The sequence below is a fragment of the Rattus norvegicus genome, chromosome 5, assembly GCF_021556685.1.
Source record: "Rattus norvegicus strain SHRSP/BbbUtx chromosome 5, alternate assembly SHRSP_T2T, whole genome shotgun sequence".
NCBI classification, from domain to species: domain Eukaryota; kingdom Metazoa; phylum Chordata; class Mammalia; order Rodentia; family Muridae; genus Rattus; species Rattus norvegicus.
Window position 1 is genome coordinate 52658043 of NC_141538.1, and position 60948 is coordinate 52718990.

The following is a 60948-nucleotide window of genomic DNA, read 5'->3' on the forward strand; positions in this document are numbered from 1 at the left end:
GAATAAGGGCTGGTATATGTGGGAGGCCTGTGTGTATACATGTGTGACTGTGTGTGTGTCTGTGTGTATACATGTGTGACTGTGTGTGTGTCTGCACCTGTGTGTATATATGTATCTGTGTGTGCATGCATGTATCTGTGCCTACATGCATTTGTGTGTGTGCATGTATGCATGTGTATGTATCTGTATGTATGTGTTCACCTGTGTATGCATGCATGCATCTGTGTGCACACATGTGTATGTATGTGTGTATGTGATAGTACTAAGCCATAGGCAGCAGCTTCTTACCAGTAGTAACCAGTGGATCAAGTGGATGTACCCCACTGGAGCAGTGGTGGACCCCTCCTTAGTGGTCAGTATTGCCTCCTCACTCACTTCCTTTCCTAAAGTCACTTCCAACCTCGATTCAGCAAATGTTTATGGAAGTGGCCTGTGATGTGGATGAGGCAGGACCTGTCAGCCTCCTCCCAGTGGAGTGCGAGTTCTGACCCTCTCACCTTCTTTCCTCACGTTGTAGATACCTCTGCTTTTCAGGGTTGCAGCTGCTTTTCATTTGTGAGAGTTAGCTCAGTGGTCACCTCTGAAAGGAAAGGTGCCCAAGAGTCTCTTGAGTCTTTTCTGATACCATAAATCATGACCAGTGTTCTTCCTCGATTGTGTTCTAATTTAATGGCGTCATCCTTCTGTAAAGCCACTGCTGCTCATAGTCACCTCTCCACACCCGTCCTCACCCACTAGTCATGTGACTTTGGCAGCACGGTGCACACCTCAGTAAGGAAGCTATGCTAACTATTTAGCCCCATCTCAGAAAGGTGCTCGTACACCTTCTACACACAGCCTTCATTATTTATTCAGCATTCAACACATATTTTTGCGTGTCGATAAAAGGACAAAATCTATGTCTAAATATTTAAGAAGATAATAAATATCTTGAAAATTATTATACATATATAAATATAAAATACATGTATTCATGAAAAGGATAAGGCATTAACTGGACTTTTGCAGTTTTTAAAATGTGTTCTTTGTTTCTAAGGCTAATGGACGATTTGAAGTGGGCAAGAAGATCTGTTTAAGCATCTCAGGACATCATCCTGAGACCTGGCAGCCTTCATGGAGCAGTGAGTACTAGTGAACACAAGCTCCAATCACTATTCCGTTTCTAATAATGAATTGTAAGACATTTTTGGGATTGAAGATATTTTGGCTAATATGTGCCACCATTGAAAATTAACAACAATACTTTTTCATGTGTAGGTTTATACATTACTTAAATACCTCTCACTTGCATCTCTTCTAAAACCCTGCAGTTCTCTTTTCCAGAGCTAACCTAATTTCTCTTAAGGTTTTGTCTGTGCGTTTGTGCACATTTGTGTGAGACCAGCAGTTGTTGTGGGGTGTCTCTTCTACCTATTTTTTGAGGCAAAGTCTCTTACTGATCCTCCTGACTCTGCTTGCCTAGCGTGGGTTAGCATGTAGGCTGCTATGTCTGCCTGCTTTTTCCTTTCTTAAAAAACACACACAGAAAGCATGAGAGCATTGAGACCCCGTGGGTTCCCACACTTGCACTGCTGATCTGGCTTCTGTCCTAACCCAGCTCCTGTCACTGAAATGCTGTTCCCTTTCTGTTTCAGTAAGGACAGCCCTGCTGGCCATCATTGGGTTTATGCCAACTAAAGGAGAGGGAGCCATAGGTTCTCTAGACTACACGCCCGAGGAGAGGAGAGCACTTGCCAAGAAGTAAGTTCCTTGTTAGGCTGAGCGCTATCAGTGGTCAGCAGTGTTAAGTCTCTTTCTCTGCGTCACCTTGGCGAAGGAGCCAGTCTTTTCTTTTTTAATAAGAAATCTCTTTTTTAAAGATTCATTTATTATATATGAGTACACTGTAGCTGTCTTCAGACACACCAGAAGAGGGCATCGGATCCCATTACAGATGGCTGTGAGCCACCATGTGGTTGCTGGGAATTCAACTCAGGACCTCTGGAAGAGCAGTCAGTGCTCTTAACCACTGAGCCATCTCTCCTGCCCCATGGATCCAGTCTTAATTGTAGAAACCATTTTTGCAGATTTCCTCAGAGTGACCAGAATATAAAAAATTGACTTCGTGACTTTTTTTTGTAGTATTAAGGCTCAATCCCAGGGTTTCACCCTGTGTTAGGCAGCTACTCTTCCACTGAGCTGTATCACCAGCTCATCTATCTCATTCTTTTAAAAGTAGTTGACGGGCTGGAGAGATGGCTCAGTGGTTAGGAACACTGGCTGTTCTTCACAGGACCCAGTTTGATTCCCAACACCCACATTATGGCTTACAATGGTCCAGCCCTGTAGGGTCCAACTAACTCCTTCTGGTCTCCGTGGGTACAGGAACACAGGAGATGCACAGACGTACATGCAGGCAAAACATCCATACACATAGGAATAATAATAATTAAAAATAGTAAAAAGTTGTTGCTGTTCATTGATTTGACGCCAGCTGGGAGGCATGTCTCCTGGAGAGCACCCCTGGCCTTTTGTCCCTCTTCAGCTGCTGTCACAGATGGCACAGCCAGAGCCATTGTGTATGTATAGCTGCCTGGAGGATCAGTCCCCTGGGGCTGTCGTGAATCCTCTGTATCTTTGTAGCCACTCGTATGGCCCACAGCAGATATTAGTGAGTGACCTGGGATAGAGTAAAGGAGGTTTTCTTAGGTAGTGATACAGGGTTCTTTATTTTCTTTTTGGTGTATTTTTATCTATAGATCATAATTCATTAAATTCAAAGTTCCATTCCCTTTTGGTAGTACTGAGATAATGTAATCTGGTTTTGCTTTTTTGTTTTCTTGTTTTGTTTTGGGTTTTTTTTTTTTGGTTTTCTTTTTGAGACAGGGTCTCACTGTGTATCCCTGGCTGTCCACTGTCTAGGGCTAGCTGGCCTCAGACTTACAAGTTCTGAGATTAAAGGTGTGTATCAACACACCTGGCTATACATTCTATTTGTAAGTGGCTTCTTTCCTATTTCACATGTTTCTGCTAAGAGATAACTGAACCTTCATATCTACTCTTTTCACAGACTTTGATAGGCTCATGATGTGTGCTCTTAAGGACATCATATAGTATATAAACAGTTTACATACATATGTTGTCCCTGTACAGCCAAAGTTTGTCTTTCTTTACATAACGTATTTGTAAAAAATGAAGTCTAAGCTATTTTTCTAATAAACACATTTATTTGTCTCAGAACTAATACTCTCTCACAGTGAATAGATGAGTATACTAAAACGTTGTTAAGTGTTCTTTTCTTTTAGACATTTGGTATTTGAGTATCTTTATTTTTTCAAGATTTATTAATCTTTGTCTTATATTTGTGTGTGTGTGTCTTGCCTGCATGTATGTGTGTGCAGTGCCTGTAAAGGTCAGAGGGCACATTAGCTCCCCTAAAATGTAAATTACAGATGGTTGTTTCCTACCACATGGGTTCTGGGAACTGAACACCATCTCTCCAGTCCCTATCTGAGTATCTTAAAAGAGGGAATTAGTACTCAACTGTTTGGTTTATGCTCATTGAACAACATTCTATCCTTCCAGATCACAAGACTTCTGTTGTGAGGGCTGTGGCTCTGCCATGAAGGATGTCCTGTTGCCTTTAAAATCTGGAATCGATTCAAGCCAGGCTGACCAAGAAGCCAAAGAACTGGCTAGACAAATTAGTTTTAAGGTACCGTAAATTCCTAAACCAATCCACTTGGGGAGTCTTTGTTTACTGCTGAATTCTAGGAAAAGGAAAGTAATATGGTTCTATTGAAATGAGATTTATGAGTAATGATTCCTCACTGTAAAACATAAGCTACACTCATGAAGAAGGCATTTGAGCATAGCAGTTAGACTAGTGTACAAGACTGCGTTCAGATCTCAGCTTTGCAGGTCATTGGCTGTGTGCTCACGTGTCAGGCTTCACTGTCGTGTGCCTGCCCCCTCTACACCTGCTGACAGTAACCTGAACCTCCTTGTGGGATTTTGTCAGGCTGTGTAATTAATACCTATACTACATGCATTATAGCTGCATTTAGAACTCTCCCTGGTGCTTTTTAAATTCTAGTTCTTCTTCTTTTTTTTTTTTTTTTTTTCTTTTCTTTTTTTCGGAGCTGGGGACTGAACCCAGGGCCTTGCACTTGCTAGGCAAGCGCTCTACCACTGAGCTAAATCCCCAACCCCAATTCTAGTTCTTTTTAAGCGAAGTAGGTAATCTCACCTCCAAGGTGTTACTGCTGTTAACATTTTGGCAATTTCCCCTTTATCCCCCAAATATAAAATTTTTATAATATTTTAACACTCTGAGTAATCACACTCATATTTCTGGAATAAGTTAACCTGTATGAAGCAGTATGCTGCTGTCTCCTCTTACTTTTCTGCCCTTTGTCTGCTTCTAGGTCCAGTTCTTGGGAGCTCTCCCTTCAGTTTTATCTTAGTTCCTAGAGTATAAATCTTGACGATACTCTTTCCTTTCCAGGGTTCCTATTGTACTTAGAATCTTTTCTCTGAAGATCTTAGGATCAGATGTGTTTTGAATGTCATGATTTTTCAGATTTGAGGAATATGTGCATCTTATGCTGACTAGTTACAGTAAAGTCTGATCAACCTGGGACTGTTGTCACAGCCCCAGCCAGCCTCCTAAACATCACTCAGAGCTTGAGTTCATGGAGGGTCTTAGAGTTGTAGGTTAGCAACCATAGGCGTGGCTCCTCAGTAGGTAGCAGCTCCCTCAGAATGCAGGCTGCCCTGTGGAAACGATGCAGACATGCTCGGAGCTTAACTGCTGGTAGATACGAGAGGAGCAATGCAGATAAATTCAGGAGAGGGAGTTAGTTGATTGTTAACACATTTCTTCTTATAACACTGCTCTTGGGTATATCTTATTTATAGGCCGAAGTCAATTCATCTGGAAAGACTATCGCTGAATCAGACTTAAACCAGTCTTTCTCACTAAATGATTCACAAGACGATTTACCTACAACATTCCAGGGTGCTGCAGCAAGCACATCGGTATGGTTCTTATCTTTTAATACACACCACACCACACACACACACACGCGCGCGCGCACACATACACACACACACACACACACACACACACACACACACACACACACATATCATTCTACCCCGCTACACACACCACAACCACATATACATGTGTGCCAGTACACACACACCACATTACACACACACACACTACACACACACACTACACACACACACACACTACACACACACACACTACACACACACAGAGCACACTACACACACACACAGCACACTACACACACACACAGCACACTACACACACACACACACACACACACATACACACACACACATATTTTGGACTAAGATAAGATCACAGATCAAATACAGAAAGTTGTGCTTTTCTTAGTAGTAGGATTTTAGCCCAGCTGCCCCATTAGTTACAATGTTTTGAACAAATCTTTTTGGACTTCAGTTTTGTGGATTTTTGTTGTTGTTAAGTGGGGTTAAACGAAATAGTTCTAGGTTCTATTGTTTCAGAATGCTATGACTTCTTTAAAGTCAGTGCTAGCATCGTGCTAGCCTAGGTAAAACATGCTTATTAACTAACTCTCTAATAGATACTAGACACTGACAGTAATCTGCCTAGTACGCTATGACACCTGCTCTCCAAGTTGAAGTTCAGCAGGCTCTAGTGAGGTCAGCAGTGTTGCCCTCAGGCACACTGGCTGTGCTGAGCCCTGTGCAGCATGTGGCTGGCCGCTCTATTTAGAAGCACAGACCAGAGTTTAAGCTCTGTGCACACAGCCCTGTTGAACTGACGCTATGGAGAGTCAGTGGCTAGCAATTGTTGGGTGAAAGAGTGTCCTGTGGGTGGTGACAGCTCTGCTCTGACCAGTCGTTTCAAATAGCGTGTCAGCACAGGTGACCAGAGAGGACGGGCACAGATAGCACTGCAATGGCACTGACTAGTGAGTGTTGTGAGGGAAACGCTTGACTTAACAAGAGGTTCTTACTCCTTTTGGACTCAATTTTGCTACAGATTACTTGACAGATTATATTTCCCCCTCTGGATAGAAGACATTTATTGATTTAGTGAGGGAGTTGTGCACATGTATGTGTGGAGGGCAGAGGACAGCTTGCAGGTATCAGTTCTTTCCTTCTGCCCTGTGGGACCTGGCATTGAACTTGTGTCAGGCTTGGCAGGAGGCACTTTTGTGCACTAACCATTTCCCTGGCCCTGGAGGCCTTCAAAGGTCAGAAAGTGTATCTACCGTAAAGTGGGACTCAATAGCTTTGAGTGGCTTTCTTTCAGGGATGCATCAACATGTTTTAAATCTACTGGGAAGCACCTTGTTACGTATTCCAGCTACATTAGATATCATTTATGTTGTTATTAACTGTCTATGATGTAGTGTTTTTATACCTGATGAGAGCTCGTGTTTGCCAGGCTTACCAGTTTCCTGGACCCACCCAGGGACTGAAATTCTGAGGAAGCCATTCTATTTTATATTAAAAAGTGTTCCAGGATGGCTCAGTGGGTAAAGGCATTTGCCACGCAAGTCTGGCGACCTGAGTTCAATCCCTGGAGCCCATGTAAAGTTGGAAAGGCCGACTTGTCAAGTATGACATGGCACGTTCATGGCATGTAATACCACACATGCTTGCCTACAGTAATAAGTAAAAATTAAGAGCATCCTATTTAATATAAAAAACAAACAATTCACTCAGTCGGTTGTTCTGGTTACTATGGAGAACTTGCTGTACATACCTATGACTGTACTTATTTTAGAGAGGAAAAGTTTCAGTATTTTATAAGATTTCATTAGTATTTAGCCAGTTATACAAAAGACATCTGAAATATAGAAACCAAATAAAACATTATATAAGCCCTTTTGGGGAGCAGGTTTCAAGACAGGGTTTCTCTGTGTAGTCCTGGCTGTCTTGGAACTTTCTCTGTAGACAGCCTGGCTTCAAACTCAGAGATCTGTCTGCCTCTGCCTACTGAGTGCTGGGATTAAAGGCTTGTGCCACCACCGCCCAGCAGTAAGCAATGTAATTAAAGCACATGTACTGATTGACTAATTAATTAATTTTGCAGTACCAAGATCAAACTTAAGAGTTTTGTGTGTGCCGGGTTATTTAATTTTTTTTTAAAGACATGGTCTTGCCATGTGTTCCAAGTTAACGTTGAATTTACCAGTCCTCCTGCCTCAGCCTCCCAAGTGCTGAGATTACAAACATGTTTTAAGGGTTGTTTTCTAAATGTATTAATCACAGTACTAAGGAGGCTAAGAGCCACTCTAAACAAGTTCACAACTTAGCTTTTGAGTCTAAATCTGAAGCCTGCAAAAGGATATGTTAACAGTAACAATATCAGTGATGATTAACATTTACTAAGTCAGTATGTGTCATAGCACTTGGTGTCACTAATCCATTTAACCCTCACACCTGCTGGATTGGATATTATCTGCCTCGGACAGATGAGGGAGCCGAGACTTAGGTTAAATAGCCGGCTTAGGCAAACACATCTAGCAGGCAAAGGCAGACATAATAAAGGCTCATTGTTTCGTCTGTTTTTTGGGCAGGATAATTTCCCCTCAGACTAAGGGAAAAATAATACAGTCAATACAAGCTTTGATATATCTTTCCCTTAGACTATAGTGCTATGTTGTCATGGTTCTCCTTAAGAACTTGTTCCTTGATGGTTATGGGGGTGGAGGAGGATGGGGCAAGAGGATCAGGGGAGGATGCAGGAACGAGACTGTAATGTTTGTTGGCTACTGTAACCAGTTCACTGATTGAATCTTGGTTCACTTACTGTGTGGCATTTGTGATGGCATGGGACCTCATATACCATACAATTTTCTGTCTCTGTGCTCCTCAAGGGACAGACGGTCCCTTGGAGTCTAGCTTGTACAAGTCCAAGTTTATGCAGCCATAGTTCAGTGTTAGTACGCTCTTTTACGCAAACTCACCAGTAGTTTCTTTATATCTTTGTATTATGGGTTAACTACATTTAAGAAATTTCAAAGAATAATTTTAAGAAATTCAGATTATCTAAGTTTTTTTCCTATGCTAGGGATCAAACTCAGGGTTTTGTGGATGCTATGAATGTGCTGTGCCACAACGGGGCACCACCACACCTTTATTCTGAGATAGTGTCTTTCTATGTAGCTCAGGCTAGCCTTGGATTTACCATCCTGTCGTCACTCTGAGTGCTGCTGTTACAAGTGGGATCCACCATACCCAGTTAACAAGTGGCTGTTGAAACGAATGTCAAGCTTCAGACGGGCATTCTGCAAGTAACTGAGATCAGCAGTCCCCCATGTTCAAGCTGTTGCCAGCACAAAACTTATAATTTTAATCATTTGGGTTATATTATCTGATTCTTTTAAGTGTTTGCATTTTTTCTATTGGAAACTCTTTGACATTTCTCATATGTAATTCATATTATACTAAGACACTTCATTCTATTTCTTGTCTTAAAGCATCAATATGTTCTAATGGAAAGGCTATTCCTAGTGAAAGGACTAAAGCCATTGATGCAGTGCGGGCAGGTTAAGGAGTCTGTGTGTACTCCACCTTTCAAGCTTCCCTGAGTGTGCTGTTGCTAGTTTTAATGTCTCCAAGGCAAACTTGAGATTTTGAAACCCTGTGTCACATTATGATTGTCCCCTGACTGAGCCAGTCATTGCAGCAATTGGAAGATGCTATCACCTGGGACCTTGGGGGACAGCCGTGCACACAGTGGAGCACACTGAGGCCCTCATGGACCCAGGGTGCCCTCATAGCATACAATACTGAATACTAAGTAACAGATACTTTAGACCTGGGTTTAGTTCACTTGTGTGGGATTATGGAAAAGGGTAAGCTGAGTTTGAAAACAATCACATTTTTACAATACCAGCATGAAAAATTAAAATTATTTCCTTATTATTGTCGATGGAGGGATGTCAATTGGTAAGATAATACTGAAGAGATCAGTGTCCTTCAGGGCCCTTGGATAAAAGAGCAGTGTCCAGAAGCTTAGCAGAAATTGCTGCAGCTGTCCACCATCTGCAGAGAAACAGCCACAGTGGACCTTTGTCTGCTGTAAATGGGTTCCTCCATTTCATCGAGCTCACCATAACCTGTGTTTCTAGCTTATTTATCAGGGTTGGTTCCTGGTTTCCGCATTCAGATGGTTCTTGGTAAATTTGCCCTAGTCATATCTAATACTCTAGGTATTCTCAAACTGTTAACAAGTGCATGTACAATTTTTCTTTTTGTGGCCAATTTCAAACAGATTTTATTATTTCTTAGTATGGCGCCCAGAATCCATCAGGAGCACCCTTGCCACAACCTACCCAGCCAGCTCCTAAGAATACCTCCATGAGCCCTCGGCAACGTAGAGCCCAGCAACAGAGTCAGAGAAGGTCGTCTGCTTCCCCCGATGTACTCCAAGGCCAGCCACCAAGAGCCAACCACACGGAGCACGGCGGGTCAGCCATGCTGATCATCATCCTGACTTTGGCACTGGCAGCTCTCATCTTCCGACGGATATATCTGGCCAATGAGTACATATTTGACTTTGAGTTATAATGCTGGTCTATGACTTCAGAGCTGTGACTCAGTTGCGTCATTAAACATTCTGCATTGGGTATAACCTAAGGATTGTTTACAAAAGATTATTTTGTATTTACCCTTCGTTACTTTTTTTATTGTTATAAATTCATTGTGCTATAAGTAGACATTCAGGCTGTGGCCCAGCAGTGTGTCGGAAGCCATAGTCCTTGTCTTACTATTTAATCTACTTCACAGACAAGTAACTTACTGCGGTTGCTCACACCCACGCTGCTTTTCTACAGAGCGCAGTGCTTTTCTGTGTGTCCTTTGGCATTCTCAGCTAAGAAGGTGTTTCCATTGAGTGTTACGGCTCCTCAGTCTCGCCTGTGAGTCCTTCTCTAGTTAGACAGTGAGGGAGAAGATGGCGGTGGGGCACACTGCTCACTGTCTTCTTGAGCAGTGTCATTCATAGGAGAGACATGGACGGGGATCGCCCACTCTGTCATCTTTGTACTGGAAACTGTGTGCAGTGAGAATTATTTTATTTCAGACATTTATGAAGATCTTTGTTATATTTTGTTTTGGATTTTACTTGAAGAGGAGAGACTCTGCAGCACCTTGGTATGCGCCATCCCCAATATGGACACAAATGAAAGAAACAGGCTTCCACAGCCTTCTCAGGCCAGGGTCCAAGCCAAGCAGTTGTTTGATTTTTCCTTCACAAGTAGGTGAGGAGGTCACCAGGTTTGAATCTTTACTTTGATCTGACATGGTTTGAATTTTATGCCCCGCTCTGTAATCACTCTAGCTTTTCAGTATTCCAGAGATATGCTTAGTATTCAAATTTTAATAGGAAACTCTGGGCCCAAGGTACAGCGATGGATTAACCACAAATAAACCTTTATTTAGAACTGTTCACTGGCCTAAGAAACATGTAATGAAGAATCCATCTACCCTTAGTGCCAGCAAGTGCCCCAGACGCTGACCTGTACTCTTGTCATCACAGTGCCTAGTGAGACTGCTCAGGACAAGGTTGCCTTCCCATGCTCCTTCAGCAACCTCGAGGCACTTCCGAGGGCCCTGCATTGCTGACTCGACTGTCCCCAGCTTTTAAATATATCATGCTCTTGAAGCCCATTTGGAAGTTTGTTTTTGTTTTTTGTTTTTTTTTTTTTTAAGGAGAACTGAATATAAATGGTATTTGGGTTCAGTCCACAACTGTTAGCTCATGCATCTTTTAGGTATGTGTGGGAGGGTAGTTGTAAAGTCCTCATGTGGTTTTAACTAAATATAATTATTGGCAAGATAAAACAGCTCGCAAAATCACTTTAAAGGTGAGCCTGGTTCTCACTCCTGTCATGTGATGTTGGGATCTGTTGCCACTGAAGAGAATTCCCCTTTGTATTTGGTAGCTGGGTTTTGTTGTTACTGTTGTTATCTTAACACCAGAAGTTTTAAAAGGGACCGAATGCTATATATAATATAATCTTCCAGTTTAATAGAGTAGATTTTTATAGTTATTTAAGGATTGTTTATAGATGAGGTTGGCAAAAATCTAAAAAGCCCAAGGACTTTGTGAAGACTTCATGTAAGGAAGACTATAGATTACCATTTTAAAAATAATGTTCTTGCCATGAAAAAGCATATTCTTAGTTTATAATATGAGAAACTGTGGTTCCATGATCTAGTAAGAAGTCAGTAACGCCGTGGGAAGCCTGGGTGGCCTTCCCACTTAGGAGAAGAACCCTGGCGCTGTCGCCCTGGGCTGAGACAGCTCATATGCTAGAGCCGTGCCCCTCCAGTCATCCCCCTCCAGTTAGGCCTGGCTAGTGTTTGGAGGGAGCTCTGCGGTCTTGCTGTGCTTCTGTGGTCACTTGTGCTGGGTGTGGAGGGAGATCTCATCCACTCCCTCACTGTCGCTAACTGGCTACCTCCTTATGCATGTTGGCAATTTTTAGCACCTGATACATACATCAAAGTGGTACGTTTTGTTTTTACCCCTGATCCGCTATCTAAAAATTTTCCTCCAACCCCCACCTTGGGGTTAGTGGACTCATGGAAGGCCTCTGTTGTCAAAGCCTCAGTTTAACCCCCCAGATCCGGCATAAGGCACAAACCATGTAGAAGCTGGTAGGTAGGTCTTAAATTCTTGTCTCCCCAGTTCTCAGATTCAAAACTCAAGGCTTTTTCACTGACCAGCATATCATATGACTACACATCAAATTGGTCAAAATAGCATGCTTGAAAAAATATGCCTGTTTTGCTTGTAGCAGTCTAGCCCACGGGAGCCTTCCAGATCTGTATGTGGGTGGGGCTCTGATGTAGCACTTTACGTTTTCTTGCTGCTGCTGTTGGTTTATTCTACTGAAATAAATGATTTCATCAAGCTTCTCAGTGAATTAAGGAGACAGTCATTTATTGGTGTTCCGATGAGAGTGACAGCCTTCCCTATTTCAGGAGAGTAAGAACTGTTTACTCAGCTCCGGCTTATGAAGAAACACGGTGGAGATTGCCCACTTTCACAGACCAGAATTTAAAACCCCACATACCTGTACTTACGGGGCCTCAGGATGAAGTGTGAAGAAGCCTACGTTGCTCTATGACCTTCGAATAAGTATGTACCAACTGTATCGTAGTGACCCTCACTGTTGAGTGAATCCCTGAGGCCATGCGAACAAGATCTGTTCACCTCAAATGGCATTACCGCCAGGCCAAAAGCCAGTTCACGCAAGACTGTGTTAGTGACCAATGAATTTGTTGGGGTTACTTACAACAGGAGCATGAGTGAACTGAAGGCAGTGTCATCTGGGAAAGCCTACCTCAGCTAGGGCGGTGACCATGACTCAGGAAACAGCATCCCTGCTGCAAGACTGACAGGCAGCCCAGCCTATTGGAGTTTCTCCCCGAGTGGGGTGGTGCTTACTTGGGATGGGCCTTGTGAAACTTGTTTTGGGAATTTACTAACCCCTGCAAGTTTCCTTTACTTCCTGAGTCTTATAAGCCCCCTGCCCTCTCCCTATTCTTCCCTCCAAAAGAGAGTATTTCAGTTGGATGGAAATAGCGAGGCTACACTGGCTGACCAAGAGTAATGAATGATGCACACCTGAGCCATTGAAACTGGCAGGAAGCTGTCCCCAAAACCCAAAGCTGTCCCAGTACCTTTTGAACATGTGCTTTCAGAACTTGTTTGAGCAGCCAATAAAACCAGTGACTGTACTCATCCCTCGTTTTAACCAAAGGTGGCATTCTTTGCCCTGTAATCTTACCTGGCGTCCATATTTGAGTACCATGTCTGGATCATTCCATTTTACTTTGTGCTTCTTGCCACCGCTTTTGTTAGTCACTGTCTAATTTGCACAGTTACCTCTGGATCTCCTCCAGTCTCGGGCCATTCTTTACAACCAGTCTGAAGTATACCTGCTTCTGCCTCTCCTCTATCAAGAAAGTGGCGGCTGGCCTCAGTGGCGCTAATCAGGAGGCAGGTGGATTGTCGTGAATTTCTGACAACCCAGTTTGCATAGCAGGTTCTAGCTGGCCCAGGCTGCATAGTGAGATGCTGTCTCAAACAAACAATAACAAAAACTTAATATAATTCAGTACTAAAAAGAGGTAGTGTTATTTAAAGCTGACAACAGAGTTGGAGCTGGGCATGTGGCACACACTTGTAATTTCAGGATGTGGGCAATAGACACAGGAGGACCGGAAGTTTTGAAGTCCTTGGCTACATAGCGAGATCGAAACTAGCATGAGCCAGACAAGACCCTATTGAGAAAGAAAGAGTGAAATAAAGCAAGACCAACAGATTTGAACAGACGTTTCTCCAAAAAAAAAAAAAAATATGGATAGCTTGTGCGTATATAAAGAGAAACACATCATTAGCTACTGGGAAGGCTGTGCATCGAAACCACACAAGACACCACGAGAAAAGCCAGGGTACTCATAACCAGAGCACAGACTCCAGACGTTGTAGTACAACCTGTGATTCTAGCACTTGGGAAGTTGAGGCCTGCTCGTGCTACACAGTAAAACCCTATCTTAAAAGTGGGGACTGGGTTTGGAGTGGGAAGGAGGGAGGAAGGGAGGGGGAGGGAAGGAGGGAAAGGAAGGGAGAGAGGGAGGGAGGGAGGGAGAGAGAAAGGGAGGGGAGGAAGGGAAGTAGAGGAGAGGGACAGGGAGAGGGGGAGGGGGAGGGGGAGGGGGAGAGGGAGAGGGAGAGAGAGAGAGAGAGAGAGAGAGAGAGAGAGAGAGAGAGAGAGAGAGAACTTGTCGCCCTGGCAGACAACCTGCATATGGTTCTCAGTACTCAGGTAATAACTCTCTCTAACTCGAGGTCCAGGGTATCTGGTGCCCTTTTCTGATCTCCTAGGGCACAAAGCATGAACAATGTGTATACTCACACAGGCAAGCAGAATACTTATAGAGAGAAGCAAAACTGTGAAGAACTTGGAACCATATTTCAGAGGTTGCTAGAAAGGAGGGTGCTGGGGAAAGAATAAGACTTACCCAAATGTTGTTGGCTTCTCCAGAGCAGTTCACACTTAGGTGCCTTTACAATGTAGGATTTTGGTGACCTTAAAGTTCTATCTGTAAGGTGGCAGGGAAAGCCCTTCTTCCCCTTCGGTTACTCAGTGAGTGAAGCATACAAGTTAGAAGGTAGAGACGTCATTCTGTAAACAGGTGGTAAAGTGGATTCCCGGTGATTGCTCAGGTGACACGCTGGGCTGCTTTGGGAGACTCAAGGTCACAGAGCACGTTGGCCGTATATCTGCAGTTTGTTCCCTGTCCTTGGTGAGACACCTTTGGGAAACACCTGTCGTCCCTAAGTGCAGCTTGGGCTTCATCAGTGTCTCTGAAGTTTTCTCACTTCTCCAACCCACAGGCAAGCCAGACTTCTCTCACGCTTTCCCGCCCACACCCCCATCACTGTTCCTGTCTCTATCCTCTGCAGAAGCCTCAAATGCTCACTGCATGGCTGTCCTGACTGACTCACTTCCAGCTTCCTTCTCTTCTCCTTCTCTTGAGGAGATCCCTCATCTGAAAGGTCTAACATTTGGGTTCAACCAAGATAGATTGTTGGGGGTTTCATGGAGTTTATGAGAAAAGTTATTAATGACACAGCACAGTAGGGGCTCTAAAGAGAGTCCAGTCCTTAGCACCAGAGACAGACAGTATGGCGGGGGTCCTGAAGAGAGGAATCAGGGCCCATGTGGTAGAGTCTGGGGTCCTTTTTTTCCCCTAAGAATATATGCGAGCACACTTGACTTTGTTTCAACGCTTATTTGGACCTCATACTTGCGTGAAGTGACAGGGTGGTACAAAACTACTTTGAAATGGATTTTTACTCTTGGGTGGTTTCCTTGTCTTTACCAGGGTTAGGAGTGAGTTTATTTTCAGGGGTTGTAGTGTTGTATCTGGAGCTTGTCCACCTTCCGAAAGCTTCCTCTTACTAAGTTTTGTAAGGTCATCGGATGAAGTGTCCAAAATCGCTTTGTCCTGGCTTTCCAAAGATTCAGTCTCCAAACTGTGAGATCTTGAGTTCTATCTGGAAGCCATGGGACATTTAAGCTGGGCACCCTGGGAATGATGGCTTCTACTTCACCAGCAAAGTCCATGGTGTTCTTTCTGAAGCCCAAGGCTAGCACACGTTTTAAGCCAGTGACTGGAACAATTCTCCCGATGAGCTGAGGTACTTGTCAGGCAGGAACGGTTCTGCTTAAACTCAGCTGAATCAAATGTGAGGTGGTGATGGCGGGCTTGACTGACTTACACACTAGGACCGGGAGCAGTTCATTCCTCTCCAAAGCCCTGGTGACCTCACTAACACCTATGGCCAGCTGTTTTCTGACGTGTACAGGGGTCTACCCTGACATCCCCATGGGGCTCTCTTGGATCCTCACTAGTCTCAACATCTGGCCCACATCTTTGCTTTTTTCCCCCCTTTTCTTCTTAATTTTCTGTATTCCAGTCGATTTAAACTTGTCTTCCGGTGTCTGTAATATAAAGTGCATGTCTTCTCTCTCCAAGGTACTCCAGGAGATAACATAGGGTTGTTCAGTGATGTCTTTACAACCAGAGGTCTAGTCTTCCAAATAGATCTCCTCTTTGGTGCCTGAGGGGCTGTAGCCATCTTGAAAACCAGTGATGGCGAGACAGGGATGCACTTCTCTGATTTACAAGCCCCTCGGAGATCAGATAGGAGCGACCTTAGTTGAGAAGTCAGGAAACGAAGTCTCTCTGGAGGAAATGACCGTAACAGCTGCTATCTAAAGGACTCCTTCTGAAGGAAGCGAGCATCAGGGTATCCCAGAAGAGTATAAAAGTTCAGTATCATTCAGACAGAGATACTAGAGTTGGAGTTACTGAGCGAGGACAAGATGGTGACTCTAGAGAGACGTTCAGAAGGGCGGCCCTGGGGTCCTTTTTTAAACAGCGCTCTAAGAAAAGGTGTGTGCTGGTGGTAAGGGTTCACAACCTGCAGTCAGGATCCCTGACCCCCTACAGAAGGCAGGGAAGCCCGTGAGAGCAGAAGGGTCACCAGTACCTCTTTGATGTAAAGCCACTCCCCATGACGAGTAATCCTGCCCCCAGAGGACTGTGTTTGCTAGTGTTACAGAAAACGTTCTTGTGAGGAGTTTACACAGTAAATGTGAGATTCCGCCGTTTTTATCTGAGGGTTAAATAAGAAAGGGAGAAGCCCGCCCCTTTGAGAAGACGCCATTTGGTAAAAGTCTCTCCTGAGTGAAATAAAAACGTTCACTTAACGGTTTCACTTTTTTTTTTCTTAGAAACTATCTATGTTAGCTAATTGCATAAGGTCAGGCTCTCACTAATCAGGTGAGACACAGGACCTTGTATTAGGAGTAAAATCCCTCCGGACTTGTTACTTGCTTGCTGGATTTTCATGGCTCTGCAGCCTTCTCTGTGAAGAAGTTAAACTTCTTGCCTTGCCGAGACGCTTGACCTTGGGTGGTTGTCTACCTGGCACCCCAGATGCTTGACTAACATCCCAGCAGGAGCTCGTAGGTATCTGTGGAGGGGAAAGGGCACCGCAGGCATAGACTTCTGCCCAGTGTAGATTCTAATGCTGTATCTCATGAATAAGTCTCTGTCCTAGGCTTGGAGGCCAACTTACAGTGAGGACAAACTAGGCTCATTCCTGTTTATGATTAAATCTGTTTCCCAAGGGTTGGGCTGTGCCCCACCTGAAACCCTCCAAATTGGTTCTGTGCTGTCTGTTCCAGGAAACAGCAAACAATGTCTTTGTTTCAAAGCTGTTGTGACTATCTTGCAACCCTACCTTTGTTCCAAAAATTATTGTAACCATCTGTTGTCAAGACCAGCTCATCATGCTGCTCCTGTCACTGCCTGTGTCTGCCAAATCTCCCATATGGAAACCCCCTAACTCCCCTGAGCTATAAAAACCCTTATCTTGCCCATGTCCAATGCTGACCTCTTGAGCCCTGCTTTAGGGGGAGCCAGTGTGTGTATATGAACAAAAAAATAGTGCTTACCAGTTGGGGTGACCTTTTAATCACAGTACTTGGGAGGAAGAGGGCAGGTGGAGCTCCATGAGTTCAAGACCAAACCTGGACTACAATGTGAGTCCGGAACAGAGAAACTCTGTCTCCAAAAAAAAAAAAAAAAGAAAAGAAAAAAAGAAAAAGAAAGAAAGAAAATAAAAATCAAAACGAAAAGCCAAAATATTGCTTTAATTAATTTGGCCATGATGGTTTGATTGATGGTCCCTTTAATCTTTGGGAATACCATTTGGAGGCTGCAGTGAGATCATGACCCTTCCCCCTAGCCCTCTGGGACTGAAGGGCTGCTCCCTGTGATGTGCACGCCTTGGAGACAGTCTAAGGCCGGAAGACTTGCCTGTGGTATGGTGAACTGCCTCAGTGAATGACTATCAAAAAGAGGGGCAAGCACGGGTTTATGGAGGCCCCTTGGTAAGTCGTAGATATTCTCTCTGACCTCTGGTTCTGTGGGATCCCGATCTGGGGACGTGGGGAATTCTGATTAAGATCCAATAGGTCTTAGTCCAGGGCTGCAAGGGAGAAGTCACTTTATGTATCTTGTTACTTGGGAGTTTGGCCAGGGCCACCAGTTTTTGTTTTTGTTGTTTGATTTTTCTGACCCTCCTTGGGACCCTGGGGATCCCTTGGTAAGACTGGGAGCCAAGAAATTGGAGAGGTCTGGCATATGAGCACCCTTGGCAGGAGTTCAATGTTCAGGCTGCAGAGCAGAGGAACGAACACCGAGGACCTTCCGAGATACGGGGAGCCAACAGATTGGATAGGCACGGGACATCAGGCATGACTGGGGCGGAGATGGAAGTCTGAGAGGCCCGGCCTAACTGAACTGGGGAAAACCCGGCACTTCTAATGGGTTCCAAGTGCCTGGGTTGTGCAAGGGGGCAATTGCGCAAAAGCCTCTTATTTCTTTCTTTCTTTTTTTTTTTTTTTTGGAGCTGGGGACCGAACCCAGGGCCTTGCGCTTCCTAGGCAAGTGCTCTACCACTGAGCTAAATCCCCAACCCCAAGCCTCTTATTTCTTAAAAATACTTCTTTGGTTGAATCGGTGAATCTTTGAATTGCCCGATCATTGTCCTTGTCCTTGTTGTTATATTGGTCTCATGTTTGCTGTCTCTGTACCGTGTATTTATTTCTGTGCTCCCACAGTGAGTCTTCTCCAGTTACAGAAGAATTTAGGAGCCTGGACAAGCTCTAGTTACTGCCACTCCCACAACACTAGCATGTCCTCCTCCCAGCCCAAGGCACAAATCTGCTGCTGCCTGACAAGGCTGCTTTGATAGCTAGACTGAAAATTCTCTGCCTCTGATCTTTCTGACCCCTGGATTCAGTTCAGCAGGATTCAAATGACTTTTGGATATAAATAATGTGTGTGTGTACGTGCTATTCTGCTGAAGTAAAAAGCTGGTTCTGGAGTTGTAAAGTTTCTGCCTTGTGTCAGGTGAGCCACCTGACTTTGTAAGAATAAAAAAAAAAAAAAAAGCAGAGAGGCTAAAAAAAAAATAGAATATTGATTTCATCTGTCTTGAACTTCTTTAAGATATAAACCTTATCTCAAGATTTGTAATTAATTTTATTTAGTTTCTGTACCTCAGGATTTATGTTTATTAGATGTGGTTAAAATATGTAGAATCTGTAACAAAAATTGACTTAAAACTTATAACACAGGGTTCATAACTAAAAAATTTTACATAGGTAACCTTACCTTTCAGGCTGTAAAACTCAGCACATAGACAGCACCACCTGCCAAAACAGGCCACCAAAGTCAGTATTTCTGGACAAGTCTCCGGATGTGCCAACCTTGCTTTTTAACCCTGGTAGTTCCTCTTCTAGAGAATGCTATTCCTGTAAACTGAGATCTGCCAACCCAAAACATGGTTTCTGTGTTTAAAGGTTCACCCTGAGAAAACTTAAAGCTACTGGGATCCCAAATACCCAGTGTAATCGCTGGCCAGCTAAAGTTCGGGCCACCTCTATAAACAGCAAATGCTAACCACCAGAAACCGGGATATTCCAGTTTTCTGATGCAGTAGTCTGCATATGACCTAATCCTATAGGATGTCTCTCTTTACCTAAGGTCTACTCAGGCTAACAGAGGTTGGCTAAACAATGTACATCTACCTAACTTTCTAAACCTTAGCTATTTTGGTAAACTAAGTCATACAAGAAATCACAATATTCTGCAATGGTGCACTATGAAAGGACCAGGAAAGTAAAGTTGTCGGTCTCTCTATGGACTATATTTATGGTTTAAAGTTTTGGTAAGTTTTATTCAGCCTTCCGTATATGTTTTCAAGGTTAAACCTAAAACAGGTAACTAAAGTTTATTAAAAATTAAGTACACTTAACAGATGACCCTCAAAGCTCTTCAGAGCTCTGCTGAGTATGACATTTGAAATGTTTAACAGGAAATATGACAGACGGAAATGCCAGATCCTAGTGGCAACCCTAAGGTCTCCAAAGAAGATGGTGGGGGCACAAATGACTCCACCTGGATTGGGGTAAGGCTACACTGGGGAAAATTGCCACTGCCACCAGGGTTCTGCTCAAACTGTGGACGTTACTGCATTGGCTGCCCTGCTCTGCCTTGTCACAGCAGGCCAGTTTTTCTAAGTTTCTTTTCCACAGGAAAATCCTATGTGACAGCTGAAGACCAATGACCACTGCCACCAACGAAGCCACAGAGACCACAGGAGCCTAGGGGTAAATGCTCAGTTGGTAGCCAGTCTGTCATTTTAATTGATAGACAGGCCATTTGGATTATACTTCCTGCTATAATCTTCTCAGATCTCTGATGGCTTTGACAGCTAACTGTACCACTATCAATTTAGCCTGACCAATGCAGTTCATATCTAAAAAATCAGGTCTTATTTTTTTAGAGCTATTAGGTCACCTGATGAAAAAGGCAAATTTACAGACAGATTTGCCTCACTGCAGACTTTGTGTTAAAGGGTAAACAACTTTACAGTTTAAAAGGGACTTGTTTTGCAAAGACTGTTTTTAGTAATCAACCACTTATGTCAAATGGTAATAGTTGGATAAAAATGTTTAAGGTTTATATAAATTATAAAGGTCTAAAAATAATTTAAATTATAACCATCTAAGGATATAAAAGCCTGAAAAATTACAAGGGTCTAAAAACTGATTTAAGATATATGAATACAAATTATGCTACCGTTAATTCAAAATTTCAAAAATTTAATATTAATCAACAGAGTTCTGATAAGCTACTCATATAGCCTTGGTAAAGGACTATTATCAGCTATGAGCTCAAGATTTTTAAAATTTCCTCTGGTTGTCTTTGAATATAGACTTAAGGATGCTTCTTATCATGCTAAAAACCATCTCTGTCCAATCTGTAGATATCCAGTTCTCCAGACAGGGAAAAAAAATGCAACAAAAGAACGTTTATGCTTTGTTACTACTCCAAGGACTGAATCTTTTCCAGAAAAACTCACAAGAAAAGTGAGTTTTACAGACACGTGTTAGCTGTTTTTTTTTTTTTTTTTCTACAAATTGGGTTTCGGTACAGATTACAAACAATGAAAATGTAAGCCTCAGGGAGTTGAGAAAGTCAGAAGACCTAGATCCGCCTCTCCCAGGCCAAGCAGTCTCCAGATAAGCGCTCCTGTCAATCGACAGCCTGTTTCCCTGCCTATTGTTTATTTCCAAGGGGAAACGCCAAATACAGAGGTTTCCTCTAAGTTCTTTAAGTTCTGTATCTGTCATGGCAGAGTTCCACTCGGCTGGTAGACACCATCCAGAAATCAGGTGCGGACTACAATTGCTCCAAAGGTGAGCTCCGCCACTCCAGCCCCAGGTAGTCCTTCAGAACTGGAAAGCCCTGGACTTGCTGAAAACTGACATAAAGCAGTCCAGTCGATGTGATTCTTGCTGTCTCTTTAGCTGGGTCAGCAAACCAAATGCTTCTGATAAATACCCCACTGCCCTAATCCCTTCCCAGCCTTCAGCTGATATGCCAGCCTTCCTGAGCTCTCACCACAGCATCCTAATTTCAGCAGGAAGTAGTTACAGAAGAGGATACGCAGCCCTTTATCCTCAACAGAAGGCTGGGATATTAGATTAAAAGAAACCCCCCTGGCAACAGGGCAAGACGGATACCTATAGTACCTAGCGGTATACCAAGATTATATGGCTGAAGATTTTGATCTTTCTGTGCTAACCAAACAGGCATAATTTATGAATGGGTATACATTACAATTTTTGTTTCCCCTTAGATAAACAATGCCAAGACTTTATCAAGGATTTGGCAAAGACACTTTACGACAAAGGGGTAATGATGAGCCCACCTGCCCATTTTAAGCTTAAAAGACATCTAGTAAAGCCAAATTAGGCTTTTAAAAATCAAACCTCTGTTTCCTCAGGATTGGACTATGCCCCACCAGTAACCTTAACTACAAATAGTTGTGTGCTGTCTGTTACAGAAAACTGCAAGTATGTCTATGTTTCAAAAAGTTGTCATGACCATCTTGCAACCCTACCTTTGTTTCAAAAGGTTATTGTAACCACCTGTTGTCATGACAACCTTGTCAGGACTGACATGTTATGCGGGCTCCTGTAACTCTGCCTATTTGCCTGCCAAACTTCCCATTTGGAAATCTTGCTTCAGTTAAGTTTGGCCATGATGCCGTGGGTCAGCAGTGGTCTTTGCATCTCTGGGATCAGTACAGTCTTACGGAGTCCTCTTTGATTTGGTTTCCTAATCCAAACTGATTCAAGTTAGGGATCCTTACAAAATAAGATGTGATGTATCATTCCTCTGCCCTGATTTTGACTCTTCCTTTCTCACATAATAAAAAGTCCAGTTTCATCTCTTTCCACCTAACCTCTGCCCTTAGCTCCTTTCTCCCACACTAAACTCTTCATTTCCAGTACACAGTAAGCAAGCTTTAAGCAAGTTTAAAACACAGCGTATTGTTCAATCATGACCTCACATATCTCTATAACTCTAGTGTGCACAATTCCATTTTAAAGGATAAAAATCCAGCCTAACTGATGTTTGACTTTACACACTTCAGGGTCAAAGGGCAAAGATTGGAAAAAAGCAGTTACATAATCACGGCTTTTCTTTTTTTCAAGCTATTTTTCAAAAATCAAAATGTGTGTTTTTGATTTTTTTCTGGGAAAAAAAAGGCATAAATTTGAGGTAAAGGCAGTTATCCTCAGCCATAGGTAAAACATATTCTCTTAGGTCAAAGAACTCCCTAGAACCATCAGTGTTTTTTCCCTGGCTTTCCCCAAACACATGCAAATCCACTCAGAATCAAGCAGACTTGCTGCTGGATGTGACAGACTGGTTTTATGCAGCCAGAGAGATGGATTAATGATCTCAGCAGAAAGCTGGCATGTTCAAGAGATTTAAAATACTTTTTTATATAACCGCCTTAGCCAAAGCTGTTCTAGGGTTCAGAGGAACCCCAGTTTCCCGGGAGGACCTTGACTAATGGCCAATCTCTAAGCAGAGGGGAGGACAGAGCCTGGTGTTTGTGTCATGATCAGGTGTGGAAGGGCTGGGGGCTAGGCAGTCATCAGAATCAATTAGTAGGTTGGGAAACTCAGCCTTGCCAACCATGCTCGCACAGCCCCTCAGAGAAGCGCTGACCGGAGACTGGAGACAGGATCCATGGTTAAGTCACGGGGCATCTTCCCCGTTAAAGGTACAGCTGCCTGTTGCGTCATAGACGTTTGCAGAATGCCTTATTTTATGAGATTCGCTTTGTTCTTGTTTTGCCTGATGGCTCTTGTGGAGAGCAGAAAACCCAGGAGGAAGAGATGGACAGGGCACCTGGAAACATCCAAGCCAAGGTAGGCTTGCTGGGTGAGGAGGGAGGAAGGGTATCTTCAGTTAGGTTTCCCCAGAAGAGCTAGTAGTTACCTCCTTAAATGTCCTATTAGGATGCCCCAACTAGAGGGACCTCCGCCTTCCCAAAGTGCTGACATTCTGCCATGGCTCTGAGCACACAGCCATGCTCGTCAGAGACTTGATTCTGACACCCGTGTGCATTAAGAGTGTTTTGGTAGATGGCTCAGACTTGAAGGGTAAAGATCTCTCTGTGTTATTGATTTTTGCTGCTTTCCTTCTGTCAGGTTATATCCAAGCAGGGAACACGAAGTTGGCTGGGAAGATTTCGGTCAGGAGTTGTAGGGCAACTGTATACAAGGACTTAACGTGAACTAGTAACAAAACGTTCCATGTTGAAATATTTCACGGTGGCAGGCTGCTCGCAGAGCATGTGTAGCCCAGAGTTGGAGCCCCAGCATGACAGAAATAGCCAAAATGTAACTGAGGTGGTCATTTTAAAATTCTTTATCAGAGAGGAGCTTGAACCTATTAATGGGCTTGGTGCCATTGTTCTGAATTCTAGAGAATTTGTTTGCTACATTCTCAGTAATACATGCACAGCAACCATGAATACTGTTGCAGACGTTTCCAAGAAATACCGATTGGGCCCAGCATTTGCACTGGAAATTGTTGTGTTAAAAAAAATCTCCACTCCTAGTAAATCTGGTTTGGACCGATGTACAGAACTTGATCCCCCGAGCTAAGGCACAAGGGCTGCTCAACATGAAGAAGAAAGAACAAACAGACATAAACACCCTGGGCGAAATGGACAAACAGACATAAACACCCTGGGCGGAATGGACAAACAGACATAAACACCCTGGGCGAAATGGCTTGCACCGGTCTCTCCAGTGTTCTGAGAATAGTCATAAATAATAACGTCTTTGTTGATCAGTTTGTTTGTTTACTTGCAGAACCTTGAGTATATGAGATGAATTGTTTGGGTCAGTGGTCTTCAAATATTTTTGGCCATGGACTGTTACTGGTAACAGTTTCCTGAAATGTATCTCTAATATCTCTCTCTCTCTGTCTCTCTCCCTCTCTCTTGCTTTCTCACTCTCTAACACACACACACACACACACACACACACACACACACACACACACAAACAGTATTGTAGATAAGCATACTAGCTTAAGTGTTGACTGTTTATTTTCAGAAAGACGCTAAAAGTAAGAATTATAATAAACTTCTAGCACTTCAGTGGAGACGGCCGCTCTGGGAAACCCGGATCTCGCCGAGGGCCTGTCTACCCAGTCAGGGAGCACAGTCCAAACTTATCTTGGTTATGTGTCCAGGAGAACAGGCCGGAATCGGAAAGGGACCTCAGAACCCACCAGGTCCAGCTGCATTTCTGAACTCTGATTTTGGGGAAAGTGATCAGGTGTGGTGTGAAAAGGAGATTGGGCAACCCTGCTGTGAGCCATTTAAGGGTCGTCACAGCAGAATTCTACAATCTTTTTGATTCAGACGGGTACTGTGAACCTTGAAGAGGGGCTTAGATCACAGTGTTGGTTAAAAGCAGGAAAGCAACACTGACTTGTGGGATACTCTCCCACTGAGAACATGCTAGAAAATGGCGTGAGTGTCTCAGGGGTGTGAGTCACTCTGTTGCTGGCCCACTCACCCTAAAGGAAAAGTGTTGCAGGAAACGGTCCCCTTAGAATGGTGCCCACACTCTAGGACCCCACTCAGCAGCCTGGCTGCCCCAACTTCTGCTGATTCTCAGAAGACACAGAGTTTCACTTGACACTATGTGGCACTAGGGAAAGCTCCATTCTGACACTCGGAGTGAACATCATCTCTTTAAAACGTGCCCCATGAGGAGTTAACCTGAGAAAAAATGAACATAGTCTCAGGATGTGTACTCACTAAAGCAAAGCTGTGAAAGGCTAGGAAGCCCAGAGCAGGCTCTTTCTGGCTCTCTCAGGACATGCATGTGGTTGATCACGGTGGATATGAGTCTCCTCAGGGGTCGGGGGATGCCAGTCACGCTTCTGACACTTTAGTTTTCAAAATTTCATTACGTAGGAGCAATGTAATCTGACAAGTAGGAAAATATGATCTCACCCCTTTGTTCTCAGCCTTGGGACACTTCTTAGAAGTCTTGATTGCATACAAACACTCGATCATACACACATAGCACCCATGTGCTTCTAGTCACAAACACACAGTGTACATGGTCTTCCTCACATAGTCACAGACAACACACATGTTTCTATACGCCACATGCCTTCTGTTAACCTGACGGCCTTCCTTGTATCCTGTGGCAAGTTACTCACACAAAGCAGTTATTCTGGTTTTTAAGACCTGCCTCTGATTCTCTGATCTTTGGTGGTTCCCTGTGCTGAGCTGCTGCCAGGGGGGGTATGTTCCATTCATGGAGAACGTCCTTGTTCTTCCTGCCTTTCTGCCTCCTGTTTGCTTCTCTTTCCTAATGGCAGAAGCCAAGCTCCAAGTGATGAGTCTGTTCTTTCCCATGTCTGAGCCTGTGGCTTCCTTCTTGTTCTCCTTTCCCATCAGCCATCTCTCTGGACCCCATCCTTTGCCACTTCTCTGGTGGTTTTCATCATGGCTGTGATGTTCTGGACCAGGACAGCTTCTTCTGCCCATCACCCACGCCCCGCCCACCAGTAACTCTTGCTGGTGATAAGGAGTGGAGAGGCCAGGGACGCTGCTCTCTGGCCAGGCAGATTTTTTTCCCCAGTCTTGTTGACCTCCGTTTCTCCAACTGAAAAATAAGTTTGATGATCCATGTGGAGTGCCTAATATTCACAGCTGAGTACCCACACGGAGCAGAGCCACCTGCGAGACCCAGTGCTAGGATTACTGTTGTTAGCAGATAAACCAAGATCCAGAACCGAATCTGCGCCCATATGCACAGCTGTCCACAGGCGTGGTGAGAACTCCCTCTCCTAATTTTCTTCTCATAAAAGGCCAGGTTTAAGGTCTCCCAGCAGTTCTGACTTCTTACCAAGAAGGCGGGGCTCAGAAGTTTGGGTCTAATAGCCAAGCCTGACCAAAGATGAGTTGAGAAGCCCCCTCATGACGAATAGCTCAGGGACCAGGAGAGCCTTAGTGACACTCCTGTTATCAAACAGCTAGTCCCTTAAAACAAAAAATTCCTGAGCCCCAATGGCAACGGATTTAAACCTGCTGTATCCTGTCCGGAGTGACGGCATTCTGTAACTTCCTGTTTGCTAATGCTTCCCTAGATAGCTGTGGAAAGTGTGTTGACAGGAAGGATTTGCGCCTGTGAGGCAGAGGGCACAGTTAATGTCTGTGATCAGCTAAGCCCTTTGAGCTCCTCATCCACCCCGACCCCCCTCCCTGCAGTTTTTGCAGGGGATCTGCTTATGGCGGTTGTGCTTCCGGGACTGAGCATAGATTCGCTGCAAACCTAAAGACGTTTATAAAGACTTCCAGTGGAGATATTGGGAGCAACAGAGTTCAGTAGCTGTGTTGGTTGGGTTTTGTCAACTTGACACAAGCTGGAGTTATTATATAGGAAGAGAGAACTCCGATTGAGTAAAATGCTCCAATCAGATGGGCCTGTAGACAGGTCCGTGGTTTTCTTGATTGACAGTTGATGCGAGAGGGTCCAGCCCACTGTGGGCGGTGCCACTCCCGTGCAAGTGGTCCTGGGTATAATAAGAAAGCCGCCTGAGCAAGTCAGTCAGCAAGCGGCCATGCTCCATGGCCTCTGCATCAGCTTCTGCCTCCAGGGTCCTCCTTGAGTTACTGCCCTGACTTCCTATGGTGATGAGCTGTAAGCTCTAAGGAGAAATAACCCTCCTCTCCCAAGTTGCTTTTGGACACAGTGTTTCTCACAACAGAAACCTAAGAAAGCAAACCTAAGGCAGCAGGTCAGAGAGTAGCAGTACAAAAAGAGCCAGGCTTTCTTGTTATGTTGCACAAGCCTTTGCAACAGAATTTCTTGAGTGCGCTCCCTTCCATGTAAATCCATATATAATTCCATGCATTGCTGTCACATTGGCATCTTTTGTGTGTGTGTGTGTGTTTGGTTGGTTTTTTGAGACAGGGTCTCATCATGTAGCTCTGACTGTTCTGGAGCTCACTCTGTAGACTAAGCTGGTTCTGAACTCACATCTACCCACTCCTGCCTCCCAAGTGCTGAGATTAAAAGTGGTTTCATTGTCATCTCAAATCTTCACCTGGAGTTGTATAGTTTAATCTTAATATACTCTAGGGTGCTGCTATGCCTATACCAGCTTTAGGGTGTGTGTGTTGGGGCAGGAGGTGGGGTGTCCTGGCCTGTTCTTTCACATGGTAAAACAACGTCAAGGCTTTCCTTAAGATCGTCTGGCCCCTCCTGTTCTCTGATCTCCTGACTTTTCTGTTCTGCCTCAACTCCTCACACTGCCTCTGTCTGCAGGATTAGGCCTGGTCCCAGGCTTCAGGGAGTGTGGAAGTCCCTCAGGGACCCCTGGACATGACTGCTCATGCCCAAGGGGACTAGACGGGATCCAAGGCCTGTGTCTAGTTCTAGTAGAGAAAAAGCTGAGTGAGCTTTTCTTCTTACCCTGTTCTTCTATGATGGGCTTATCTAAAGGCGAATCTCGTCACTGCATCCACCTCTGTCCGCTCAGCACCTTTTATTGCTTTCCCATTACCTTTCAATAGGCAGAATCCTTCCTGTGGTTGATTGTTAAGCTCTGCCTGACCTGGGGCTCGCCCGTTTCTGCAATCAGTAATGTTCATATTCCCATCCGCGTGCTTGGCCCTTTTCTTTCTCATCAGTCTGTATAGCTGAGGGTGTGGGTCCCGTATCAAGTGCCTCTGTGGTACCCAAGTGGGGATGTGGAGTTTAACTGTTGGATACAAAGGCTTAGAGCAGAGAGATGATGATGGCTCCCATATGCTCTGGCAATGCAAACCCAAGAGGCATGCTGGGACATAGGCTTGGTGACACTGGAAGGAGGGGTGAGGGGAAGGGGAGGGCAGCAGCACAAGGGAACAGTCTGGGCAGGCAGAGGGGTGGTAGAACCCCCGAGTGTTTTATTTTGAAAGACAACAGTGCCCTGATTTCTGTGGGGTAGCACAGCACAGGCAGGCCTGAGGCTGGGCATTGTCACCCATAGCAGACAAGGCAGCAGCACATGGATACCAGCTCTTAGGAGAATTTATTTATTCATTTATTTGGGGGTGAAGAAAAATTTGAGGCTAAAAGGACTTGTGGTGGGGGCAGCAAAACTACTTCTACATGGTACTACTGTCACGACATTTACCCAGACCTTTAGAATGGCCAACACCAGAGTGAGCCCTGGGGTCAACATGGACTCTGGTGGTAATGATGAGTCAGGGCAGGGTCATCGACTGTCAAAAAGGCCCTGCTGTGGGAAGGCATGTGGCTAATGCGAGTTGCATACAGAGAGGAACCCAAAGACTGGCTGGCCCTCTGCTTACTTTTAGTTCAGAGTTTAATTACACATGGGAATGAGCCATGACAGGGGGAAGCTGGGGACTGGCAGTAGTGGTTGAGGGCGAGGAAGGTCAGATACCTCTGTGAGCCCCATCACCTTAGAACCTTACAGTAGAAGAAGACGTAGGAAAGGGGTCTTCTTGAAGACAGATAGAGTCAAAAGACTTGGTGGTGGGTCAGCTGGAACCAGCTAGACTGATCCAGGTCATGGCTGCCGAGTCTAAGGTGTCCCATGCCCCTGGCACTTTGCTTGCTGTCCCTGTCCCTGTCGGCTCAGTCTGCCCTTTCCTCTTCCCTCCCGGTCTCAGAAGACCTCCCAAGGCTCATCTCAATAGTTTCCCGGCCAACCCTCTCTCTTATTCTTTACCCGGTTTGTAATTTTACATCACTCGGCACTCCCTAAAGTGACGCCATTTACCTGTTCACTTTCTCGTTGTCGTCTCCACTGCTAGGTCACAAGCCCCTGAGGATGCAGGCAACACTGTCCCATGCTGTGAACACATTAGGCAGAGTAGCTGCTCCCAGGAATATGTCAGGCAAGTGAACATGATCCCTGGCATTGGGTACTGCCAGATGGCTGTCTGTATGGATGGTGATATCCCCAGATGAAGAGGGAGAGCCAGGTGGACTCAGACCCTCACTGGAAGTGAGGGAACGAATGGGAGGCTTGGGGCTGTGAGATGGAGAGAGGCAGCCCAAAAGAGGCCCTAAGCTGGAGGCTTAAAAGAATCTGCGTGGCTCAGGGGCCTTGCCAACCCTTAAACTGGCACTGAGTTCATGATAAAATGTTCTGTGGTCGTGAATGCGTTACCTATACTGTCCAAGATAGTAGCCACAAGTCACGAAAGTTGTTCTTGAGCACTTACATATGGCTGCTATGGGAGAGAAACTGGATGTTAATTGTATTGAATTCTATAGAAGTTGCAAATGGCTACCCGTATCTAATGGCTGCTTCGCGGATGTGCACAGCTTTGAACATGTACTTCGTCCCACAGTATTCCAGTGTCTGCGCAGAGCAGGCGGAGGATGAAAGTTAAGACAGGCGTCTCCGAGGCCCACCAGTCTCCTGTGGCTTCAACAGGAAACAACTGCTCTTTCTAAAGCCGAATGGGTGGGGCAGGAGCTTGAGAGGAATGAGAGGATGAAGGAGTGGGAACACTCAGGAAGAGAGCGCCCATTAGCTCTACCGCACCCCGGGAGTGGGGCACACGGCAGCTTGCAGGTCCTGAGAGAACCTGCGGCCTTTCATGTGTTGGTCACCTCACCTCTTAAGCCATGTGGTTAGCGCTGACCTGCATCTGGGCACCCAAAAAGCAGGGCCAGAGTAAAGTCCTGCTGGCTTTCAAGTTCCACTTACCCAGCATTCAGCAGGGCTTTGGAAAGTCCCACACTTCTACCTCCCCGGAATCACCCAGCCCCTCATCAGCGGCGTGGCAGCCCCTGGGTGGTGACAGTGTGGTTAAGTCTGAGAGCCACTGACAGAAAGTGATAGTTTGCAATCACTGATGTGTCACAGAATCTTAAGATGTCACGCTGGAGTCATGGTGTCCTCAGTGTGGCCGTGTGAGAATTAGTGTGGGTCCCTTCCAGGGATGGATTTAAGTGGTCTGGGTTGTGCCCAAGCATCAGCGTTTTTTTTTTTTTTAAGTTCCCAGTGAACCCTAACACACAGTTAGAGCCAAGAACCATGTGGTTTATTTATTTATTTTTAAATAATTTTTCAAAGATTTATTTATTGTATGTGAGTACAGTGTTGCTGTCTTCAGACACACCAGAAGAGGGCATCAGATCCCATTGCAGTTGGTTGTGAGCCACCCTGTGGTTCCTGGGAATTGAACTCAGGACCTTAGGAAGGGCAGTCAGTGCTCTTAACCACTGAGCCATCTCTCCAGCCCAGAATCATGTGGTTTAAAGACAATGTTGACCAATTTGAATTTCTTCTAGAAGCTGGCTGGCACTTGCTTCACATTGCTCCCGCTTTACTGGATGTCTAGTGTGTTCTGGGCACAGACACACAGAGATGAGCTCAGACGCCACCTTTCAGGTTGCCCAAGAAATACAAATGGTACAGCCTAGATGCCCCACATAGGCAGACCATCCTTCCTGCCACAGAATGACTGACCAGAAGGTGAATGCTTTACACTCTTCTGGATCTGACTTCTCATGGGACAAACTTAATCTGTGGAGTATATGACAATGAAGAGACAGGGCTAGATGGACAGATCTGTCCCCTGGACTGACAGAAGCCACTGCAGCTTTAACTGGGGAAAGCAGTGCTTAGAGCTTTGACCACACTTATATCACAGCACATTTATCACAAACGACATTGTAACACACAGGTCTCACCATGCAGCCCTGACTGTCCTGGAACTCACTCTGTAGACCAGGGCGGTTGTCCTCACAGAGATCCACCTGCCTCTGCCTCCTGAGTGCTGGGATTGTGTGTCACCAAACCACCATGCTCAGCTTTGGGGAAGTTTTTTAAAAAGAAAAAAATATCATACTTTTCATCATCCCTTAGCTTAACCACTCTTATCCACTCACAACTCACTAAGAACTTGACAGGTATAAAAATGTCCGCGGAGGACGGTATCTGCTCCCAGAAATGTTCTGGAAGGACCTGTTTCCGGGAGGACATCCTTGCGAGGGTATGGGCAGTGTGGAAACTCTTAGCCTTCTGCCTCCTTGTGTTATCAGAATAAAGAAAAAAAATGCTAAACATGTGGATCCTGCAGGGAGCCTTCCATCCAGTCGGTCTCTCCCAGTGCCTCGGTGGCCATGGAAACCCATTTCTATTTCTTTGCAGTCACTTGTATAAAAAGAACCTCGATGTGACCAAGATCCGGACAGGAAAACCTCGGCCTCTGCTCAGGGTAGAGGACCATGACTTCACCATGAGGCCAGCCTTTGGAGGTAAGATGGCATCCCCCACCTTACTGTTGACTCTCAGGTTTTGTCCTGCCTGTCCCCAGTGCTGCTGCACTGAGGTGCGGACTGTGCCATTCTCTCAGTCGCAGCTCCCCCTAGCCCCAGCGAGGTAAGCTAAGGAGGGAAGTGGTCACAGGCAGTGGAGAGGCTGCTGATAGAGAGGTTGTAGGGCAACTCATCCATTTTTTTGCCTTTACCAAGGAGACCAGGTTAGCTGCCTTTAGGGGGCAAAATCTGACAAACAGAGATAGTGGAGGACCTAGGTCACTCCATGGCCAGCTGGGGATCCTGGTGGTGGAGCCACCATAGCCCAAGGCAGCGGTCACTTTGCTCACCATGGGGCCCCTCACACTTGGTACTGCATTTCGCCATCAGCTTTCCCCTTTGGGGATCAGGGAGGGGACCCCTCACTGGGGCCTGCATTCAGTTGGGTTGGGCTGCTGTAACACAGCCCCATAGGCACGGTGGCTCAGAAATCGTACACATTCGCCTCTCACGGCTCTCAAGGCCAGGAGTGCACAGGGTCTGTGTCTGGAGGGGCACCGACTTTTGGCTCCTATGAGATCTCTTCTGCTCACTATAATTCTCAGCTTTACGTCACCAGAAATGCCAATGACCAGAGACAGGAGAGGAATCTTCTTTAAAAAAATTACAATGTGGGGTTGGGGATTTAGCTCAGTGGTAGAGCGCTTGCCTAGGAAGCACAAGGCCCTGGGTTCGGTCCCCAGCTCTGAAAAAAAGAACAAAAAAAAAAAAAAAAAAAAAAAAAGGGCTGGAGAGATGGCTCAGCGGTTAAGAGCACTGACTGCTCTTCCAGAGGTCCTGAGTTCAAATCCCAGCAACCACATGGTGGCTCACAACCATCTGTAACAGGGATCCGATGCCCTCTTCTGGTGTGTCTGAAGACAGCTACAGTGTGTTCATATACATGAAATAAACAAAATCTTAAAAAAAAAGAAAAAAATTACAATGTTCATTTCATGTGTCTACATGTGCAGGTCAGAGGACAACTTGTGGGAAACAGTTGTCTCCCTCTGCCATGTGGGTCCCAGGGATCGAACTCAGGTCTTCAGGCTTGATGGCAGGCATTTTATATACATGTGCATGTGTGTGTGTGTGAGTGTGTGTGTGTGCATGCGTATGTGTGTGTGAGTATGTGTGTATATGAGTATGTAAGGATGTGACAGTGTATGTGTATATGTATGTAACATTTATTTACTTCATGCACACTTGCCATTGAGCAAGTGTAGAGGCCAGAGGACAACTTTTAGAATTCGGTTCTCTCCTTCCACTATGTGCCTTGGTGGTAAGAGTTTTTCCTACCTGAGCTGTTCCACAGAATGGGGCATCGAATCTGTAAGTTGTACTTTATTCAGAAAGCCCGCAGTTTCGGGAGACAGTGGGTTCTCTATGAAGAACTCTGCCTTATGTCTCATCTTCAAGCTGGGATCTCCCTGAGACCCCTTTTATAAAAGACTCTTTGGTAGAGCGCTTGCCTATGAAGCGCAAGGCCCTGGGTTCAGTCCCCAGCTCCGAAAAAAAAAAAAAAAGAACTAAAAAAAAAAATAAAAATAAAAATAAAAGACTCTTATCCAAGAGTGGGTTCCATGCCTGAGATCTAATTACTCATTTCCTAATAGCACCACCTGGGGGGTGTGCAAACTGGGAAAGGAGACAGCATGTCTGATACGGAATGAGAATAGCAGAACACAGTCACCCTCAGATAACCTCAACCTCATGCATGTGGAGGAACTAAGGCCCAGAGCATTGTAGAGAGCAGCCTGGGCCAGGACAAACCCAGGGAGGCTACTTTTCTTCTTATCTCTGCCCTCTAACATCCTTCAGGACCCCACCCCATTTTCCTGGAGCAGGGATGACCTTCATGCCTTCCACACTTTCCTGAGGCATCAGTAAGCTGTGGAATAGCCTCAGGCGAGCCACCGATCCTTCCCGAACCTCTGTTTGCTCCCTTATAAAATGGGAATAGCAATCAACTTATGGAGCTCTGAGCAGACTACCGGAGATAATATATGCAAAGCCCCCGACGTGTGCTCATTCACATCCTCAGAAAGTCCAGCTGTCAGGCCTTCCTCCTGCAGGACTGTCGAAGGATTTAGAAATTAATTTATCTCACAGGCTTTCGCATTTTAAAAGGCAATGTATTTAACACGGATTCTGGATGGAACTCGGGCCATCAGGCTTGTGTGGCAGGTACTTATCTGCTAAGCTGCTTCACCAACCACACGGGTTTACTTAGATTCACACAGTAAGTATGCCTGCTTGGGGCATATGATTGAGGAAACTGGGCGGCCCTTACCCACAATCCAACTGTGTTAGTTGGGATGGCGATCCACCCTAAGAGAGAAACTGAGTTCTCGGAGGACAGCGGCTGTGGGTGTCTGCTGAGGAAGAAGGGCCTCACCATCTTGAAAGGAGAATCACAGGAAGTCCTGTCATGGGGACCACGGAGGTGATTGATTACAAGGAAGAGGCTGACTGGAAAGGAAAAGGAACCAGGGAACAACTCAGCAGCAAGTCGGGTGCAAGGGATGAGGGGTGCACAGGCCGAGTGCCATCAGCAACAAAAGTGGCTACCACAGCGCGGGCACACATGTCTGAGGTTTCTGGGTAAGTAGTCCAGTGGCTGCTGGGGACTGAACTCAGGCTCTCTGGAGGAGAAATGCATGGTCTTAACTGCTGAGCCATCCCTCCAGCCCCCGGGACTTCCTCGATGGCCTGGATTGGGAATTAACTAGGCCTCCCTCTAGACTCCAGATGCATCTGTGGGTGCATCTCACATCACTCTGTGCTACATCTCCTTTTGTTGTTCCCGGAGAAAGGAAACTCATCAGCCACCCCCACAACCTGGCTGCACTGCTCGGGGCTTGGAGCAGACACTGTCAGTGTGAAATGTTGAGTTTACTGGTCAGTCATGAAGCTGTGTGGACCTGGGGGGTGCTGCACACCTGGGAGGACTTACTCAAGTTAAGTTACAATGCCTATTCATTCTTTTCTCTTGTTTTCTCCCCCTTCCTCTGCCTCCCTTTCCTCCTCCTCCTCCCCCTCCTCCTCGTCCATCATCATCACCACCTTCTTCTTCTTCTTCTTCTTCTTCTTCTTCTTCTTCTTCTTCTTCTTCTTCTTCTTCTTCTTCTTCTTCTTCTCCTCCTCCTCCTCCTCCTCCTCCTCCTCCTCCTCCTCCTCCTCCTCCTCCTTCTCCTCCTCCTCCTTCTCCTCCTCTTCCTCTTCCTTCTCCTCCTCCTCCTTCTCCTCCTCCTCCTTCTCCTCCTTCTCCTTCTCCTTCTTTCTTCTTCCTCCTCCTCCTTCTTCTCGTCCTTCCTCCCTCCATCCCCCATCCTCAGCTTGGACTGAAACCAGGGTTCCCCACATACTAACTACATGTTATACCACAAAGTAATACTCTCAGCCATGTTTTACTTCTTTAGCAATCTGACACCCAAACTGTCAAGTTAAGGCAACCAGTAAGGAATTGTTATTATAGTTTTGTTTTTCATTTTAACTAATTTTGTTGTTTTGGGAAAATGTCGTCATAAAAAGAGGCTTTGTGAAGGCGCTTATAGAATTCTTTGCCTTTGGGCCCTCAATGAGTTCCTTATTCATTTCGATGTGGCAGCTTCTTGACAGGTAATACAGGACTCTACAGTCACCTTTTCCATTTCCATGGTAACTAGGAACATACTCTACTAACAATGCTTGGGGGGTAGCTACATAGCATTTTGCTACTAGGCCTTCCCGCTATGTTCTGCGTATGATGGTCTCAACCCTGTTTGTGCCCACTCCACTGGGGAAAGCACAATCTACCTGGTAACCTCTGAGCCCAGGCCCAGGTGATGACCCAGGAACCCTGTTGGAGGGGATCCAGGTACCTTAGGCAAGACCAGTGTGGCAGAGATCCACTCTGGATACATGACAGACATGCGGGAACCAGATTTTCAGTATGGCCCCTCAGTGATCTAAACACCAGTGTCAGAGGCTGGGACACAGTTCTTCCTCTAGCATGGGATAATCCATCTGCAGGCCTGCCCCTCTGCTCAGTTAGTACTGAGGGTGACATCAGGAGGAGTAAGGTATACAGAATGCACCGTTGGTGGATAGCACGGGCACCAGGAAATGTAACATGGGAGCCAGAGCTTGTGCTGAAGAGATAAGAAAGGCCCTGTGTAAAATGGAGTACGGGAGAAGCATCCTCAGGGCAAGACACTGTGGATCCTGCTCTTGTAGATCTACAGCTCTCTGGGAACAGAGACGTCCAACATGAGGTTCAGAAGCTCTGTGAGCATGTCACTGGGGCCAGCAGTCAGTAGGCAGATCAATTTACTTAGGGTGATTGAAGAACTGAGGATAAGGACATCCAAGATGGGGTAAGGTCATTACCTGGGGACCTGGGGTACCTGGAATGTTTCATTAGCATGGGGAAAGATTTCTTTCTTTCTTTTTTTTTTTTAAAGATTTATTTATTTATTATATATAAGTACACTGTAGCTGTCTTCAGATACACCAGAAGAGGGCATCAGATCTCTTTACAGATGGTTGTAAGCCACCATGTGGTTGCTGGGAATTGAACTCATGACCTCTGGAAGAGCAATTGGGTGCTCTTAACCGCTGAGCCATCTCTCCAGCCCGGGGAAAGATTTCAATCAAGCTAAGGCTATGTGATATTCCTCAAGTAGGGGATTTTGAATTCCCCAGACAAGGTCAGAGAAGGAGAAGACCTGCTAATGAAGGGAGTCTCCCATATTGCGCCAAGCCCAGAGGTTATTCTGTCATGGTGAACTTTGACCTTAAAAGCAGAGCTTTCCCACAAGACACTAGCCAGATAATCCTGCAATTTGTGAAAGGAAAAGGCTTGAGGAATATTATGTTCCTTAGAAGCAACAATAAATTTGCCTATGCAAATATAATTCAAGAAGGGGCCAGGCTCCAACCCAAGCAGGTAGCCAGATACAGCAGGTTCAGTCATGTATTAGCTTTAGCTTCATCAAGGATACATAAGTATAGTGGCTTGAAAAGGTATGACCCCACCGACTCATGTGTTTGAATGCTTGGCCAGGGAGTGGCACTATTAGGAGGTGTGGCCTTGTTGGAGGAAGTGTGTCACTGTAGGGTGGGCTTTTACACTGTGCATGTTCAAGCTATGCCCAGTGTGGCACACAGCTTCCTTCTGCCTGCTGATCAAGATGTAGAACTTTTGGCTCCTCTAGCACCACACCTGCCTGCATGATGCCATGCTTCCCGCCATGTTGACAATGGACTGGACCTCTGAAACCGTAAGCCAGCCCCAGTTAAATGTTTTCCTTTTTAAGAGTTGTCTTGGTCATAGTATCTCTTCACAGCAACGAAACCCGAATATCATAAGGAAGGGGGTTGTGGAATCTTCCTCAGTGGATAAGGAGAGAAGCTGAGACCAGGTATGTGGCAAGGGGAATTCTTATATGGAGTCCCAATGACGCCACTGTGAAGATGTGAATATGAAATCTGGATTCTGCTAGTGACTCCATGATCTTGGAGGTGCCAAAGCTGTGGGGTATCTTTCAGGAAGAACTAAAGACAGAGAGTAGAACCAGCTGAAGAGGGAGAAGTGTGTTGCTGTCAGTGAAGCTGAAGGGCAAAGCCATCTAAGACCTTGGCATCAGACATGTGGTTATGAGATTGGAAGTTTGCTCTCCTGGGTTTTGGTCTTGTTTTGGTCCAGTAGTTCCTCACTCTGCTCTGTTCTTTCCCTTGAAATGGTAATGTATATGTGTACAAATGTATGTTGCAAGTATATGATTTGCTTTTTTGATTATTCAAGAAGTTACAATTAAGAGGTTGCCTCAAGTTTCAGAAGAGTCTGTGGATTCTAAACTGTGTTGAGACTGAAAGACTACAGGGACTTTGAAATTGAGCTAAATGCATTTTCTGTTACGATATGGCCAGGAGCCTTTGAGGGCTAGGGAATGAAATGTTTGAAGAAGAATGGTCCCCATAGGCTCATATATTTGAATGCCTGATCCCCAGTTGGTGGGGCTGTTTAGGAAGGATTAGGACCAGTGGCCTTGTTGGAGGAGGAGTGTGACTCAGGGTGAGCTTTGAGGTTTCAAAAGTAGACATCACTCCCAGTTAGCTTTCTGTCTTGTGCTTGTGAGTCAGGAGGTAAACTTTCACATAATGCCTCCATGACATGCCTGTTTACCGGTTGCCATGCTCCCCTGGTGATGATCATGGACTCTAATCTTCTGCAAGAATGAGCCCCAAATTAAATGTTTCCTTTTATAAGTTGCCATCATCGAGGTGTTTTGTCATGGAAATAGAAAAATGATGAAGACAGACACTGACTGATACGATTTGAAGCTGAGTTGCACATGGCATTCTATACATTAAACTATACATTAAGGTGAAGTTCTATTTTTCTTCACTACTAAGGTGTGATGCTTAGAAAGGTAGTACAAAGGGTGGAGAGATGGCTCAGTGGTTAAGAGCATCGACTGCCCTTCCAGAGGTCCTGAGTTCAAATCCCAGCAACCACATGGTGGCTCACAACCATCTGTAATGGGGCTGATGCCTTCTTCTGGTGTGTCTGAAGAGAGTGACACTGTATTTACATACATAAATAAATTGTTAACAACAGAAGGGTGGTATAAAACATCTACTTTGGGGTCTCTGCAGTCTAGTCTCTTTCCTTGAGCCCCGAGGAATCATCTAAAGCACCATGGACATCCATGTACATGCCTGGCTCCCCTTGGAACTATAAATGCTCCCAGGAGAATAGATCCTAATACCAGGTCCCCCTCTTTGGTCCATGTCTGCCCCTAGCATCGCTCCCGTAAGCCTGCACAACTCTGTTGACTGATGCCTGCACAGAGAAGACAGCAACTGAGCTGTAAGTCAGTCGCACAGTTTTGCCTGCCATACAAGGGTTTGTTCCCCAGCACCACTTAGCTTCCCATTGTAAGTTAGCGAATCCCTTGATTCTTTCCAACGGTAGAGGAGGGTTTACAGCTCAGTGCTAGAGGGTCTGTCCAGAATGTATAAGATTCTGAGTAACACACACACACACACACACACACACACACACACACACGCTCCCAATACTAAAACAGATGCTCAGTACCTAAGCTAACTCTGATTTAAGCATGATGTACAGCTTTTAAAAATTTAGTGCCCGGGGAACTGGAGCTATGACTCCGTGGTTAAGAATATTGGCTGGGGGTTGGGGATTTAGCTCAGTGGTAGAGCGCTTGCCTAGCAAGCTCAAGGCCCTGGGTTCGGTCCCCAGCTCCGGAAAAAAAAAAAAAGAATATTGGCTGTTCTTGCAAAGGACTGGGTGTTCAATTCCTGGTGCCCACATGGAAACTAACAACTGTGCGTAAATCCACTCTCAGGTAATTTGATGCCCAGCAAAACACCCATGTGCATAAAAACAAACAAACAAGTAATTAAATAAATAAACCCTAACATTCAGTGCTGGGCGCTGCTGCTGGTTCATTAGGGGTTTAGGCCCCAAGTGTTGCATGAGGTTGGCTTGTGATTTTGCCTTTTCATTCCTTGTTTTGACTTCATAAAACAGATCGATATTTTAGATGTCTCTTTTGGTTTCTCAAACATTCTTTCTATAACTTCCAGGAAAGGGCATACATAGAACGTTGCTAATTCCCCCGAAACCATTGGTGCCTTGCTGCTATAGCCATCTGGACCTGCTATTTTCTCTTTTGGGAAAATTTTAATCACAGATTCAATCTCACCTGATCCTTGAGGATGGCTGCTTGGCTGTGAGTGTGAAGATGCATGGTAGACACCCAGTTCTTAGTTTTCTCCTTTTATGGTTTTAATATTAAAAATATTTTTTTTATTTAAAAAGAAAAAAAAATACCTGAGACCTGGTCCAGCTGAGTTGCCAAGACTGGCCTCAAAATTCAATCCTCCTGACTTAGCCCCCTGACTAGCTGGGATTAGTCATGCACTATATCTGGTATCATGGGTCTCAGACCCATTTAAAAGTTTCTTTCTACAGTATACATGTGTAAACAGTACACAGGCTAAGTGCTCAGCTCATCTTTTTCTTGAACTGGATGACAGTGGGAGGCCACTAAGTAAACTCATAAAGTGCCTGTCATTCAGTTCAAGAAAAAGATGGCCCGCCTAGATAAACTCACAGATGAATGCTTGTAGAAACCTGGCCATAGAATCTCACTCGATGTGCCTTCAACCTTCTGCAGCGCTGTCTTGCACTGTGATGTAATCGGTTAGACATCTCATCTCATACTAGACTAAAAGCTACTACAATACGGCGGATCTCCAGCTGTGTGTTAGCTTCTCTGTAGGAAGGTGATCCAGCCTTAGGTCAGTGATTGAGGTCTCCACTCAGGGACTGGGGGTCACATACGCTGACTTCCCGCTACCCTGTAGACACAGCCTAGAATGGAGGTGGGTGTAATCCGGCTCGTAGCCTGCCCAGCAAGCACAGAGAGCATTCACTTCCGCCTAGGAACAGCGTGTAGTGTAGACCCAGGCTCTGACCTCAGTGATAACGTGTAGACACCTTATACTTCAGGAATTAGCAGAAAACACCCCACCTGGACTTCGGAGTCCCTGCCACATCCCTGAGGCAACCCCTTGCTCCACAGGGAAAGCTCAACCCCTAGTGGAGCCGACTGTGTCTTAATCAGCTGTCTTTGCTCCCCCGCAGGCCCGGCCATCCCTGTGGGTGTGGACGTGCAGGTGGAGAGTCTGGACAGCATCTCCGAGGTGGACATGGTAGGCACTGCCCCAGGCTGGCTTCAGGGAGGGATCACATTGCTGAGACCACGGGAGCCTCTGGGATGCGGGTTGTGGCTGGGAAGCAGAAGGTGGCCAGATCCGGTCTTGGAAGTTGACCAAGGAACAGCGACATCTAGAGCAGGGTTATTGTTCGCACTGGTAAAAGTAGCTGGTGACTGAGGCCTTTTCAGGGCGTGCTGCAGGTAATATAAACAAGGGGCCCAGTGAATCGCGCTGGGAGGAGTGAAAGTGCTAGAGGTGGGCATTTTGGTTGAAATCCTTCAGTGCTTTGCTTTTCCATCTTTTGACTCTCTTGTGGAGGCTCCCTCAGCTTGAAGGGGAGAGTGACCCTCCATGCCTTTGGTCCTCTCTGTGTTCTGTGCGCTGCTCTTTTAGCCTACAAACTTCCTCTGCACGTGGCCTTCCACTGGTCCTCCCAGGAAACCTCTTATCTTTCTCTATTGAGATAAAGTTCCTTTACGGCTCACCCAAACACACGGTCTGAGCGTTCTGTCATTCCTTCATAACTCACACAACCAGCTCTCTCTCGCTATGGATTAGTTTGGAGCTTCCCTTCCTCCTTTCTCCCCTCCCTCATTCCCTCCCCCCATCCTCCCCCTTCAGTTTTCCTTCCTTCCCTCCCTCCTTCTCCCTTCCTCAGCCTCCTCCTTGTTCCCTTGATTGAAGTGGGAGGACGTGGCTCGTTGTGGGTGGCGCCGATCCTGGGAGGGGATCCTAAGGTGTGTAAGAAAGCAGGCTGAAGCTGGACGTGAGGTATCTGCCTTTGATCCCAGCAATCCAAGTAAGCAAATCCGAGACCATGTGCCTCTAAGCAGACCTCTGCCTGCCGCTGAGCTCCCAGCCATCCTTTGGCTCTTAGCTGACTCAGAACAGCATAGCTGAGAAGGTAAGAGCTGTTTACTCCTCAGAGCTCCAGCTCCTGGCAAGGATCTAGGTATGGAAGGTGCCACAACCTGCCAGACCCTTTGGCTGTTCACCAGCTGGATTCAGCTGGATCTGGGTCCAGTCTGGCTTCCCGAGGCCACGGGGACACACCAATTCTGTGTATGAAGAGCCTTCCTTCAAGCATGGCTTCAGATGGATATTCAAGGGAGAAGTGGCCAGAGTGGTGTCTTAGGGATTCTATTGCTGTGATTAAACACCACGACCTAATGCAACTTATGGAGGAAAAGGTTTTTTGTTTGTTTGCTTTTGTTATTTGTTTTTTTGGCTTACACTCCCAGGCAACAGCCCATCACTGAGGAAAATCAGGGCAGAACTCAAGGCAGGAACTCAGAGGCAGAAACTGAAGCAGAAACCATGGAGGGGCGCCGCTTACTGGCTTTCTTCTTTCTTTTGGGGGGATAGGGTCTCCTTGTTTGGTTCAGGATGGATTCACAGAGACCTACCTGCCTCTGCCTCCTGACTGCTGAGAATAAAGGCCTGTGCCGCCATGTCCAGCTTCAGCCTGCTTCCTTACACACCCTAGACCACCTGCCCAGGATTGGCACCACCCACATGAGCCAGGCCTCCCACATCAATCCTTGATCAAGAGAATGCCATACAGACTCGTCAGTAGACTGTCCGATGGAGACATGTTCTCCATGGCAGCTCCTCTTCCAAGATGTTTCTTGCTGTGCTAAGTTGACAGAGAACCAACCAGGACACATGGCTTGCCCTACTTAGAAAATCCACCACCAGTGGGGAAGCAGGAGTCCAGCGAAAAGGAAGGAGCAGGCAGAGAGCGAGCTGGCTGCACACAGTTGGTATTTGAGAGCCTGCAGGGTGGCACTCCCGTCCTACTCCCTGGCGTCTCTCAGAACATGCTCTCCAGTTGTGTGACCAGAGGGGCATTTGGCTGGTCCCTTCCTGTTTATAATTAGCTACCACTTCTTGTTTATAGAAGAGGAGTTATAGCAAGTGCTTATGCACAGGTAACTGGACTAGTCTAGAAATGGACTTAGATAAGCCCCCGAGTTAAACACATAGTAAGCGTGCATTCATCGCTCCAGATTTCCACTGAGCGAGTGTCTTTACTGGTGCTGGTGATTGGACCTTGCCTGAGTCAGACGAGCGCTCTATAGTGAGCCACACCTCCAACCCTCATTTAGCAAGCGTTTATTGAGCACTTACCTTGTGACTTGCTAGGCATTAAGTTCAGTGGCGAATGGTAGGTAATTCAGTGCATGAAGAGCACAGCTCTCTCTGCCTTTGAGGATCTCCCAAGTCCAATGGTAGACGTCTTTGCAGGAGGGACCCCTGAGTGTCTAGGTTTCTGGAGCTGATCCCTCAGCTGATATCCACTGGTTGAGGTGACTGAATCAGGCCTCATCCCCCAGAGTTGTCTCTGGAGTAGAGCGGTCTGTGCTGTGGCTCGACCATTCTCAATTATGATATGTGGTACATATTCTGGGCTGAACTAAACCATGTGATAGGGAACTTCCCAGACCTTTAAAGGTTATTAGAAGTCAAGTCAGGGGATTGGTTTGAGGCTTAGAGGGAGATAGCTAGGGAGGTTGCCTTGAAGGCTGCCATCTGAAAAGGCTCCTTCCCCTCCATCCCTTCCCTTCCTCCCTCCCTCCCTTCCTCTTCTCCCCCTTTCTCAGGCTTCCTCTTTTAAAAATTTATTTATTATGTGCATTGATGTTTTGCTTGCATTTATGTCTGCGTGAGAGCGCCAGGTCCCCTGGAACAGGAGTTACAGACCGTTGTGAGCCACCGTGTAGCTGCTGGGAACCGAACCCTGGTCCTCTGGAAGAGTAGCCAGTGCTCTCAACCACTGAGCCATCTCTCCAGCCTCCTCATTCTTACTCTTGAAGCAGCCGTCCAGGTTTTAAAGGGAAGGCCCCTTCTCTTTAAGGCTCCGCCATGTTTGGATCTCCATTTAAAGTAGCGTTTCTAATACTCTTCCTCTACCCTTGAGTCTCAGTCATGGCCTCAAGGCCCTTTTCTTCTAATACAGTTCACTAAAGGGAATTGTTACACCTTCCTCCCCAAACTGACTGCTGGTGCTTGTATTCTATTACAGTAAACAAAACAAAACAAAACAAAACAAAACGCCTGCTGTGCACAGGGATCCAGCGCAGAGGCCAGGGCTTTGGAAGCAGTACACCCTGCTGGGCTGTGGCCAGACAGTGGCTCCATAACTGGGTTTTCAATTGCAAAACTGAGCCACTCTCTTCCCGACTGCCACAGGGCCACCCATTTGGGTGCTGAGGACTGCAGGGCTGTCACTCGGAGTCTGGAGGCAGAATTTGGGGTATTGTGCAGTAGAGGACGGTGGATCCATTGCAGGGAGGGATGCGCTCTAAGCCTTTCTATCTAAAGCACTCCTGGCTTCTTCCCTGGCTCTCAGGACTTCACCATGACCCTGTACCTGAGGCATTACTGGAGGGATGAGAGGCTGGCCTTTCCCAGCAGCAGCAACAGGAGCATGACCTTCGATGGCAGGCTGGTGAAGAAGATCTGGGTCCCTGACGTCTTCTTTGTTCACTCCAAAAGGTCATTTACCCACGACACCACCACCGACAACATCATGCTGCGAGTGTTTCCCGATGGCCACGTGCTGTACAGCATGAGGTAACAGCCCATGGGCCGTCACTCCTTTGTTCAGCGTTGTCTTGCTAGCTCCTTTGGTCCCGGACTAGTTTGTCACTGTAGTAGAGTCTATGGGGTGACACAAGCCTTTTGAAGTCAGTCAGTCTGATGCCACCCCTGCAGGTGGCAGCGTCCTCTCTGCTGGGGTTTTACCCTTGAGTTAAAAGATTAGTGTAGCCCATTGATGGGAACAATGACTTTTTATCTCGTAGACTCTAGGATCCTAGTTGATTGCCAGTAACAATTTAAAATTAATAACAGTAGTTGATTGCTTATTAAGTGCTACTACGGATTGCCTTCTGAGAGGATTCAGCTGACTCAAGGGTTCTTATTCCTAGCCTGTTCATGTGGTTCACCCGAATTAATTTTAGTAGCAGGTACGCTCTTTTCTTGGGCCCCACCTCCCAGGCATCTCTGAGGGAGGTGGCCCTGACAGCTGAGGAGGTGCTGACTAAGACACACATAAGTGTGGACAGTTAGGAATTAACTTCTCCACTCCAGTAGCTGGGGGACAGCAAGCCCAATAAAGGAGACCCACCAGGGGGCCCAGAAGACAAAGGTCTAATTAAGTCCCCATGGCTTAGATGCCTGACTTCCTAGGGTGACAGATCTAGGCTGCCACCACTTGTGGGTGACCTACTGGGTCTCCCTAAGTATGGCTGGAGCCTGAGCTGATGGTCCACTCCCATGCCAGCTCACATCTTTGTGCTTTACAGGATTACCGTCACTGCCATGTGCAACATGGACTTCAGCCACTTCCCCCTGGACTCCCAGACCTGCTCTTTGGAGCTAGAGAGCTGTAAGTATACAAGGCTTCTACACTTTTGCCCTATTGGCTCTCCCACCTTGGGGCCACTCGGGAATCATGAGGCTGAGGGGCTCTCGGCCAGTGTGAAGAACTGTCACAGGGTTTCCGAAGAAGTGGGAGTCAAGTTCACTTGTTTTCCTCTCCCCAAGACGCGTACACGGACGAGGATCTGATGCTGTACTGGAAGAACGGGGATGAGTCCCTGAAGACGGACGAGAAGATCTCCTTGTCCCAGTTTCTGATCCAGAAGTTCCACACGACTTCCAGACTGGCCTTCTACAGCAGCACGGGTAGCTAACCACTGTCACAGCCAGTCTCGAATGTGGGAGAGACGCGTTTGAATTCTCTGGCCTTCACCTGTAGAGCATAGTCCCAAATAGCACTTTTGAAGGAGAGGCAGCTGCTCTCTTCTGAGATCCCACCCCCAGAGGTGACACAGATTTGTAAATCCCCTCAAGAAATCTTACTGTAGCTGTCTGATTTGTAAGAATGGGGTGGCGGTTTGCATGTGGTTCTATGGCCTTATATCTTCTACTTCACAGATAACAAGAAGTATTTATTCTCTATAGCCTATCTATCTATCTATCTATCTATCTATCTATCTATCTATCTATCTATCTATCTATCTATAAATATTTTGTGCTGGAGGCTGAACCCAGGGCATGGAATACACTCAGTCCGTGTGCTATCACGGATCTACACCACCAGCGTCAGTGGTGTCTCTTTTCAGTCCTTGTTTTAACCTCTTGGATCCCGGGCCACGTTTGAACATTTGAGGGGATCCATCTGTCAACCTTTATCTAGTCTCACCTTAAGCTCCTCAGTTAGATTTTTAGAACTGTCATAAGGGAGTTCTGGATATTTGAGAACAACTGAGATTTAGTCTGTCACAGTTTGTGAGGCCAGAAGCCTGAGGGCCATGCTCCCTCTGCAGGCTGGAGGGCAGAACCTCTCTTTCTAGCCTCTGCTGTTTGCCAGCAATGCTTGGTGCTCTAACCTGCAGCTGTGCCACCCCTATGTGTTGTTCTCCTGTGTCCTTAATTGGTGTCTTCCCTGTGTGTCCATGTCCATGTGTTCTGTAGGGACACCGGTCGCTTTGTCAGGGTCTACTATAAGCCAATGTAGCCTTATTTTGTCTTGATTACCTTTGCAAAGACCCTACCTCTAAATAAGGTCACGCTTGTTGGTAGTAGGAGCTAAGACTTCCATTTATCTTTAAATACAATTCAATAGTACTTCTCTAGGCTACTGGCTCTAATGGGACTCATACTTCATTGTCCCTTGTCCCAGAGCTGGGATGCCCAAGCCCCTCTATGGAAAGCTTTTGTGTGGCTTCCTTATCCTGCAGGGTGTCCCAGATGGTCACCTGCCTCCCCCTACCCACTATGCTCATAGTACCAAACACTGGAAGAGCATAGGCCTGTCTAGTGCTGTGCTGGCATCAGGACAGCCACAGGCCTGCTTCAGTGCTCGCCCTATGTGCTGATCTCCATCTCTTCCCTTTACCTGGTGTCCATGGTGTGTGTGGATGCCGTTTGAGGTGGGGAAATGGGCCTGGTGGGATGAACTGATTGTTTTCTTCCTGTTCTTGAAGAGAAGAGCACGTTCTGTTTGTCCATCTGAAAGCATCGGCCCTTTCAGACAGCCCAGGAGAACACTGAAACCAGGTGTCAAACCTGCCTGGACACACCCTATTGTTGCAGCCTTTTCCTACTGACCTAACCCTCCCTTCCCCTAAGCATTTACCTCCTGCTTTTGCCGGACAGTCTGTCTGCTCCCCAGTGTTTCTTGGGAGTCTCAGAGATGCAGGCCTGAGGGTCCCTGTACCCACACTACTGAACCAAGGTGCTCACAACCTGGGGCAAGCTTGTGGCGTCAGAGCGAGGGTAGGAGTAGCCTGGGAACAAGGCACCTCTCAGACCTCAGGTGGATCAGAACGCAAAGGCTGCTCCTTTAGGCCAGTGCGGTTCTCAGGCTGTGTTCAGGCACTCTGGGGAGCTGGCAACTGTGTTTGACAAGTCCTCTAGGGGTATCTATCTATCTCTTTTGTGGGGGGAGGTGTGTCCCTCATCAATAGGTTACTTGTGGGCTCTAAGAATTTGCACTTCTAACAGATTCTAATGATCCCCCTCAGGCCCAGCAAATGCCTGCTCACAGAATGAGCAAAGCCCTGGTCTTTAGATAGAGACCCTTAAGTGACAAGGTCTTGGAGCAGATCCTGAGTCACAAATCTTCTGTGGGCCAAGTAATACTGCTCTGATTTCTCCAACCATGGTTACTCACAGGAAGACGCCCCAGCCATCTTTGTCTTACCTAAGATGGGACCATGCTTTCAGCAACCTAATCGGTCTCTTTAAGTCAACTAAACTTTGTGTACTTTATTCGGCAAAGGAAATTTGCATACCTGTAACTGATGGAGATCACAGCTGGAGTCACTCGCCAAGAGGAATTTAGGAGAGGAATTTTTATTTTTTTTTTCCTTTTTCTTTTTTTTTTTTTTTTCCGGAGCTGGGGACCAAACCCAGGGCCTTGCGTTTGCTAGGCAAGCGCTCTACCGCTGAGCTAAATCCCCAACCCCTTAGGAGAGGAATTTAATAATGCAAGGAATACACAGGAGGAAAAAGGAAAAGGAACCCTGCTTCTGTACTGCGTGCCCCCTCCCACACCCAAGCTGCCACTGTGTGGTACTTTGGGACCCCTGACAGTGCTAAGCTGAAAAGCACAGGCTGGAAGTGCGCACCTAGCTTTAACTCACACACACTGTCCTTGGACCTTTGTGGGTCATGGCTGTATAATCTTGTAGGTGACCAAGACTTCACACTTTGAAACTCTGTTCACAGCTATTAAACAGGGATTCTCAGAATGCATGGTGAGTTAGTGCTATAGCATGTTTTTGTCTTCCTAAATGGTAAAGGATTAACGAGAGGGGTGGAGCGTCAGAAGTAGAACTAACGCCAGACTGCCGGGGCACGCCAACAGCCTCCTCCTTGTGCTGGCAGGATTGAGTATGGGACCAACCAACTCTGATTAAGAGGAGCAGAGTGAGAGCCCAGCTCTCCTGCCTCCTGACCCAGAAGGACTGACCCCAACAAGACAGAGACACAGTCTCTTCTCAAGCTCCTGACGAGCCCGACACTCAGGAGATACAGTTGTGGTTTGCAAGTCATAAACACCAAACCGACAACTACATGTCCGTTTCCCTCTACTTTCTCCCTGACTGATGTGAAAAGTTAGATCACGCTCCACGAGAAAGTACTAGATATTGACAAGGTGGTCATAGCACAGAAGAGGGAAGGCACTGTATCAACTTCTGCCTCCTGTGGTTGACGAGAAGCGTCAGGATGCTCTCTATGGAACCTCACTCCTCCTCCTCCCTGTGTCCCCAGGCTGGTACAACCGTCTGTACATCAACTTCACTCTGCGACGTCACATCTTCTTCTTCTTGCTCCAAACCTACTTTCCTGCCACCCTCATGGTCATGCTGTCCTGGGTGTCCTTCTGGATCGACCACAGAGCTGTGCCTGCTAGAGTTTCACTGGGTAAAAGTATTTGATAAGGTGTGGTAGGATGCTTTTGGTTTGCTTTATTTTTCAGCCGATCGCTAGGTAATGGAGAACTAAGGTCATGATCTGGGCATGGTGGCTCAGTAAAGTAATCCCTGCACCCAGGCTGCCTGGAGGACTGTAAGTTTCCGGCCAACCTCTGCTACACAGAAAAAGTTTTGTTTTGTTTTTTTTTTAAGAAAAAAGCTAAGTAAGTCTTTAGAAGTCTTAACGGATGGGCTTGTGAGTTGAGGGAAGAATTTGCTGCCCCTTGCCTACTCTATCCTCCAGAAGTCTGAGGTAGCACATTGTAAGAACCCCTCAGATCCCATCAATTCACTAGCAATTGCCTCACAAGTAGAGCCAATCTGGAGTATGAACAGCACAGTATGGGAGCACAGTACTAAAGTAAATAAATGGTTTTGGCAAATGCCAAAAAGTTCTCCCGTAACTCCCAAAATCTTGCTGGCTTATACAGTAGAGGTTGAAAGCAGGCGCTAACGTGCAGTTTCTGGAGTGAAAGCCATGTTCCTTCAGAACTTCAGCGCTGGCGTTTGCCAGACCCTGAATTCCAGCATTGCAGTCCAGCATTGCAATTTGGGTAAAGTTGGGGTAGACCCTGACAAGCGGGAGGGCTTACGGGGCAAGCCATAGTGGAGAAGAACTGAACAGAGCTTAGTGAATGTGGCTTAGTCCCTGTGTTTACTCCTTCAGAGATATCCCTGAGTCATTGTTTTTAATTCCACATCACAAGTGCTCTCTCACGAGGCACGACATTGTCAGCCAATTCACAGAAACTCAGACTCCCACGGTGACCAAAAACAGGCAGCTGGTTCTTGGGGGTTCCGGGAGGCATGAGTCAGGGGAGGCCTGTTTGTTTAGGGAACAAAGCCCCATGCCTCAGCTGTGTGGAAATATGGCTGAGAAATCTCTTACTTGGTTTAGGGGACAGAGAATACAAAATTGTGACTGTGAGGTGTGGGCCCAGCTTTGGGGTAGCTCAGCAGCTGAACTAAGATAAGATGGTTTTACAGGCATCATGACGGTGCTGACCATGTCCACCATCATCACGGGCGTGAACGCCTCCATGCCTCGAGTGTCCTACATCCGGGCCGTGGACATCTACCTCTGGGTCAGCTTTGTGTTCGTGTTTCTCTCAGTGTTGGAGTACGCAGCTGTCAACTACCTGACCACAGTGCAGGAACAGAAGGAACGGAAGCTTCGGGACAAAGTAAGGAGACCTTGTTCCTCTTCTGTTGTAAGCTGGGGCTAGTGTCTGCACAAGAATGAGTTTGTCGGTTGGATAGGGACAGTTAGGAGGGGCCAATACCAGTGGGAAAGGGGGACATTAATGCCAAAGTGTGAATTGTCCTCTTCTTGCCCTATTCAGGCAGGAATTGTGGGTAGGAAAGAAGCTCTTTACGTGCTGTTCTAACCTTTGCACCCCTCAGCATTTGACAACAAGTGTTAGGCAGGAGCCACAGCAGGGACTACTATCTAGAGCCCGGCCTCTTAGATGTGCAACTGCTATCTTCTACGTATACAATATAGTTTGATCGTGGTTTCCCTGTCCCCCAATTTCACCCAGATCTTCCCTACCAATCCAACTTCATATTCTTTCTCTTCCTCTCTTTAAAAGAAACAAACAGAAAACAAGAAACACTCTCCCCATTCTACAAACAAAAGACTAATAACACACACACACACACACACACACACACACAAATGCTTGAACAAAGTAAAATGAGACAAGAAGTTGTACAAAAATACTATTGAGTTCATGTTGTGCTGTCCATCTCCTTACTGCTGGGTGTGGATGGATAATAGGTCCAAGGGGACGCCATTGCTGACAACAACTTTTTTCTTTGCCAGTGGGCATTAATTACAGATTAATACAATGTAATTAAACAATTATAGCTTCTTGGTTAGGAGTAGGAGTGATATTCACTCCCCCCTCTCTCAGTGCTGGGACCCCATCTGATGGGAACTCGTGTAAGCCTTGTACATGCTGCCACAGTCTCCGTGAGTTCAGGTGCACATCCGTCATTTTCTACCTGGAAGACACTGTTTCCTTCGAGTCATCCATCACCTCTGGCTCCTACAGTCTTTCCTCCTCCTCTCCTCCACATAGATCCCTGAGAGGAGAGGCTTCATGAAGACATCCATGTAGGACTGAGTGTTCCAAAGTCTGTCAGTCTGTACATTGTACAGTTGTGAGCCTGCATTGATTACTGTCTATGCAAGAAGAAGGCCGTCTGCATCACAATGTCATTCGGAGTTACCTCACTATGTTCCTTTAACAGAATTTGGTCTTAACCTAGGCAACGCCGATCTAGCCTCAGGTTCTTGTTGCTGTAGCAGCGTCAGGTGTGAGTGTAGGGTGGGCCTTAAACCCGTCCAGTCAGAAAGTGGGTGGTTGCACCCGCAACTATTGTGCTATTATTGTCGGAGTATATCCTGCAGGCGGGTAGGTCGCTGTTGTGGGTCACGGGGTTTGTAGCTGGGTTGATGATTATCTTCCTTCTCTGGTAGCACACAAAGCACCTTCCGAAATCATAAATGCTAGTCAGCAGGAGTGAAACTTCTAGTTAGGCATCAGCAAGGCTCCTCCATACATAAAGAGAATATGTAACTGTCGTCTTCAGCCATAAGGCCTTAAACCATTTGGCTGTAGAAAGTAACCAACAGCCTTAGCAATAGCCTGTGATGTTCAGGGTTTCTTTTTTTTTTTTTTTTCTTTTTTTTCGGAGCTGGGGACCGAACCCAGGGCCTTGCGGTTGCTAGGCAAGCGCTCTACCACTGAGCCAAATCCCCAACCCCATGTTCGGGGTTTCTATGGGGCCCCTTTGTCCAATGACTCAAAAGGATGTAACTCATCCCTGGTACTGGTTTATTTGGTGGCATAAGATGTCTAGTTTGGTGACTCTATTTAGATTCCACGTGTATATTTTAGGAAACATCTACAGTAGTAGTAGGTTTCCATACGATATTCAAATGACAACCAGCGTCTCATTCCCTCTTTTTCTCTTTTCTCCTATTCCTTTCCCTATTTAATCCTATTTGTCTCAGTTAGGGTTTCACTGCTGTGAGCAGACACCATGACCAAGGCAACCCTTATAAGGACAACATTTAATTGGGGCTGGCTTACAGGTTCAGAGGTTCAGTCCATTATCATTAAGGCAGCATCCAGGCAGGCCTGGTGCAGGAGGAGCTGAGAGTTCTACATCTTCACCAGAGGGTTGCTAGTAGAAGACTGACTTCCAGGCAGCTAGGATGAAGGTCTGAAAGCCCATGCCTACAGTGACACACTACTCCAACAGGGCCACACCTCCAAATAGTGTCGCTCCCTGGGCCCCTGGGCCGAGCATATCCAAACCATGACACTATCCTAATTTCCTCTTTATCTCTCCATGAAAATGTATTCTATTTCCCCTTCCTCAGGAGAGCCTTTCCTCCCTGCTGGTCTCTGTATGTGTCTAACCTCTGTGTTTATTCAGACTGTGGTGTGTGTTTTGAAGGCTTAAAAAAGCTAATAGCCACATATAAGAGATAACACATATAACATACAATATTTGTCTCTTCAGGTCTGGCCTTACCTCACTCAGGATGACTTTTTCTAGCTCCATCCATTTACCTGCAAATTTCTTAACTTCATTTTTCTCAGCAACTGAATTAATAGTCCATTGTGTAAATGTACCACATTCTTGGTATCTAACAGTTGATGGACATCTGAGCTATGTTTCTGGGTGTTATCAATAGAGTGACAATGACCGTGAACAATCAGGTGTCTCTGTAGTAGAATGAAGAGTCTTTGGGATATATGTCCAAGATAGCTGCATCCTGAGGTAGATCTATTCCCAGCTTTCTGGGAAACACTGATTTCCATAATGGGGGGTGCACGTTTGCACTCCCAGCCATGAATAACCTGTGTACCATTCCCCACCTCCTCTCTAGCATGCTCTAACAGTTATTTATTTATTTAGATTTTTATTTTTATCTTATGTGGATTTGGTGTTTTACCTGCATGTATGTCTTAGTAAAGGTGTCAGATCACCTGGGATTGGAGACACAGACGGTTGTGAGTTGCCGTGTGGGTGCTGGGAACCAAACCTGGGTCCTCTGGAGAAGCAGCCAGTGCTCTCAACCACTGTGCCATCCATCCAGCTCCCGTCACTTGTTTGACTGAGTTTAGCCCTTCTGAGTGGGCTGTGGTGCTAACTCAAAGTACTTTTAATTTGCATCTCCCTGATGGCTAAGGATATTGAACAAAACGTTTCTCAGTCATCAGTGTTTCATCTCTTGAAAACTCTGCTCAATTCTGTACCTCGTTTTAAAAACTGGCTGACTTACTTTCTTGACGTTCAGGTTTTATTAGATATTAACCTTCTATCTGATATACAGTTGGTAAAGATATTTCCCCATTCTATATCCCTCTGCTTCAGCTGAACGCTGCTATCCTTTGCCATACAAAAGCTTTAGTGTTTTGCGAGGTTCCATTTATTAATCTCTGTTCTTAGTTCCTCTGCCAATGGTGTCCAGTACGGAATACCCTTTTCCCTGCCAGTTTTCCATTTTCTCTTCTATCAGATCCAGGGTATCAGGTCTTCTGTTGAAGTCTTGGTCCATTTGGAGTAGGGTTTCGGGCAGTATGGTGGGGACAGATCTATTTGCATTCTTCTTCATGCGTCCATGCTGTTTGGCCAGCTCCATGCTGAAAATACTTTTTTTTTTTGCGTCATTGTTAAAATCCATGTATATATTAAATATGTTCCTTCAGTTTCAATTTTGCAGAATAATTTGAGGAGTTTTGATGTTGGTTCTTCTTTCAAAGTCTGGTAGAATTGTGCATTGAATTCATCTGATCCTGATTTTTTTATTTTATTCTATTCTATTCTATCCATCCAACCATCCATCTATTTTTGGCTTGCAGACATTTAGTACCTGCTTCTACTTCACTGGGGATTACAGATCTGTTTAAATTGTTTATTTAATCTTGATTTAATTTCTGTGGATCTTATAGATGAAGAAATTGAACCGTTTATTTTAGGAGTTCTAGTTTGTTGAAATACAGATTTTTAGAGTATGTCACGCCTCTGTGAATTTGTATCTGTTGCAATATCTTTCATCCATAGTTTTATTCGCCGTATCTTCTCTTTTTACCTTTTAATTAATTTAGCTAAGTGTTTAGCCTTATTAATTTTCTTCCATCCAATTACTAACCAGGCTCAACCCAGCTTTGATTCCCAGACCAGACATGGGTTTTTTTTTTTTTTTCAAAGTTTAACTCTGTGTTTCACTGATTTTTTTTGGTATCGTTTGTTTGTATTTCATTGTTTTCAGCCCTCGGTTCAATTATTTCTTGCCTTCTCCTCTTGAGTGTGATTTCTTCTTGTTCTTAAGCTCTCAAGTGTGCTGCTAAGTTACTAGTGTGAGATCTCCCCCGTGTTTCTATGTAGGCACTCAGTGCTATGAACTCGCCCCTTACAACTGCCTTCATTATGACCTATAACTTTGGGTATGCTGTGTATTCATTTCCATTCAATTCTAATATGGTTTCAGTTCCCTTCTTGATTTATACTTCAACCAAATTTTCATTTAGTGGTAAGACATCGTTTTCCTGTTTCTGCTGTTGATACCCGGTTTTAGTCGTGATCGCCAGCTAGGATGCAGGGTGCTGTTCTAATTTCCATCTATCTGTGGAGACTTAACTTTGTGCCTGAGTATTTGGTCAAAATTCTATGAGCTTCTGAGAAGAAAATTTCCCTTTTGAGTTTGGGTGGAATGTTCTGAAGCTGTCTGCTCGGTCCACGTGACTTTTGGCTAATGCCAGCATTCCCTGCTCATGTTTGTCTCTGGATGGCCTGCTCTTTGAGGAGAGTGGGATATTGCAGTTGCCCACTATTGGTGTATGAGGGTCAATATGTGATTTCTGCTTTAGTAGTGTTTCTCTTATGAACTTGGGTGTCCTTTGTGATGAGTGTGTAAATGTTTAAAATAGCAACATTCCTTGGTGGAATTTCCCTTTGATGAGTATGTCGTGTCCTTCGCTATTCTGATTAGTTTTTGGCCTGAAGCCTATTTTTATTATATATTAAAATGGCTATACCTGCTTACTTCTCAGATCCATGGCTCAGAAATGCCTTTTCTATCCTTCTTACCTGAGGTCTATCCTCATGGTGTGTTTCTTGGATGCAACACAATATGACCCTGTTTCTTTTTTTTCCCCTCCCCCTCCCCTTCTATATGGGTGTTCTCCTCCCCATCCTCCCCCCATTACCACCCTCCCCCCAACAATCACGGTCACTGGGGGTTCAGTCTTAGCAGGACCCAGGGCTTCCCCTTCCACTGGTGCTCTTACTAGGATATTCATTGCTACCTATGAGGTCAGAGTCCAGGGTCAGTCCATGTATAGTCTTTAGGTAGTGGCTTAGTCCCTGGAAGCTCTGGTTGCTTGGCATTGTTGTACATATGGGGTCTCGAGTCCCTTCAAGGTCTTCCAGTTCTTTCTCTGATTCCTTCAACGGGGGTCCCGATCTCAGTTCAGTGGTTTGCTGCTGGCATTCGACTATGTATTTGCTGTATTCTGGCTGTGTCTCTCAGGAGCGATCTACATCCGGCTCCTGTCAGCCTGTACTTCTTCGCTTCATCCATCTTGTCTAATTGGGTGGCTGTATATGACCCTGTTTCTTAATCTACTCTGTTAGTCTTTTTATTGATATTTATCCCTGAGCAATGTTGATTGATTCCTGTTACTTTGTGGTTACGATGTGGAGACAGCCCCTGTGACTTATTGTTTTGGGATTATTAATTCACTGTGTCTTCTTGGTTGCAGTTAACTCTTAAGACTCAATTTTCTTCTAGTGTCCTCTGTAGAGCTGGATTGGTAGATAGAAATTACTTAAATTTGGTTTTATCATGGAACAGTTTTTCTTTTTTTCTTCATTTTGAAAGTTTTGCTGGGCATACGCATTGTTCTGGGCTGGCACCTGTGGCCTCTGAGAGTTTGCAGAACATCTGTCCAGGTTCTTCTGGTTTTCAGAGTCTCGTTTGAGGAGTCAGATGTCATTCTGACGGGACTGCCTTTGTATGCTCCTGGGTCTTTTCCCTTGCCGCTTATACCATCCTTTCTCAGTTGTGTATACCTAGTGTTTTAATTATTATGAGCCAAAGGGAGTTCCTTTTCTGGTCTCGATTATTTGGTGTTCTGTATTCTTCTTGTACCTTGACAGGCACATCCTTCTTAGGTTGGGAGAATTTTTCTTTTATTATTTTGTTTAAAAATATTTCCAGAGCCTTTGACTCTGGTTCCTTCTCCCTCCTCTATCCCTGTTGTTCATAGGTTTGGTCTTTTCATAGTGTCTCAGATTTCATAGATATTTTGTGCTTTTTTTTTTTTTAACATTTTCTTTGACTGGACTTTCCATTTGTTTTTTTCTTCAGTCCAATCTTCATCCCCTTCCCAGTCCCTCCACCCCCCCAGCTTTGCATTTCTTCTGCCTTGTGTTCAACAACTGAGATTCTCTCTCCCATGCTTGTAATCTGTTGGTGATGTTTACCACTGAGGTTTCTGTTTGAAATGCTAAATTTTTCATTTCCAGTTTCTTCAGTTTGGGTTTTCTTTCACGGTGTCATCATCACGTTGTCATTCTCTCACTGAACTATTTGTGTTTCCACAGACTTCAACAAGGCGTTGATTTATACTTTCTTTAAGGTCCTTGAACATATATATTCCTAAGTGCTGTTTTAAGTGCTCTAGCTCCATTGCATTTCCCAGGGCTGCTCTAACAGTTACTGGATTTTGATGGAGGCACATTCTCTTGGTTATTCGTGTTCATGATTTTGTGTTGGAGTCTGTGCTCGGAGTTAGGGTGTCTGCGGTGATTCTAGGTGTTGATATCTGGTCCTGTCTTTGTTGCGTGGGTGCTCTGTTCCCTGGCTGCTGTTGATCCTAGGCAAGTGGTGGCTGTGGGTTCACTGGTACGGAGTGCTTTTGCAGGTTGGTAGCCAGCAGAAAGGAATGGAGATGGGCTTAGAACAGTCTGAGAGGAGCTGTGAGAAAAAGCTACGGGGATCTGGTCCCCACCAAGAGACAGTCTGAGGGGTTGGGATGTGGTGGGAGGAGGGGCTCCTGCAAGCAGATGGCAGTAGGGCAACGAAGGAGAGACAGGGATGAAAAGGTGAGGAGAATCCCAGGTCTGTACAAGAGGTGGAGTCCACAGTGAATGGGATCCTGTGAGCAGGCTACCTCAGGATGAGGCGTACCTCTGCAGAGAGTATAACAAGAGTATAGGAAGGATACTGAGAACGGCTTCCTAGAGCTTCAACCCAATGTGGCCACTGGAAAGAGTGGTTGGTACAAAGGACAGAGATGAATGGGAACCAAAGACTGAGAGCGTCCTTAACTCAGCCACAGAGTATTCAAAATAACTGGTGCTGGCATAAGGGTGCCCATCAGCCATCAGACGTCAAGGCAGTCGGGTTCACAGAAAGTTGACCAGTAGCTGCCAACCAGGACTAAATCCACACTTTCACCCTTTCTCATTTACATGACATCACCCCCAGTCAAGGTTTCTAGCAGTCTTCAACACTTGTCTGGCACCTTGAAAATTGTCGTTTCTCTTCCTCCAAAGACATTAGGCTGCTCTAAGCCGTCACTCCGGCCCCTATTTAAATATTTTAAAAATAGTCTCTCTTTTTTAGATTTATTTATTTTATTTTATGTTTTTAGTATTTTACTCCTATGTATGTCTGCACACAGTGTACATGCCTGGTACCTGAGGAGCTCGGAAGAGCATGTCAGACGTCCCGGAATTATGGAGACACCAACTATTGTGAGCCACCATGTGGATTCCAGGAATTGAACCTGGGTTCTCTGCAAAAACAACAAGGCCTCTTACCCACTGAGCCTTCTCTCCACCCTCTATTTAAATACCTTTGTTTGATAATCCTTCACTTTTCTATTACAAAAAATAGCCATGCTTTCATCTAATTCTGTTCAGCTCCCACTTTGGGGACAGTTTAGCAATGAATATTGTGTGTGGGACAGCAGGAGAAAGTTGCCTTCAGCAACTGAGCTTTTCAGCCTTCTGTTGGTGCAGCTGGGCTGTTTTATGAGGTATCATAAGGACTCTGGTGGTAACCCCATAGAGAAGAGCAGAGAAGTCAGTGCTAGCAGCAAACCACTTAACTGAGAACAGGACCCCCTTTGGGGGAATTAGAGGAAGGATTGAAAGAGCTGAAGGGGCTCGAGACCCCATATGAACAACAATGCCAACCAACCAGAGCTTCCAGGGACTAAGCCACTACCCAAAGACTATACATGGACTGACCCTGGACTCTGACCTCATAGGTAGCAATGAATAGCCTTGTTGGGCACTAGTGGAAGGGGAAGCCCTGGGTCCTGCCAAGGTTGGACACTCAGTGCAGGGGAATGAATATCAGAGGGGGGCGGTAAGAGGGGTGGATGGGGGGGAACATCCGTATGGGGTAGGGGTAGGGGATGGGGGCTTATGGACAGGAAACTTGGAAAGGGAATAACATTTGAAATGTAAATTAAGAAATATATCTAATAAAAATTATATATATACATATATATGTATATATGTATATATATATATACAGGCAAAAGACCAATAAGAAAAAATAAAGTTCTAACAAAGCAAAAAAAAAAAAAAAAGCACTTCCTGAGACAGTGGATGGAGCCCACACCTGCCTGTAGCTCCAGTGCTGGGGAAGGGGGCAGGGGGAGTAGGGAGCTGCTGGAGAGATGGCTCCAGTATTGAGAATCTGTAAAAGACTAGAGTTCAGCTCCCAGCACTCACGTTAGTTCACAACTGCTAGAAACTCCAGCTCCAGAGCAGCTAGCCCCTGGCCTCAATGTCACCTGCTCACATGAACATACCCACACACAGATACACGGCATACACACGATGATGGTGATGATAATGAGGGGGAGGAGGAGGGGGAGGGGGAGGGGAGGAGGGGAAGAAGGGGGAGGGGCAGGAGGGGGAGGAGGGAAAAGGGAGAGGGGGAGAGGGAGGAGGGGGAGGGGGACGGGCAAGAGGAGGAGGATGGGGAGACCAGTGTGGTAGTCTACCTCTTTAAACCTGGCACTTGGGAGGCAGAAACAGATGGGTCTCTGTATATTGTAGGTTAATCTGATCCACACAATGAGTTCCAGACCGGCTGAGTACTACATAGTGAGCCTCATCTCAAAATGAATGAATGAATGAGTGAATGAATGAATAAGCAATTGACTGAATAATGAAGTGAAGAGTAACACAGAAAGATACTTGACGTCCTCGTGTGGCCTCTGCATGTGCACTCGTGAGATTGCCTCCTCCACGATTAAATATTTTAAAGCTCAGTAAAAGCACCCCAATTATTTTATTAGTTACATGTTTAGAGACAGGGTTTTTTACAAATAGCCCAGGCTGCCTCAAACTTGTGATCTTCCTGCCTGTTTCTGCAGAGCTGGGGATCACACGCACACATCACCATGCCCATTTATGGCCCTAACTCTCACATAAATGCAACTTTGAAATAAGGATACTCTTCCTTTAAGTTACTTTTCAATGTTGGGGACAGGGCAACCAAGGCCTTGCACCTGTCAGGTAAGTGTGTTCTACACCAGGGACAACCCCAGCCTCTCCTCATCTTTTTACCCTCTTTTCTTGATTCACGAATACAGAGGCAGATCTCAGCACTAGAAACCGAAAGCATAGATTTCAAGTTCTGGCTTAAGCCCTCATGAGTTAGAGGAAATGTGAGGGTTCTAGGCAAGCCTGGGTTGCTCAGTGAGATCCTGTGTCAAACAAAATAAATGAAGCAAGTCCTGGATCTCATATCTGCCGTCTGGAGAACTGTGCAGCATCTGCACCTCAGGTTTCACTTCTGAAATGGGGATAGACCAGTGCTTCTCAATTCTGGCTGCACAGCTGTTGTGTAAGAAGATCACACACACACACACACACACACACACATACACACACACACACACACACACACACACACACACACACACACACACACACAATCTACTCACCCCAGATCTGCCCATAGCAGATCCTGTGGATGCCACCAAAGTCCAACTTGGATTTACTGGGATTATAGGAATGTGGCTGAGGGGTTACTCACAGGAGCAGAAAGGACTCAATGGCAGCTGCATCATTATAGCCCAGGTGTGACAGCTCACAAAAGCTGGGCAGCATGAGGCCTGTAGGCAGCTCAGCAGGTTGGGGAGTGTCCTTTCCATGTGGACTAGTTAGTCTAAGCCTCTTCCAAGCAGCTTGGTTGGTCTTTGTTTTTTTTTCAGGCACTTCTCCTGGTCTCTACTTCACTCCTGTGGCTGGACTTGTCTTAGTTTTCTTCCTGGCTTGACTTGGTTTGTCAACAGCTAGCTCTTAAACTCTTGGGAAGGGAGGGGTCTGATGAATCAAGTCAGTTTCGGAACTTCCTGAAGTTGATTTGAATTGTTTCCTTCCTTTCTTAATGAGCTTAGGGACAGAATGAAATGTTTCAATTGTGAGGAAACTGATATGCAATAGAGAACTATTTGTAAGTTTTGAGCTGGCCTAGAGTGGGTGTGAGTAGTCCTGGTGATTATAACATGTGGCCAGAGAATTACTGTACTCAGTGCCCTCTGATGTCCTGATAACTATGTCTCTCTGGATGCCAGAGTAGCAATGGGCATTGCTCTGTAACAAGGCCAGCTCCCCTTCTCATCTTCAAGATCTAACTGAGCCTTCCTGTTTGCTGCCTGTAGTTTCCATGCACGTGTGGAATGCTTCATTCAAGAACCATGACGCTGGATGGAAGCTACAGTGAATCTGAGGCCAACAGCCTGGCTGGCTACCCAAGAAGCCACATTCTTCCAGAAGAAGAAAGGCAAGACAAAATAGTGGTTCATTTGGCCCTCAACAGTGAATTGACTTCATCCAGAAAGAAAGGCCTTCTCAAAGGCCAAATGGGACTCTATATCTTCCAGAACACCCATGCCATTGACAAATACTCCAGGTTGATATTTCCTGCCTTCTACATAGTTTTCAACCTAATTTATTGGTCAGTGTTTTCCTAGGGATTCTAAGGCTGGATCTGGGAAAGGGCATGACCATCCGTTGGTGGATACATGGACCTAATGACCACACTTCCTACACCAGGCCAAGCAGCTGCTCCTGGCTTGGAGGAGCCCAGGGACCTCCAGCTGCCCTCACCCCATCTTCATGGCTCTTTTCCTAGTTCACACTATTCCAGATCACACTTTTGACTTCTCTGAACAGAGAGCTATCTTCTGCTGTGTGTGAACTTGTTCACAAGAATCCACCACCCCACCCCACCCCTTATCCCCCACCCCCGGTCCCACACCACTTAATAAAAGACTCAAATGCCTCCCAGATGTTCTGAGATGCTCAGTATGGGAAGAAAGAAAATACAGGGCATTCCGGGTAAGAAACTAGATGCAAAAATCTGTGAATTTATCCAGTTGGATTAATTAAGTGGCAAGGAAAAACTCTCAGAACGGAGACAGGAAATGATTTGGCCTAAACAAAACTGGCAGCTGAGATGATTTTATAAATGCTAGAGGAAGTTATTCATTTCCCTGTTCATTCAATCATTCATTAAACACTGAGTTCCCACCCGGTGCCTGGAAATGAACATAGTCTTTCCCTTCATTGAGCTTCCCTAAGCTGTGCTCATTTTACATACACAATATATTTCTGCTACCCTCCAAAAAAACCCAACTTCTCTGCCTCAGTCATCCAAAGACCGTTTCCCTTTCCGGGTGCTTTTGCTCTAGGTCTGTCTAAAAAACAAAAACAACAACAACAACAACAAAAACAAAAACAAAAACATTTCCAGGCTCCCGTGAGGCTCTCCTGGAGTCAGCCCAGTGTTTCTCTCCTGAGACATCCTTATGGTATGAACTGAG

At 45.7% G+C, this 60948-nt stretch overlaps 2 protein-coding genes, 1 long non-coding RNA gene and 1 pseudogene across 19 annotated transcripts in view; 2 read left to right on the top strand and 2 right to left on the bottom strand.

Annotated features, from left to right (window-relative positions):
• The window catches only part of Ube2j1 (ubiquitin-conjugating enzyme E2, J1), an 18901-nt gene extending 6953 nt beyond the window's left edge, over positions 1–11948 (top strand). For 4 of the 8 annotated variants that reach the window (NM_001106642.2, XM_087547896.1, XM_087547901.1 and 1 more), the window contains 5 exon segments: positions 1037–1121; positions 1635–1740; positions 3565–3694; positions 4900–5019; positions 9307–11948. In NM_001106642.2, coding sequence (NP_001100112.2) covers positions 1037–1121; positions 1635–1740; positions 3565–3694; positions 4900–5019; positions 9307–9585 — 720 coding nt within the window. In that variant the 3' untranslated portion in view covers positions 9586–11948. 8 annotated transcript variants of the gene reach the window in all.
• A 2887-nt stretch (positions 11949–14835) lies between these two features.
• On the bottom strand, positions 14836–15737 carry Rpp38-ps1 (ribonuclease P/MRP subunit p38, pseudogene 1; annotated as a pseudogene).
• A 1665-nt stretch (positions 15738–17402) lies between these two features.
• On the top strand, positions 17403–60674 carry Gabrr2 (gamma-aminobutyric acid type A receptor subunit rho 2). Of its 10 annotated transcripts, none has more exons than XM_087547794.1 (11): positions 17403–17498; positions 19490–19582; positions 22857–22907; positions 31195–31301; positions 40003–40070; positions 43429–43652; positions 44387–44469; positions 44628–44768; positions 47865–48017; positions 49055–49251; positions 59785–60674. In XM_087547794.1, exons 1-11 carry the CDS (start codon positions 17452–17454, stop codon positions 60094–60096), a joined length of 1476 nt encoding a protein of 491 aa, XP_087403920.1. In that variant the 5' UTR covers positions 17403–17451; the 3' UTR covers positions 60097–60674.
• LOC120102852 (uncharacterized) lies at positions 39132–42499 on the bottom strand. The gene is made up of 2 exons (XR_015620778.1): positions 42207–42499; positions 39132–40270 (listed from the first exon to the last, which is right to left on the bottom strand). It is a non-coding gene; the product is annotated as an uncharacterized LOC120102852 (long non-coding RNA).
• Positions 60675–60948: the final 274 nt, after the last annotated feature.

What these genes read in the sequence shown, in the direction of transcription:
- Gabrr2 (XM_087547794.1), top strand. Translation starts at nt 17,452, where the DNA reads ATGACTATCAAAAAGAGGGGCAAGCACGGGTTTATGGAGGCCCCTTG. An exon ending in CTGGAAACATCCAAGCCAAG is followed by an intron (nt 22,908 to 31,194) that starts GTAGGCTTGCTG and finishes ATTTCTTTGCAG; the next exon opens with TCACTTGTATAAAAAGAACC. An exon ending in CATGAGGCCAGCCTTTGGAG is followed by an intron (nt 31,302 to 40,002) that starts GTAAGATGGCAT and finishes GCTCCCCCGCAG; the next exon opens with GCCCGGCCATCCCTGTGGGT.